The 72,089-nt window shown below is 39.2% G+C and overlaps 1 protein-coding gene and 2 long non-coding RNA genes across 5 annotated transcripts; 2 read left to right on the top strand and 1 right to left on the bottom strand.

Annotated features, from left to right (window-relative positions):
* The first annotated feature begins 26,968 nt into the window (after positions 1–26,968).
* LOC133825012 (uncharacterized) lies at positions 26,969–58,447 on the top strand. Its single transcript, XM_062258016.1, has 6 exons — positions 26,969–27,489; positions 27,610–27,964; positions 28,066–28,140; positions 28,281–29,103; positions 29,197–29,876; positions 58,181–58,447. The coding sequence occupies exons 1-6, from the start codon at positions 26,969–26,971 to the stop codon at positions 58,445–58,447; spliced, it is 2,721 nt and encodes a 906-aa protein (XP_062114000.1).
* A 92-nt stretch (positions 58,448–58,539) lies between these two features.
* Positions 58,540–59,797, bottom strand: LOC133821339 (uncharacterized). 3 transcript variants are annotated; one of them, XR_009887491.1, is made up of 3 exons: positions 59,616–59,797; positions 59,054–59,297; positions 58,540–58,642 (listed from the first exon to the last, which is right to left on the bottom strand). It is a non-coding gene; the product is annotated as an uncharacterized LOC133821339 (long non-coding RNA). The 3 variants fall into 3 exon arrangements; XR_009887492.1 differs by having other exon boundaries at positions 59,620–59,797; XR_009887493.1 differs by lacking the exon at positions 59,616–59,797 and adding an exon at positions 59,480–59,540.
* A 1,793-nt stretch (positions 59,798–61,590) lies between these two features.
* Positions 61,591–62,558, top strand: LOC133821338 (uncharacterized). Its single transcript, XR_009887490.1, has 3 exons — positions 61,591–61,863; positions 62,077–62,187; positions 62,304–62,558. It is a non-coding gene; the product is annotated as an uncharacterized LOC133821338 (long non-coding RNA).
* Positions 62,559–72,089: the final 9,531 nt, after the last annotated feature.

Raw genomic sequence — 72,089 nt, 5'->3', positions numbered from 1 at the left:
GCTCTGAATTCACCGGATCACAACAATAAACATGATATGCATATGGTGCCAAAATAAGCAACATCCAATGTTCACTGTATAAGAAAAACAAAAAAATTATAGCTCAAATGTTAAACAAAGAAATTATTGATATGGGTCGGAAAAATGACAACTTTTTAAACTTACCCGTGGTTCCAAGGGACAAGCATAACTTGTTCTTTTGATTTTACGTCATTGCAACGTCTGAACAGATTCTGAACACGATCGTCGAATGAACTCCCTTGAGTGGCGACGATATTAGGATTGACAAATAAAAACTTATTTTGGCGACCTTGTTGTACCACATATCTATAAATGGACCTAATACAAAAATATGAAAATTTGTTATATGAATGAATAAATCAAATTAGAAAATTAAATGAACAAACTTATTTGTGAGATATATACCTCATGTAGCTAACGAGTACTGCTTGTCCAATCTTCTCCTTTTGAGCAAACTGAAGTATGTCATCCTTAAATATATAACAGTGAGACATATCCTGATCAAAAACTTCAGACTCTATGCCTAGATTGACACACTCGCCATCATCCCAATGAGATACGATATTCTGTAATCGTTCCAATGGAGTGTGGGCCAATTGTGTTGGAGGAGTTTGTTGTCGTCTTCTTTCTTGAGGTTGTTGTGTTGATGGAGCTCTTGGTCGTTGTGATTTGGTCCTACTTGTAGAGGGAGTCTGTATACAATTATATCAACAATTAAAAAAATTGCAAACAAATATAGAATTGTAAAGATAATTATGTAAAAACATGGCATCACCTCATGAGTTACATCTTCAGATATAATGACAAAATCCTTAGGCCACGCTATTGGCGTCCCAATGGCCTAAGCAACTATGTACATGTCCAAATCAGGATATGCAAAAGGGAGAGGACAGGTTGGCTTAAGAACACTCGTAATCATAACTTGGAAGTTGTTGCCTGCCTCTCTTTCAATGAGTGTACCTGATGCAACAATGTTTGAAACCGAACCAATTGCTAATTGGCATGCTCGGCCCTGCATAAGAAACATATTATATACAAATAATCATGTTGAAGCAGTAAAGAAATTTATTTGGTTTCAGAATATTCAAGAAAGTTTAATTACCTCTTGCAAAAGCGGTTGTAGTGCAACAATGTGGTGTTCTGCTTTAGGCACTACTAGGTCTGGAGTATAGTAGGACGCCTGCGTTGGTGGCACTGGTGGGTCGGGCACATAGTATGATGATGGCGCTGGTGGGACTCCAACGTTAGATCCTGACCCGCTCTATTGGGCCAATAATTTTCTCAAGACCTCATCTTGTTGCTGAAGGCGCTCTTCTAGGCGTTGTGCTTGTTGACGATGCTCTTCTTCTTGTTTTCGAAATCTTTCTTCAAATTCCTTTCTAATGTCGTCATTCGAAGAAGAGGCTTTTGATTTATTTTTCGTTGAGGTAGGTGTTGCAGTATTCCAGTATACTGAGCGGGACACACCGTGTCCTCCAGCCCTAACACATCCTCGAGGCTCAGGAGTGCCCAACGCCCTCGTCAGCACATCATCAGGGCCATCAGGTGCCCATTTACCCTCAGCTTGGAGTTGCCGGTAATGATCCTGTGAAACAATATTCACAGAAAGTTATATATATATAAGCTAATAATTTGATATATCAACATTATTAAATATGAGCACTTACAATATTTTTTTGAATCTCAGAGGCCTCTCCAATGAGCTCTCCTTTTGCATTCCGACGACCCATGCTCCATAAGTCTGCCCTATCAAGTTCAGTCAGACTTTTCCCACTTTGTTCCATTAACATCTCTTCAATACGCACATAGCCTCCTCTAGAGAGGTTGTGATTGTATTTATTCAGTGCTCGATAATTTTGCATCTCCTCTCTCTTTCTTTGCCACTCGGGAGTTAATCTTGAGTTCACAAACGTTAACCATTCATCCGGAGTTATGACATTCTCAAATCCAAATGGCAAAGCTGGCGGGAACTCATATGGGTATTTTTTCAAAGTGTCGTAAACGTGTACCCTTGTAAGATTAGTCTTCCAATTTCGGAAGTACTTTCCCGCATCATTCAACATCTGTTGCTTTTGTTTGGGGTCCAAATCATAAGTTTTCTGCAAGTTTGAAAGTAATAAGAAGCATATTATCAAAACAATATATATTTTAAAAACATTAAATGAAATATAATTAATAAAAATATACCTTCATTGTGTCCCATATTTTATTTTTATCCACCACACTAACATCTTTCCAACTGTTAATGTTGATGGACACAGTTGCTCGAACAACTGATCCAAGCTGTGATGAAACATTACTTCTAGATTCACCCACTAGTTGACCATACTCATTGTATTCAACAGCAGTAAGATGTCCTTCACTCCTTTTTTTGGTGTTTCTAGACATCCATGTACGTCCTCTCACAGATTTATTTTCTTGTTCCACTGACTGAGAATGAGGGCGTTGCTCCCCCTCATCAGAACTACCACCAAAAGGATCAGCCTCCATCTGTGAAACATAAATATCATTATTATAACAATTTTGGACACTCATAATCAAAAGATGAAACAAATTGATGAAACCAAAAGATGAAACTAAGAATTTCACATATCATAAACATATGAAACCTATTAAATGGTACCTCAAGACCCATTTTCATCAACCCATAATCCTTCACCGTTTTCACGGAAACAAATACAATCATCATCAACTTCATCATTATCTTCTATTGCGGTGAATGTGACAAGTTCTTCTTCGAGAGGTATATCATGTAAATCACCATCTTTAATGTTCCATTCTCTTGTTTGCGTTGGAAGAACAATTGACCATTGGTTGTCTGAAGGATCATTCACATAAAATACTTGTTTCGCTTGTGAAGCTAATATAAATCGATCAGATTTGTGCCCAATTCGATTTAGATTAACTAATGTGAAACCAAAATCTTCATATATTATGCCACTGTCACTTTTCACCCAATCACAAAAGAAAACAGGTACTCGAGTTGTGATATAATCTAACTCCCAAATTTCATTAACTACTCCATAAAAAGTCATATCACATTGAACTGGATTTTTATCTTTTGCACTAGAGACTTGCACAGTTTTAGCAACAAGGCTAACACCACTGTTTTGTGTGTTTCTGTTGTTCTCGCGCTCCCTAGTGTTAAATAGAGTACCGTTAATCATGTATGATGAAAACTTGATGACATTAACCGAAGGTCCTCGAGAAATCCACTTAACAATGTCTAAAACATTATTTGATGTGTTTTGTAATTCTGACACAACCTATCAAATCAACATACCAAAAACAACCAAAAATGTCATCTTGTAATTAAGTACTAATTAATGACAACTTTCAATAATCAACACAATTTACCTTTTGTTCAATCCAACTACTAAAAGTTCGATAATGTTCGTCTTGTAACCATTTTGAGCTCCTTGACTTGGATGGAAATTTGGTCTTTATCCAATTAAAATGTTCCCTTCAATTATAAATATGCTATTAAACAATTGAATATACGAAATTACACAACTTAAACTTAATGTATTATATGAATATAACTCACTCGATATAAGGTTGAATTTCATTTATATTCTGCAACACAAGACGATGTGCTTCATCTAGAAGATCTCGACTTACTGTGCATACAACGCTACCACGACGACTCTGAATCTCAACATTTTCAACATCATTTAACCCAATTTTCTGTACACCAGACATGTATTCAGAACAAAATTCAACTGCCTCTTCTGCAATATAGCATTTGACGATGCATCCTTCCGGCCGACTTCTATTCCTAACATACCCCTTAAGAATCTTCATATATCGCTCAAATGGATACATCCATCTTAAATAAACTGGACCACAATATCTTAGTTCTCTAACCAAGTGAACTGTCAAATGGATCATTATATAAAAATATGCCGGCGGGAAATATTTCTCCAACTCACACAATACCTCATAAATTTTATCTCTTAACTTAGGTAACTTTAGCGGATCAATCACCTTACAACACAGTGACTTGAAAAACAAGCATAACCTTGTGATTACATCTCGAACTCTCCTAGGCAACACAGATCGAATGGCAACTGGTAGCAAATGTTGCATTAGAATATAACAATCTTGAGATTTCATGCCAGTCAGAATACAACTTTTCATGTCTACCAATGACCTTATATTTGATGAATATCCGTCTGGAACTTTTATATTAAACAAACATCTGCAAATTTCCATTCTTTCCTCTTTAGTAAGAGTGTAAGCTGCAGGAGGTAAATATGTTCGTCTCTTATCTGGTTTTGGAGTTAATTCATCCCTTATACCCATTGCAACCAAGTCTTGTCTAGCCTTAATTCCATCCTTTGTTTTCCCAGGAATATTCAACAAAGTGCCAATCAAACTATCACATACATTTTTCTCTATGTGCATAACATTTAAATTATGACGTATAAGTAAGAAAGGCCAATATTCAAGTTCGAAGAAAACAGATTTCTTTTTATAACACCCTTTTGGCTCCTCCACAACCTTGGCCTTGCGACTACGTTTCATCTTTGTAGGTGTACGAACTTTGGGCTTCCCTAACTTGAACACAATTTTAGACATCTTCTCAAGTACTTGGATCCCATTCAATGGCTCAGGAGCCTCTTCAAACTCTTGTTTACCATTGAATGCCTTCTTCCAAGTCCGAAGTTTATGTGTATTAGGCAAGAACTTCCTATGTCCCATATAACATATTTTCCGAGAGTGTTTCAAGTATTCAGAACATGTTTTTTCTTGACAAACGGGGCAAGCTTTATATCCTTTCACACTAAACACAGATAAATTTCCATAAGCAGGAAAGTCATTAATTGTCCACAATAAGACCGCTCTAAGATTAAATTCTTCCTGCCTATACGCATCATAAACCTTAACCCCTTCATCCCACAAAGTTTTCAAGTCATCTATAAGAGGAGCTAGATAGACGTCAATATCATTACCAAGTTGTTTAGGTCTTGATATCAAAAAGGTCAAAATCGTAAACTTTCTCTTCATACACAACCATAGGGGTACATTGTAAATAACAAGCATAACAGGCCAGCAACTGTACTTACTGCTAAGGGATGCATGTGGATTAAACCCGTCAGTCGAAAGACCTAGACGAATATTACGAGATTCATTTCCAAAAGAAGGCCACTTCAAATCAACTCTCTTCCAAGCAAGGGTGTCAGCTGGATGTCTTAATTTACCATCCTTTATTCTTTCATTAGCATGCCACGACAAACTTTTAGCATGTTCGGCATTTCTAAAGAATCGGATGAAACGAGGAATTGGCGGAAGGTACCACAAAACTTTGGCAGGTACTCCTTCCTTGACATCGTCACCATTTCTTTTCTTTTGCCATCGTGACTCATTACAAGTAGGACACGATTTTGCGTCTGCAAAACTATTTCGATATAATATGCAATCATTAGGACATGCATGAATTTTTTCGTACTGCATGCCTAATGAGCATAACGTCTTCTTTGCCTCATAAAATGAAATTGGAATTTCATTATCTTCAGGCAATAACTCCTTCAAAAAACCAAATAATTCAGTAATCATTTTATCACTCCAGCCATGTTTAGCTTTTAGATTGTACAACCTAAGAAGCGCAGATAATTTTGTAAATCTTGTACAACCAGGGTAAATTGGTTTCTCGGCATCATTAAGGAGTGTCTCAAACTTATTTGGGTCTACTCCTGATCCATAATGTGCGTCGTCAATTATTTCATCTAATGGATCCCAGTTCTCCTCCACTATATTCCTCCTCACTCCTTTTGGTCTACTTGGCAGAGTTGGAGCAATCAGAGCTATCTCCCCATGGTAATACCAAATTGTGTAACTCTTGTCGATCCCATTGAAATATAAGTGTTCTTTAATCTTTTTAAGATCCATCTTTTTAACATTTCCACACTTAAGACATGGACAATAAGTAAAATTTGGGTCTTTCACATTTTCCGAACAAAACCTTAAGAACAAATCGACCCCGTTCCTATACTCTGCAGATAATCTATTCGCTGACATCCACTGTTTATCCATATATTCTCCTATGTCTATGAAAAAGAAAAGAAACAACACTAAATAAGCACGTGATAAAGTTGTATGTCTATATAAAACTAATCTTTTATTATCCTAGATAAAATCGGGCAGCATTTCCCCTATAATAGTGACCTAACCATCTTCATGTGAATATCAAAACAAACAATTCAAACAACATACAATAAGTTTCTTCCTTATAGAATGTCTATATAAAACTAATTGTTTATTATCCTAGATAAAATCGGGCAGCATTTCCCCTATAATAGTGACCTAACCATCTGCATGTGAATAGCAAAACAAACAATTCAAACAACATACAATAAGTTTCTTCCTTATAGCTCCGCAGCACACAGTCAAATTTCTCAGAACCTACTTCACTAATACACACAAGTTCTCAACCTTCCGTTATCACCGCAGCACACAATTTTAATCTCAGAACCTACTTCACTATGGATGAATATTTAAGATATTCAAACTCCTCTAACATTTGTTTAATAATATTAAAAGTAGAAGTAAGAGAATATATATGTACCTCTTGCAATCTTTAATCCAAAAGCTAGCAAAGTTACTTCACTTAGTAATCAAATTCGCTATTAAATCCACATTCCAATAAAATTAAATTAATAAATAATAAATAAAACATCACTAAATATCTAGCAATATATAACGTATTATTGTAATTTTAGAAACTTACTTACCTCAAATGTGTGATTGATATTGGAATTTTGATGCAAAATACTCTCTAAAATCTCACCACAAAAATCACAACCTATGAAATTAAATTAATTAATATGTTAAACATTACTAAACAAATATCACTAAATATCTAATAATAGTAAATGATATTGGTAAACAAATAAAAAAAATCTCAATGTGCCACTAATTATAACCTCAACAAAAAATCAATATAAAATTTCATAACCTAAAAACTTAATAATAAACAAAAACATAAAATTTTTCATATATTTATATTTTATAAATTATTTAATAAATTTATTTTAACATAACTATATATATAACAAAATAGTTACAATTTAAAAAAAATTCAAATATACAAAAATATATCTAAATTTCGAAATAAAAAATGATAAAAATTTAAAAAAATCATGAACATATATACTCTAATGAAATCTATACAATGTGATAGGTTAAATTAAAAAAAAACTAAAAAATCATAAATCCCTAAAAACTTCCATGGAAAAACCACAAAAACATACAATGTATATAAAAAAATGCATAAAAATGTAAAACTAACACAAAATCATGTATATTACTCATCCTAATGCAAAACCTATGATTTATTTGCAAAATAATTAACTAAAAATCAATAAAATAAAATAAAAAACATACCTTAGAACCCTAAAAAAACGCAGCCCCAATTCTCTCCTCTGGTTTGCATGCTCTCGGGTTGGTGATGATATGTGAGGAAGACAAAGATTTGGTCATATATGAAGGGAGCACATCCAACGTCTCCCACTGGGAGACGTGCCACGTGTCCCACGTCTCCCAATGGGAGACGTTGGATGTACCCATATACACTACCCCAGCCTATTTCCAACGTCTTCCACCATTTTCAATGTCTTCCAATTGTAGCCATTAATATACACTTTCAATGTCTTACACCATTAGACATTTAAAACCCCTGATAAGTTTTAATGTCTTACACCAATGGTGTAAGACATTGTTGGGAGTCATTGTATATCAAATTTGTTGTAGTGTGGATTACCTTACTCATTTGCTGTTAAAGACTTCTAAGGAGAAAGAGTTCAGATTTCATCCCTTATGTAAGTTTTTAAATCTGGTTAATCTTTGTTTCGTTGATGACCTTCTCTTATTTTGCAAAGCTAACTAGAAATTAGTCAAGTTAATTCAGCAAGCTTTTACTATTTTTACAAAAACTTCGGGGCTCTCTATCAATCAAAACAAATCCAGAATTTACATAGGTGGGCTTGCTGCTAGGGATAAAGATAATTTGCTTCAGGCGTCTAGTCTGTTTGAAGGGCAGTTTCCCATGAGTTATTTGGGAGTCCCCTTGAGACCAACCAAATGGAGAGCCAGTGACTGTGAAATTCTTATTGAAAAAATGAGAACTCGTCTGAAAGGGTGGGCTAGTCGTCACTTATCATATGCTGGTCGGGTCCAATTAATAAATTCTGTTTTGTTGGGGATTTGATCCTATTGGATGAATATTTTCTTATTGCCTCAAAACGTAGTTAGAGCAATAGATAGTCTTTGGGGTGAGAAGGATAATAGAAGCAAAATTCATAGGATCTCTTGGGAGCATGTCTGCAGACCTAAGTGCTTTGGTGGTTTGGGTTTCAGGGACAGTTCTTCATGGAACAAAATTATGTTGGCTAAGTACATTTGGGCAGTTTCTTCCAAACAGGATATGCTATGGGTTAAATGGGTTAATTGTGTTTATCTAAAAGGAGATTCAATTAGGGAGTATCGGTTAAAGCAGGATATCAGTTGGTTTTGGAGGAAAATCATTAAATTTAGTCATGTCTTGTCTCGTTCTGAGTTGAATGTTGCTGTTAGGAATTGAAAACTTCATCTGGGCACTCTGTACTCGATTGTTTTCCTTGGTAATCTGGTGCATTATGAGAAGGCTTTCTGGTGTCGACTCTCGGCTCCTAAGCACCAGTTCATACTTTGGCTTGCTGCGAACCAGAAATTACTTACCAGAGATTGGCTGCAGAACTGTCATGTGCCTCTTAATTCTTTAAGCTTCCCGGTCTGTTGTTAAGCGGATGAAAATCATGCTCATCTGTTTTTTGATTGTGTTTTCTCCAGAAAAGTTCTGCTTTCTATCCAAGGGTGGCTGAGAGGTTTTTCTTGGCCGATTCAGTTTAAGAATTGGATCCAGTGGCTGTCATTGCCCGGTCTGGTTGGCTTTCGATAATTCTTCATGCGGCTTGTGCAGCAGCTGAGTATCATATTTGGCTGAATAGGAACCATTGTTGGCTTGAAAATAGTTGCTTGCCAGTGCACAAGATTGACCATTTGATTAGATATTCAATCAAAGCTAGAGTTATGAATTTAATTGGCTATAGCTGTACTTATAGAGAAAAACAGATGCTAAATTTTGTTAGTAACTTGTAATTGGTGAGTTGTTTTGCTGAGGTGGGCTGTATCCTTCCTCTGTTTTGTTGTAATTGATTGTTGGTCAATATAATTTTTCTGTTTGATAAAAAAAAAAAGGTTCATGTAACGACCCAAATTCGCTAATAAGGCTTAAGGGCCTTGATTAGTGTGTCAGGAGGGCAGGTTGGGATTTATGTGTGATCTTATGAGTTAAATGCATGGTTATGATTTAAGCATGTTATATGACTAATTGAACATCGAGATGCATGACTACGTGGTTAGTATGCATGTTAGGTGAAATAATTATGCATGAGGACCCCGTTTGCATGAAAGGGGTAAATTGGTAATTTTAGCCCGCTGAGGGCATATATGTGATAATTGTATTCTATGAATTGTACCACGTGAGTGTGGTGTTATATTTGTGATGCACGTGCCGAGACGGTCCTAGAGAGCAAGTTAACTTAAGAGTCACAACGGGATTTCTATACCCGGCTGGGGAGGAGCCTAGGGGTACTTTGGGAATTTTATGGTTAAGTTGAGATTTAGCGGGTAATGGTTATTGGTGATTGAGTAACCTGGGTAACCATTAATTACTGCTGAGAGTAACAAGTTCTAGATAGAAAATGGTAGAAATGAAATAGAAGTAAAAGGACTTAAGTGCCCTTGAGGTTTAGTCGGGAAAGGATAAGCAAGGAGGGGTAAAATGGTCATTTGGCTGGGAATTTGATAAATGGCAGCTGGGTTATATGGGGTACACGGTTTGGGGCTTGGTCATTGTTGGGTTTTGTTAAAAATAAAGAGAAAGGAAAGCTAAAAGAATAAGAAGAAGAAGAGGGGAAGGAGCTGATTTTGGAGATGGATTCAAGGAAGCAAAGGGTGGATTCTCCACTTAAAGGTAAGGATCCTAGACTATTTTAAGAGTTTTATCTGTTTTGGTTTAAGATTTTTGAGGTATGGTTTAGGTTTTTCAAGCTTGGGTTTGTGTTTTTGGCCTATGGGTTTAAGTTGTTGAAGTTGAAATCAATTGGGTGGATTTGTGAGTGTGATTGTGTTTTGAGCTTGAATCTAGTGTTTATGGGTTGTGAGATGGTCCATTTGAAGTTTTAAATTGATTTTGGGGTTTGGGTATTGGTTTGGTATGATTTGGGAAGGTTTTAGCTCGGAGAAAACGCAAGAGAAAACCCAGAAATCTGGGTTCGCGTATGAGCGCCGCGGCCCTGTTCTTGGGTGCCGCGGCGCGAGGTTGCATCAGGAGGAGGGCAACTCACTGGGTGCCGCGGCCCTTGAGGGGAGTGCCGCGGCCCTAGGCCATTTTGACAGGCAAAATTCTGGTTTTTAGAGCTTTTGCCCGGGGACTCGAGGGATGGTTCCGATGTATCGTTTTAGGGAATTAGAGGTTCCGAGAGTGCGGGATTGGTCCCGAGAAGTGGTTTTGGGTTGGTTAGTATTAAAAGTGTTATATGTGTGTTGTGACTAGGATTTCGAGGAGGCTCGTGCTAGAGGACCGTGCTTGTGGCCTTGGTGCATCGGAAAGCTCGGGAAGCAGGTAAGAAAACTATAACACTCGTAGGATAGGGCGTGGGCCCATAGTGTGATTGCCGGGCATGGCCCTATATTGCATGTTGCATGATGAGATGATTGCCGGGCATGGCCCTATATTGCATTACATGTTAGGGTGCAGATTTAAATAAATTGGCATTTGTTTGAATGTTGCTTGATTTATGCTATATATGATTATAATGAAATGTATGGCAAGGGCCGAGTGCGGCGTAGGCCGGGTACGGCAGCGGAGCCGGAAGTAACACTAAGCACATGGGATGCTTATGGTCAGGGCAGGGCCCGGGACCCAGAGGATATGTGTGAGATCCTTGCGGTGAAGACCGAGACCCCAGGCTTCGGTAAGGCTTCGGGGGCGGCATGGCCGTATTTGTTTAGTCTAATGGTTGACTTGTTTATATGTGGATTATCTGTTATGATAAACTGTATAAATTGCATATGTTATGTTCTGCATGAGTTTTCTTGCTGGGCTTCGGCTCACGGGTGCTTTGTGTTGCAGGTAAGGGCAATGACTGAGTCAACCAACCATGAGTACGGAGAGCGTGAAGCGACGCGTACATGTTTGGCCTGCCCGACTGCTTTGGTTGGGGGTTTATTCGAAAATGGCTGTAATAATCTATGATTTTAGAACTGATCAACTGTAAACTTATTTCAAGATGTAAATAGCTTTCAAACTTTACTTTTGGGATCCTAAATGTTTATTACTTGAAGTTTTTATTGAAACAACGCATTTTTAAAGATTACAGCCTTAACTTTTAATTAGTCACACTTTCGTTTCAAAAACCTCGGTTAGCGAGTTAATTGCACAAAGTTTTCTTTTAAAACTCACTTGGTAACGGCTCTAAGGAAGTAGGGCGTTACAGTTCATATGCGTTTTAACAGCGAAACTCCAAGGAGTAGTGTCCTAAGACACCTCGTGAGGAAGATGATATGAGACAGATTCCCTATACCTTAGTTGTAGGCAGTCTAATGTATGCCATGTTGTATACAAGACCTGGCATTTGTTACACATAAGGGATGGTAAGTCATTATCAATCCAATTTAGGATTGGAGTAAAGAAAATTCTCAAGTATCCTAGGAGAATGAGAAACAATATATTGGTATACTCAAAAGTGAACCTTGACCTCAATGGATTCACTGATTCTGATTTTTAATCAGACAATGATGGTCGAAAGTCGAAATCGAGGCTAGTGCACCAAGTGACGTGGATTTTATGAGAATAACATCAAAACAAAACCTTCTGGATCTCTTCACCAATACTTTATCTGCCAAGTCTTTTCAGGGTCTTGTACTAAGTATGGGGTTGAATAAGATGCCTCATTTTCTTTAGGGCAAGTGGGCGATTGTTAGGAATAGTGCCCTTAAAGGAATGAAATTAGTTCATTATTTATGAAATTTAAAAAAGATATATTTTTATATATAATTAATATTTATTATTATTGAATAATGTTTAGATAAATATTAGAAAATTCCTAATTCATTAATGTAGGTATAATCTTGTATTGGTTCGAGAGGATTAAGATTATAGGAAACGAATTAAATAGTCTACAATTTATATTAAAGCTATGGAATCTTTAATTAAAAACTGCTAGTACGGTCGACTAGTATTATGAATACATGTGATCCAAATCCGGATCACTGGTGTAGTAGGAAATCTTAGTGGAGGTTTTTTATACAATAAGATTGTATAGGACTAGACCACATATATATTTAACTCTTTATTAAAATACTGTTTGCATTAAAGAGTTATAATCATATCACTTGATGAACATATGCAAATGGATCTAATTCCTGAAGTTATCATGAATTCATGTTTTTGTTATATGGGTCGTTTGATTCACTCGTTAGGGTCTGTTAGAATGATCAGGCTAAAAGCTTTTGTTTTGGGGGCTCATTAACATAGATAGCAGGGGACATGATTTACAGGTATGGAATCCAAGTCTTCATCATATGAAGATTGAATAATGGTTCCCTTAAGTGTTAATTCTGGAACTGAACAATTTGAGGCCTCTAATTTATAAAATGTTTATAAATTAACTGTTCGCTAGTGAATTAATGGTACTTAAGGATAAAAAGGTAATTAGAAGGGTAAAACAGTAATTTTACCTATATATTATTATGAACCAATTATTGGAGGATTGAATTGCATGAAGTGATTAAATCAATAGACACTTAATAAAGTACTTAGTAAATATAATTCTATAATTACAAGACTGCAATCCTTTATTTTTAGTGGAATAATATCGGGATATATAAATAAGATTATTATATTAAAAAGCTTTAATTAATAATCTAAATGTATTGGAAATTAGAATTATAGGTCCATAGGTCATCGGATCAACTCTATAAACATTGTATAGGGTAAGAGCATCAATAGAACAAGTATGGGTATAGTTGTCAAGAAAATTAGTTTCTTGGAAAATACGTTATTATGAGATAATTATGGAAAATATATTTATTATTTAATTAATTGTAATTTTCGTAATTATTAATTAATTAAATAAAATAATTAGTTTTGAATTAATTATGGCATCTTATTTTGAATTAAATTGAGAAATTAATTTAATATTTAAATTTTAGAAATTTAAATTTAGATAACTTATTTGAAATCAATCATATATCTTATCTGAGTTATTAGATTGGTTTTGAATCAATTTAAATTCAATTAAATATATTTTGAATATAATAATATATAAGGTCTATTTTAATTGAATTAATTAAAATTATATTTATTAATAAAATCCTAGATGACTAATATAAATATATATTGTTATATTTCTCTCAAGATAAGATATAGATCCTAATATTCAATCTGACTAGAAGAGAGAAATTTCTCAGGGAGAAAAATAAGGAGAGAATTTTTTTTTTCAACCCTTCTCTTTACCCAAACTTCATTGACCTCATGTGTTGAGAATATCAATGGAGTCCAAAAGTGTCTTATTAAATCTCTACGTGCCCACTCACGTCTTGTTGTCTTACGATTATGGTTTGGAAGAATTTGGTGTAAGTCTTGTGTACTTTGATAGGATGATCGTTTATTATACAAGAAGATAGCAGGGACACTTGATAGGCTTCAAGAGGTAAATCTTATTTTATTGGATTAATATATATAAATTATAGGATCATATGAATAAAATATTATTATATATAGAATTTTTGTAATCTACTGGGGCCATAGATAACATTCTGATGCGCACTAGGAAAATTTGTTTCCAACATAAACTACATGGCATATGTACCCTTAGATATTGTTAAGACGCAAACTCTATGAATGTGTATGTGTTGCCTGATTATGTGATATGATGTCTCTCAATAATTGTTAAAGAATGATATGGGGATTATAAGTACATTTTTAGGCGATTTATAACATAATTGATTTTGTATTTCTACTAGTTTTGTATGTGTAATTAAGAATGACAAACTTTATGATTATGTTTGCATGGTTTGATTTTATATCTATGGGTACTTTGTTGATGAGTGAATTCGCGTCTCTGTGATGTTGTTCAGATGGTATGACTAGAGCAGACTTTGTGAATTGCTTTGCTGGAAGCCAACCTTTTGACTTCTATGGCTCCAACATGAAATAGCTTGTGTTATATACATTAGTATAATAATACATGCACATGCATACACTTATCATAGAAGTATTACATAGAGATCGTAACCTAGTGGGTGCTCGTCATGATGCGATATGACCCACTCACAATTATTATCGGTCCGGATCAAGTTCGTGACAATTACTACATGTCTGGTTCAAGTCCTTGACAATTATATTCGGTCCGGTTCATGTCCTTGAAAATTATTATAGTTCTGGTTCAAGTTCGTTACAATTACTATCAGTCTGATTCAAATCCTTGACAATTATATTCGGTCTGGTTCAAGTTCGTTACAATTATTATCAATTCGGTTCAAGCCAGTGACAATTATACTTTATCTGTTTTAAGTCCGTGACAATTATATTCGGTCCAGTTCAAGCATGAGACAATTATTATCGGTTTGGTTCAAGCCAATGATAATTATATTCGGTCTAGGCCAATTCAAATTGGAAGAGTAACCCAATATTTACTAGGAGTCTCTGTAAATTTGTGTAAACATATTTACACCAGTTATAATATATGTGCTCTGGGAACTGATGCTTACCCTTGGTGGGATTGTATGTTTTGAAAGGACAATGTTGATGCACGATTCCCCATTTTAATGGTATGCATATTTAGGAGTACCTGTTAGGTCCAAATAATTTTTGTGACTCCCAAGTTGAATTCTAGGGTTAACTTTGGTGTATTGCCTGCTACCTTGCAGGTTGATAGTATTATTGGCTATTATCTCCATGAGTTGAATTTTCATTGTATTATTAGAATTGGTGCAAGTCATGAACGATTTGAATTAAATGCTCTAATTTGTTTGAGTAGAGGTGATTAGTTAAGGGGTGTGACTAGATAAATCTGATTTAGGAAATTGTATCAGAATTACTTATAAGTGTTTAATGATGTTCTATGGCCAGTCTTAACATGCTAAAAAGTGCACATAGGTTATGGTTGTTTAGTTAACCTTTGTTGTACCCTAAAAATTAGCATGAGTCTAGTCAGTCAGCTCGGGGTACAGATGGCAAATGAATATGTGGAAAAGCAGCAAAGTAGAACCTCCGGTTAACAATGATGTGAACATCTCGACCTGGGACATGGCATTACGACATCCAGGTGGTTATCAGGCCGCCTCTTAGGATAACGACTCAGTTCGAGACCTATAGTGCTCAGATCCTCCTTTTGGCGTTTTGAAGTTGATCTGAGCTAAGGTTCAGATAATCTTTGATCACCAACTCGATGAAGATATTCAGCTCATGGAAACCTGATCAGAACGCATACTGAAGGATCCCAAGAGACTCGAAGGCTCTTTATACACTCATTAATGCCCAGGTTGTATTGCAATCATATCCTAATGTAAGTGGGAATAATTTGTATTAAATGTATACCATATTTATGCACACAGTTACCCAAACCTGTCCAGAAATTTCCACTATAAATATGAGGGAGAATGGACAGGGAAAGGGGATGGCCTTTATGTATTACTGAAAATCAATGGGCAAGGTTAATCATGTTTGACATAATATTCCTATGCCCTGACGTTGTATTGGGATATATGAAATTTTTAAAAGAGGATTTTTAAATTGATTTTTAAGAACTTGTGAGAGACAAGCTTTTCTAGATTGGTACCTAATGGATAGCCTATCTCACGACTTCTCATGCAGGGCACATGTTTTAAACTTTATTTACAAAATGGTTTGACAAGTTAAAACGTATTGAATGAGCTTAGTTATGATGGTTAATTGTTAATCGCTAAGTCCAAAATTTCAATAGGATGACCTTCATTTTTCCAAAAGGTCACTCATAAAATAAATTTTGACAACTCTAAAAGTATTTTTATGGTGAAAAGGTATTACGAGGGAGCATGACTGAGAAATTCCATGCTCACGATCTTAAAATATATTCTTTGATATAAACAATGGGATGAATTCATGTGTGTATAATATTCTATCGTATAGGATAGCTTATTTCTAAAATAAGTGTTTGATAGTAATTTTCCGAACGTCCACGTTTTATTTTAATTTTGAGGACGAAATTCCTATAACGGAGGTATATTGTAACATCCCACAAATTCTATTCTAAGAATTTTAAGGGAAAACTAATATTTAATTAAAAAAAGGATTTAATTGGCAAATTATGAAAATTAAATCAGTATTGATTTAATTATATGTTGGATTAAATAATAATAGAAATTAGGGTTTATAATTGGAAAATAAATTGATTTTATAAGAGTTTTGTCCTTCAATTTAATTTAAATTATTATTATTTATTAGGAAATATTAAATTGATAGATGAGATTTATCCAGATTTGTAGTTTTATTTTTTAAAATGTGAGATTTAAAATAAAAAGAAATTTTGAGAATTTAAAATAATTATGATTTCAAAGTTAATTAATAATTTTGGACTTAAATATAAATTGGTAAGATTATCCATTTAATTAGAAATTTAAATGAAATTCGATTCAAGTTTTAATAAAATAAATTAGATTTTAGTTTAATAAATTATTAAGAAATTAAATTAAGTAAATAAGTTTAAAATAAAATTGGTTTTAATTGTTATTAAAAAATAAAAAGAAAATTTTCTAAAACCCTAAAAAAAATTGTTAACATTTCGGACCCTTCTCTATCCTCTCTCTCCAGCTGCCTCTCCATTTTTCCCACCTTCTCTTTCTCGCGTCCCTGCTATGCCAGCCCTGACGACCACTATGTTGGCCACCACCAGCTTCACACGTCACCCCAGGAGATGCAAGACGTTGTCAACCCCTAACCCCCGCGAGCCCAGGTCCTTATGCGCCCCCCTATGGCGGACAGCGAATTCTTCAAAGTTCCTGCGATTTTGGGTTTTCCTAAACTTTCTGATGAGATTCTAACCACTTTGGGTCATTGTGAGCAAGGCCACCGCCACCATCGTACTCAAAGCTTCCATGCGAGCAAAATCCAACCAAGGATCGAGTTAGAAGTCATCCGATTTGATTTATGGTTTTCATCAGAATCAATGGAGTCTGAAATGTTTCATCTCCAATCCGGCCACCATGGTTCGTTCCACGAAGTATCACCACAACCTCGACACTCCTTGAGCCTTGGGCTTCGAAACTCATTCGTTGTTTTCCCTAACCACCACCATAGGGTGGTGCCGCCGCTGCCGTCGCTGGAGCTCGCTCTAATGTGGTTCTCGGCCAGCAACCATTTTTGGGTGTTCTGAGATTCATCTTGAGCTCCCAACGTCATCCTCATCCCCGTTGCACTATCTCGAGCGCTATGGTATAAATTACTAACTCATATTTTAATTGTTTTGAATCTTAAAACTATTTGCGAGTTAGAAAACTAAAATGCAATTGTGTGTGTTCATAGTATATTAAGAGTAAATTAGTATACTGAGTTGAAGAGTAATTTTATTTGACTGGTCTTGGATTGTTATTTTCCTTGTTTATAGGTTTTCAAAATATGGGAATGTCCGTTTTGCAACTGTTATGCTGCCCATTTCTTAGAAAGCTTATGGACACGTGTTGAGACACGTGTTGAGTATATTTTATAAAATCATTCATTATTTTAGAATCGGTTCGAATAGCGATTTATAAATATTAGAAAATTACGATTATAAATTTTAAGTCGTATTCTAATATCACTCGAGGCTAAAGTAGTACTCTATTAAGAAGTATTAGAAGCGACATAGTATTATGAACCATTAGTGCGACTTTCATGATAGTGTCAAATTCATATCCAAGGCAATTTACAAGTTTGAAATCCTTGACACAATTTTAAAGCTAAGTCATAATCTTTATAAAGAGGAAATTTGAAAACTTTGAGTTATAAATCAATTAACGATTAATTCCCAATAAATTGTAGGTTGAGAACTTGAGCACTTTAACAGGTAGTCATGTAGTATTTAAAAGTCAAATTATGAAGAACAATTTTATATTTGAAAATAATATAGCATCTAGATATATTTTTGTGTGCATGAATTGTGAAAGGAAGTTTGCTATTTTTTAGTATACTTATTGTTATTAATAATTATATTAGTAAGCATTTCTTATGCTTAAATAATATTTTATAATGATATTATTTATATAATTTTATAATAATAATAATAATAATGGAATTATTATAAAAAGAAAAATGGTTACCTATGATTTTGGGTGGATTAAAAAGAAAGAAGCAAGTGGTTTTTAAATTATTTAATTCCAGTCTTTTCAAACTTAAGATCTTGGATCATTTTAATGACAATATTTTCTATTGATGAAACTAATGAACAATATTATTATCATTATTTGATTATTCTGACTTTTGTATTAAGAGCAAGGTTTCTAGTTGCAAAAATAATCTATTGTGATTCATAAGGGATTTTTTAAAGAATAAGTTAATGGTTTCCAAACAAAGAAATTCAAGACTTAGAAGCTTAACATCTAAGCTATTTGTTCTAACCATTTGAATCTAAGTTAATAAGTTATGGACATAGTGAATTTATCCATAACTAAGGACCCCGTTTTAAATCAGCTATACTTATACCGCTTTGATATTTTACGTGAGCTGTTTATTATTAATTTATCAATATGAATATTAGTATGACTTTGGTCAGTACTTGTTGACCGCGTTTTTGGCCAATGACATGTAGACGTCAAAACGACTAAAAACCTTCAATAGAAAAATACAACCCAGATAATTTTTATAGTGGTTCAGCCCCAATGCGTTGGTAATAGCCTAGTCCACTTAGAGTTATGATTATGAATCTACACTCAAGATCAGATGAACCTGAGTCAACCGAGTCTCTTCAGTGCATATTAAAAGAATACAATATTTCTCTCAAGATACAAATATTCTCTCTCAAGATACAAATATTCTCTCTCTGGAAAATTAGAATCTGAATCCTCTTTATGATGCCCTGAGCCTTGTATTTATAGGCTCAGGATCGTACAAATGATGCCCCCCATAATCGGGATATTTCGCTATTCTCACTATATTCAATTAATAATAATATTTAAAATACAACAAAACACTATTTTTGTGGGATAATCTGGGAGATTCCTGCACAGGTATGACCGATTCTTGTTGAAGTCGCTACTGGGATCTTTTGCGTAGCCCCGCTCTATTTAGTCGGTCCACATCACACTCAGGAGGAGAACTGAAGGGCCAAAATTCCTCACTGGTCGGCCAAACCTTCACTGGTCGAACAAGGACATGACTGGGCGGACAAGCACATGTCTGGTCGGCCAAGGACATGACTGGGCAGACAAGAACTTGACTGGGCGGACAAGCACCTGACCGGGCAGACAAGCACCTGACCGGGCAGACAAGCACCTGTCTGGTCAGCCAAGGACATGACTGGGTGGACAAGCACCTGACTAGTCGGACAAGCACCTGACCGGGCAGACAAGAACCTGACCGGGCAGACAAGCACCTGACTGGGCGGACAAGCACCTGACCGGGCGGACAAGCACCTGACCGGGCAGACAAGCACCTGACTGGGCGGACAAGCACCTGACTAGGCCGACAAGCACCTGACCGGGCTGGACAAGCACCTGACCGGGCGGACAAGAACCTGACTGGGCGAACAAGCACCTGACTAGGCGAACAAGCACCTGACCGGGCTGGACAAGCACCTGACTGGGCTGGACAAGCACCTGACCAGGCGGACAAGCACCTGACCAGGCGGACAATCACCTGACCGGGCGGACAAGCACCTGACTGGGCGGACAAGCATATGACCGGTCGGACATGACACTTCACTGGTCAGTCAAAAATCTTCACCGGTCTACCAGAGCACTCCTAAGCCATATTACTTAACCATTCCTTGCCATTTGTCACCTTTATTGCCACTTCATCATTTTCAAATTTTGGGGATAACAGTACTAATAATGATAAGGGATTCTGTGATTGTGTTTATTAAGTGGTTACAACTCTGAGGTCAGGGACATTATTAGATGATAATTAATATTACCATTTCGTTAACTTTATTACTCTTGGGTATGCATTAAGTTTAATACTGTATGATTTAGAGAGTTAGAAATTAACTTAATTAAGATCCTTGGATATGATTAAAGACTATGGGAAATGCTTGCTTGATAGCTCTTGCTGAGCAATCTTATATATTTAAGGATCAAAGGTAAGTAAATCTCACCATACGTGATTTACTTGATCATATGTTTAATTATATGTGCCTCATATAAACTGCATGACTTATGTACTTTTAGATAATGTTAAGATGCAGACTCTATGAATGTGTACATGTTGCTTGGTTATGTGATATGAGGTATCTCTATAATTGAGAAAGATTGATATGGGGATTATAGGTGCATTTTTAGGAAATTTAGAATATAATTGATTTTGTATTTGTATTGCTTTTTCTTTGTAATTAAGAATGACAAACTTTATGATTATGTTCGCATGGTTTGATTTTATATCTATGGGTACTTTGTTGATGAATGAGTTCGCGTCTCTACGATGGTATGCAGATGGTATGACTAGAGCGAACTTTGTTAATTGCTTTGCTGGAAGTCAACCTTTTGACTTTTGTGGCTATGCATGAAATAACTCGTGTTATATACATTAGTATAATAATACATGCACATGCATACACTTATCATAGAAGTATTACATAGAGATCGTGACCTAGCGGATGCTCGTCGTGATGCGGTATGACCTGCTCACAATTATTATCGGTTCAAGTCCGTGACAATTACTATCGATACGATTAAAGTATGTGACAATTATATTCGGTCCGGTTCAAGTCCTTGACAATTGTTATTGGTCTGGTTCAATTCTATGACAATTACTATCAGTCTAATTCAAATCCGTGACAATTATATTCGGTTTGGTTCAAGTTTGGTACAATTATTATCAGTTCGGTTCATGCCACTGAAAATTATATTCAGTCTTGTTCAAGTCTGTGAAAATTATATTCAGCCTGGTTCAAGTTTGTGAAAATTATATTCAGTCTTGTTCAAGTCTGCGCCAATTCAAAGTGGACGAGTCACCCAATATTTACTAGGAGTCTCTGTAAATTGGTGTAAGCATATTTACACCCGTTATAACATCTGTGCTCTGGGAATCGATGCTTACCCTTGGAGGGATTGCATGTTTGCAATGGACAATGTTGATGCTCGATTCCCCATTTTAATGGTATGCATGTTTAGGAGTACCTGTGAGATCCAAATAATTTTTTACTCCCAAGTTGAATTCTAGGGTTTACTTTGGTGTATTGTCTGCTACCTTGCAGGTTGATAGTATTATTGGATATTGTCTTCGTGAGTTGAACTGTCATTGTATTATTAGAATTGGTGTAATTCATGAACGATTTGAATTAAATGCTCGAATTTGTTTCAGTAACAGTGATTAGTTAATGGGTGTGACTAGATAAATCTGATTTAGGAAATTGTATCAAGAATTACTTATAAGCATTTAATGATGTTTTCTGGCTAGTCTTAACATGCTAAAGAGTGCACATAGGTTATGGTTGTTTAGTTAACCATTGTTGTACCCTAAAATTTAGCACGAGTCTAGTCACTCAGCTTGGGGTACATCTGGCAGATGAATATATGCAAAAACAACCAAGTAAAACCTCTAATTAATAATGATTTGAGTAGCTGGAGCTCGGGCTTGGCATTACAACATCCAGGTTGTTATCAGGCCGCCTCTTAGGATAACAGTTCAGTTTAAGACCTATGGTGGTCAGATCCTTCTTTTGGCAGTTTAAAGTTAATCCGAGCTAAGGTTCGGATAATCTTTGATCATCCACTCGATGAAGATATTCAACTCATGGAAACCTAGTCAGAACGCATACTGAAGGATCCCAAGAGACTTGGAGGCACTTTATACGCTCATTAATGCCCAAACTGTAATGCATATTTATCATTTATGATCTGAGATAGAATGAGTATATTCTATTTTGTTATGTAATCGTATCCCAATGTAAATGGGAATAATCTGTATTAAATGGATACCATATTTATGCACACGGTTACCCAAACCTGTCCAGGAAATTCGACTATAAATATGAGGAATACTGGACAGGGAACGAGATGGCCTTGTTGTATTATTGAAACTCTGGATAAATTGTGAGATAAAAGCAATAATATTATCTCGTGGACTAGGTGGATTTTAACCACTGAACCACGTAAAATTTGTGTGTGTACGAAAGGGTTCTCATTATTTCATTACGGCTTACAAATAGGCACTGATATCCTTATTAGATTGCTAAATCTATTGTTGACGAAAACTACGTCAATAGTTTGGTGCTTTCATTGAGAGGAAATTAATGCTTTTCCAGTTTCATTCGAAATTTCTCATGGTGCTTAGTTGATCGATGCATGACAATGAAATGGAGCATCCTGGTGGGCAAACGGCCCAACATACTGTTGTTCCCACTGAAAGGGGCCCAGATGTTCAGTAATGTCCTAGGAAACAACCGGTGGGTCAAGATGATACTGGGATTTCGGCGTCACTCCCACCAAATCTTAAATCAGGATATTTAACTGTCGTCAAGATGCAGAATTCCCAATTGAGAACCCATCTCGCTAGGGCAAACAGACAGATTGAGGAGGTCCTGGCTTGGTTACCCCCTCTTCCAACCGACGATAATGTCAGAAAGAGGCAAAGTGGGTCTCATAAGTCCCACAAGAATAATCAATCTAAACCCAGTCGCTCTGTCAGGACTGCCACACCGAGATCTGTACCTTCAGAGAGAAACCACTGAAGTGCTCAGCCAACTAGTCATCACAGGAACCATCATCAACATGTTAGACGGTCGGTCAAAACTGTGACCCCAAGCTCTGTGCCATTTGCACATATTCCTAGGAATGCCCATAACAACCCTCTAGGGTGAGTTGGGACAAGTTCCAAGAGACAAAACGCCCCAGGGCATCCGCCTGTGCCACGAGCAGAGCTCCAAGCACAGAGAACTTGTGACATTGGGGTAGAGCCAAAGCGGGCAAATTTTGTTCGTCCTGATGGAATGAGGATAGCCTCACAAATAAGACATCCGCCATCACCGGTTAGACATCCTACACCATCGCGCCCACAAAGAGATGCTCTAGCTCATGGAAATAGTAGGAGAAATCCTCCTCCGCCAATAGACACTTATGTCCCATGGGCACGTGCTGAGAATCCAAGTCCTCGATGTCAGCCGCAAACTGTAAGTTTCACAAATAGAAGTTACTGGACGGGGAGTCACCGTGGAGGCTGGTCTGAGAGCAACCTAAAAAATCACCTTAGCTCATCGCAAAGTCCTCGATAAGATCCACAGCCCGACTTGCGCGATCATTTGAACTCGCAAAGAAGGTATTCGGCTCGCAATGATGATATGAGTTATACTCGACATGAGGGAGTTCCGTCTATCGTACGCGACAATAGGAATGTCCCACCTTACAAATCTCGAACTTGGAGGGACAACAACCCATTAAATGTGTACAATAGGATGTGAGCTGGTGAAAAGCCCCCAGCTAACCTAGAGACCTGATGGATCCAAAATGGGTATGTTTTAAATATTTATATCGCAAGCACACGAATCGTTCATATAGAATAGTGATCGCGTAAGCAAGGATGTCGAACCTAAAGGAGTTGTCTAAAATAAAAAAGAAAACTATTTTAAATCAAATTAATAAATTCTAACCTAGCTCCAAAGATTGATGAGATTTTTGTATAATGAAAATAAAATAAAAGATAATAGTAAAGAAATTAAAGACAATATATAAAAATAAATTAATAATAGAAATCAAGATGGTAAAAGAAAGATTATTAAGATAATAGAATCCACAAAATATAAGTTCAAGAATATTTAAAAGTACATTGATTCCCAAGTTTTAGTAATAGTAGAAATTAATCAAACCATCACTTATTCAAATTAGATATTCTATTTGAGCACAACTTTTTATAAAAATATAGGATCTATCTTCACTTTTTTTTTTAAATTATAATTTGAAAGTATTTAATGTAAATAAATCTAATGAAATAACAAATAAATCAATGAACATTATTTATAAGGCAAAACATAATATTTTTGTTCTAAGCATTGGATGTGTACAATTTAATGACACATCTTACACAAAGAATATTACGTTTTTGCACTAATGAAGAACAAAGTGTAAATATGTGCTAACAATCCAAAATACATGATATTTAAGATGAAAGAAGATATTTGAAGAAAAATCCATAAACTTTGTTGCACAAAATGGGAAATCAATATACAAAATAAGTACTATCTAGTTACATACTATTTCATCATCACCTTAATAATCTTAAAAAGATTAGAAACTCATAACTAGAGTAGCAAATACAAACTAAAAATTACAAACATAAATAGGAAAATTTGGAGGAGAAACCCCCAAATTTTTCCTCTAAAAACTCATAGGAAAAATGACCAAAAAGAAGAAAAAGATGAAGCGAATTGAGAGGTCTTGAAAGTGTAGAACTTGTGGTATGGTAACATTTTTCCCAAAATTAATCACTAAACTCCCTTATTTATAGCAAAAAAAAAGTGTATTAAAATAATCAATTTAAATTAATTAAATTGAATAAATTAATTAAATTAATAATAATATGGCAAATAGGGGTAAATTATAGGGTGTAATGATGATGTTGGGGTAAAATGTGTAGAGAAGTTTGGGTAAAAAAATGTGGCAATTTTGGAGAAAGGACAAAGGAACATTGTTGGGCTCAAGATAAAATGGCTTTGTCGGTGTGACAGATGGGAATTTGGGGGCTTGGGCTGTGTGACTAATGGAGGCATGAGGAGACGGCTCGGGCAGCTGCAGGAGGGATACTTCTGGTGGAGACGGGCCCAGGAGTTGCTGAACGTGAATGTTGGAGCTGGCAGGTTGGGCCTGGAAGGCTTGGGCCGTGGGGCTAGGTTGGGTGCAACAGGCGGCCCAGATGGCTGGGTGGGAGAGGAAGCTGGGCCCAAGTGGGGCTTGTCTCAAGGCATTTTTAAGAATGCCATTTTTCCTTGATTTCTTTAGCTTTTTTATCTATTTTTTTTTTCAAACACAAATATACCACAAATTCCTTAACAAAATAAACATAAAATAAATCATAATAAAATATTTTCACTATAAAATAAATCAAGTTAATTCTTTAAAAATATTAATTATAACTTAATTTATATTTAACATTTAAGCTCAATAATACAATATTTTTTTGCCCCAAATTAAACAACAATAATTCAAATAATTAACTACAACATTTTACAACAAAATAACTATAAAAACACACAAAAATATATAAAATAAAAATAAACCCAATAGAGTGCTGGTTCGTTTTCTCCCATGGCGAAGAAGAGGAAGCCAGTACGTAAGCCAGCAATTCAGGTAGGAGAGCAAGTTAATCCACAAAATTTAGAAGAGAAGTCTCCAGATCTGGACTTGGACCATGATCGTGGGTTTGAAGATACAAAATGTGCTGCGAATGGTGAAGGAGATGTGGATAATTTTGAGGAGTTAGAACGTCAAATTGATGAGATTATTGGGTCGGAGGGTACAGGACCGCAGTGCTTTGCGACTGCACAGAGAAAAATGGAGGATTCGGGTCATATGAAGGCCTCGTGGGCAGATGCGACTGGTGAGGACGACTTTCAAACCTCAGCTCAGAAACAATGGCAATCGTTCACAGCTAAAACCTTATCCTTCTCAGATCAGAAGCTTGAATTTGCAGAACCAGAATTCAGGGAGGGTCAGAAATTTGCTAGGATCGATATTGAGGAGGTTAAGTTCCAATCGGCAAACTGGAACTCGGCTGTCATTTGTATGGTGCTAGGAGCAAATCCACCTATGGCAGTTTTTGAAGGATTCATAAAAAGGATTTGGGGTCATCTTGGGATAGCTCAGATAGCAAGAATGACTATGGGTTTAACAATGGTTAAGTTCAATGATGAAGCAACAAGGGACCATGTTCTAGAGAATGGCATAATCCAGTTTGACAAGAAACCTGTAATTATTCGACCATGGACAACAGATCTGAGTGTTGTTCGTCTAGTTCGCTCTGTTCTGCTTTGGATTCGTCTACAAGATCTGGGTCTTCAGTATTGGGGCAGTAAATGTCTTAGTGCCCTTGTTAGTACAATAGGCAAGCCAATAATGGTAGACAAATACACAAGAGAATACTCACGTATTCAGTTCACTCGGGTGCTAGTTGAGATGGAAGTTACGGATAACCCTCCTACAAGTATTCAGTATATTAATGAACATGGTCAAATCATGGAGCAAGGAGTTGAATATGAATGGTTGCCAATTAAATGCAAGAACTGTTCTGGTTTTGGTCATTCAATGACAGATTGTAGGAAGACTAAGAATGCTCAGTGGGTCATGAAGGAAACCAGGTTAAATAAGGATGAAAAAGCTCAGAGATCAGCTGGTTTTAAAGCTGTAAAATTGAAGGGTACTAAGATTCATGTGGATACTGATAAGGTTGTAGATCAGACTAGTTCAGAAGAAGTCAAGACACAGACCGATCAGGGTGGCCCTCTTTTACCAGATAAGGAGGTTTCAGCTGGGATTAGGGACATTAATCAGGCAAGCCATCTATGGCACACTCCAAAAAAGGTTGCTGCTCATTCAAAGGAGGGACAGGGATCTGTTAAAAATGCTAAGGTGACTGGGCAAACGAACAAGAGTTTGAACAAATTTGTTGTGCTCCAAGAGGACCGGTTGAGTGGTAAGGGTGAAAATTCTCTATCAATTTCTTCAAATGGATAGTAGTAATATAATGAGTTGGAATGTAAGAGGGCTTAATCGAATTAATAAACATGGCCATGTTAGTGATCTTTGTAAGAGGTACAGAATAGGAGTTGGTGGCCTTTTAGAGACCAAGTTGAAGGGCAGCAAAATTAGTAGGTTTGTAGAATTTTATTTTCTGAATTGGGATTACTATACTAGTCCAGAAATTGAAGGGCGTCTTTTGATTGTTTGGAGGAAGTCTTTTGTGAAGGTTACTATCTTAGAGAAATCAAATCAGTTTATTCATTGTTTGGTTAAGTTGACTGGTGTGCAGCAGAGTTTTGGAGTAACTTTCGTCTATGGAATGAATTCTATAGAAGGAAGGAGAAGCCTTTGGGAGGGGCTAAGAAGGCCTTTTCTTAAGGACACAGCTTGGATTTATCTAGGGGATTTCAATGCCCCTTTTACATGCCAAGATAGATCGGGTGGGAAGCCAATTTCTGGCTTGGAGTTGGCTGATCCTAATAGGTGGCTTGCAGATTCTTATCTAGAGCATTTAAAAAGTGTTGGGTCTTATTTTACTTGGACTAATAATTAACATGGTGCAGCTAGAATCTATACTAAAATTGATCATGTTCTCATTAATGAGAAGTGGGTGGACTTATTTCCTTAAGCTACAGCTATGTTCAGTTGGGAAGCATTTTCTGATCATTGCTCTTGTCTAGTCAAACTTCAGGTTCAAGAGAAGCTGGGAATAAGGATGTTTCGGTTCTTCAATTATTGGATAGAGCTTCCAGATTTTCATATTCAGGTTTTAAGAAGTTGGAATCAGCCAATTAATGCAACAGGAATTCGGGCCATTTACCTTAAAATGCTGAGATTGAAACACTGTCTGAAAGTTTTTAACACAGATAAGATAGGTGACCTGAAGGCTAAATTCTATAAAGCTAAAGAGACCTTTCAAGTAGCTCGTTTACAAGCTGAAGCTTATCCCCATGTATTGGATTTTCAGGAAGCTGAAAAGGAAGCTGCTGAGGCTTATTCAGTCCAGGAAAAACTCTATCAAAGCTTCTTAATTTAGAGGAGTAAGATCACATGGCTGAGACAAGGAGATTTAAATACTTCCTTTTTTATGCTTATTTAAAGAAGCGTAAAGCGGAGAATGGTATTGTCTCTTTCATAACTGAAGATGGCAAAATGGTGGATAATTTCTCAGAAGTGGTCTCTCATTATGTGGGGCATTTTAGAGACTTTTTGGGCAGCTCTAGTTCGGCTTCAGGGAGTATTAATACTCAGATAGTAGAGATGGGACCTCAACTGTCAGTTTTACAGAAAATGAAACTCCTTAAACCTTTTTCTAGGAAGGAGCTCTCTTCAGTATTCCTATAACCAAGTCTCCGAGTCCGGATGGGTTTGGTTCTGGATTTTTTAAAGCAGTCTGGAATGACATTGGGGATGAGGTGTGCGAAGCAATTACCCACTGTTTTGAATCAGGTATTTTCCCTTCTGAGCTCCACGAAACAACCTTATCTTTGATTCCTAAGGTTGCCAATCCTTCAAGGGCTGTAGATTATAGACCCATCGCTTGTTGCTCAACATTATATAAGTGTATGTCGAAGCTGATTTGTAAGAGAATGGCCGATATTCTTCCTGATGTTATTCAGCCTAATCAGGGAGCATTTGTCAAGGGTCGGTCTATTGCCCACAATATTATGATATTCCAAGATCTCATAAAAAACTATGGGAGAGCTACTACTTCATCGAGATGTGCTATCAAAATAGACCTCAGAAAGGCCTATGACACAGTAGATTGGGTCTTCCTTGAGAACCTGTTGAAAGCTTTGAAATTTCCTATGAAATTTATTGGTTGGATCATGGCTTGTGTTAGGAATACATCTTACTTTCTCTTGATGAATGGTAGGATTCAGGGTAAATTTAAAGGAGGGAAAGGGCAGAGACAAGGAGACCCCATGTCACCTTTGTTGTTTGTCATTATTATGGAATATTTGACTAGGAGTTTGCAACAAGCTGCTCTTAATTCACCCTTTCGGTATCATCCAATGTGTAAAAGTCTCAAACTCATTAATCTTTGCTTTGCAGATGATTTATTGTTATTTTGTAAAGGATCTCTTGCTGCTATTAGATTTGTCAAAGGGGTGCTTGATAGCTTTGCTACAGCCACAGGTCTTTCTATAAATTCAGATAAATCGCTGGTTTATTTTGGTTGAGTTTCTAACACAGAAAAATCTTGAATTGCTCATGAGTTAAATCTGACAGAAGGATTATTTCCCCTTACTTATCTTGGGGTCCCTATGAGGCCTACAAAATGGAAGCATGAAGACTGTGAGGTTATTCTTCAGAAATTTCGCTTGAAAATTCAGAATTGGGCAAGTAGACACTTGTCTTTTGCTGGCCGGATTCAACTCATAAATTCAGTGTTACTTGGGCTTCAAAAATATTGGATGTCTATCTTTGTTTTGCCTCAAAGCATAGTTAAGGAAATTGAGAGGATATGTAGGGGCTTCCTGTGGGGTTCAGCTGGGCAGAGAAGTAAATTACACATTCCCTCTTGGCAGAAGGTTTGTCTTCCTAAAGTCTATGGAGATTTGGGTTTCAGAGATGGAGCTACTTGGAACTGGGCTGTGTTAGCTAAATATGTTTGGGCCTTATCTACGAAACCTGATCTGCTTTGGGTAAAATGTATCCATTCCATTTATCTGAAAGGTGCTGACTTCTGGAACTATGTCTTAATAGCAGATTGTAGTTGGTATTGGCGAAAGCTATGTCATCTCCGGGATCATTTTAGGCCTACTGATATCATCTCTGCTGGTGTGCAAGGGAGATTTAAATCCACAAGATTGTACAACAGTCTTTTGGTTCAGCAGAGGGATGAGTTCTACAGAACTATTTGGAGCAGAATCATTCTTCCAAATCACAGATTTATGCTCTGGCAAGTTGTAAATTCTCATCTGTTAACTAGGGATAACCTCAGTAGGATGCAAGTTCAGCTAGCCTCTGAGTTATGCCCTGTGTGTGACAGAATTCAGGAAAGCCACTCCCATCTATTCTTTGAATGTAACTTCTCTACTCAGCTGGTTAAATGTATATTTGATTGGTTGGGGTTTGATGCTTGGCCTCTAGACTATCATAGCTGGTTGGTGTGGTTGGCAAGGGCCTGAAAAGGAGTTACAGCTGATATTGTTAATCTAGTCTGTGCTTCTGTCATCTATAGCATTTGGATAAACAGGAATCAATGTTTTTATGAAGGCTATTCTTCCACAGTTCTGAAGCTAACTCAGGATATTAAGTATACTACTAAATATAGGCTAAATATAGTGTCTAAAAGACTTGTTTCAGTTAAGGATCAACTGTACATTCGGCATTTACAATGTAGATAATAGTCCTCAGTTCTGATGTGTAGTTGTATGGGTTCCTGTTGAGGGTGGAGTCTTTGACTCTCATTGGTTTTGTTTAGTTGTAATGTTCATTTGTTCAATGAAGTCTATTTTCTTCTTGATCAAAAAAAAAAAAAACCCCAATAAAATCAAAATTACTTTAAAACTTAATAAATCAATTAAAAACTCAAGAATTAAGCAACAATTAGCACATAAAAAGTGGTAAAATAACTCTATTTTGTAGAGTTATCAAGACCAAAGACCTAACCCTTGAGTGACTGTCCTTGATGGAGAAGTAGATGAAGAAGCTTTTATCTGGAAAGGGGATTGATGATTCTGACTTCGATGAGGAGCTCGAACCTTTCGCCCTGAATATTGCAGGGGCTACATATCCTATTGGCTTCAGGATGCCGAACATGCCATCATTTGATGGAAACACAGATCCATCAGACCACCTCGGGATGTTGAATACAATGATGGTGGCCCACAATGTCGAGTTCGATCTAAGATGTATCCTGTTCCGCGCGACTTTGGTCAAACCTGCAAAATAGTGGTTCAAAAAGTACGAAAAACATTCAATAAACTCGTGGAAGAAGTTGTCTTTCGAGTTCAAGAGAGCGTTCTGAACTTCATAGGAAGCTCACGTAGAGGCTAACTCATTGGCCAACGTAAAACAACAACCTGGTGAGTCCTTGAAGGCATATCTGAGCAGATTCGCCAACGTCACAACACGAGCTAGAGACACTAATGATAGCTGCAAGCTCAAGGTGATCAGAACAGGATTCCTGGTAGAAGGCGATCTATGGCAAGAGCTCCAGCAAAAAGGAGTTAAGAGTGTAGATGAGTTCTTGGCTCGAGCTTAGGAGTGGATAAACTCGGAAGAGGAGCAATATGTTTTCACGGGAACCATCCAGGCCCCTATTCAGCTCGCTGGAGCGGTGACAGGTGTTGCAGCTACGGCTCAACCTATTACCCAAATAACCAAATGGGGAACAACAATAGAAAAGGGAATGGTAAGGGCGACTAGAATGTCACGAAGAAGAACAAGGCTAGGGAAAAGTTCAAGCCCATTTATGCCACCTACACTGACCTAATAGATACAAGGGAACATATCTTACAGGCATATTCCAATGGCCTTCCGTGGAAGAAACCAGGACCTTTAAGGAATTAGAGGGTGAAGAGAGATCCCTCAAAGTTCTACCGATAACACAATGACATCGATCATAATGTCGATGATTGCCAACAGGTGAAGGATGAGATTGAGACTCTCATTCGGGCTGGAACATTAGCCTAGTACGCCCAAAATCGGGTTGCTCCTAATCAGTCTGCCGGGGAGAACTCTCATCCAGCTCTGGAAGCTTCGGCAGGTCAGCTGAGGACTCAAGTGGATCAGATGAATCAGGTTGACCCTCCCCCAATAGTACGAGGAGGTATAACTACTATTTTCGGAGGACCTCATTTGGCAGGCACGAGTAATAGAGCCCAAAAGAGTTATATAAATGAGCTGAAAACTCATAACGGTGTGGAATTTATCTCAGAGCAGCGGTTATCAAAACAATAGCGGTTGGAAAAACAACCAATCATTTTCACAGAGGAGGACACTAGCCACGTTCAATTTCCACATAATGACCCGCTGGTGGTAACTGTGTAGCTCGCTACTCAAAGGGTGCAAAGGATACTGGTAAACAATGGAAGCTTAGTAAATGTGCATTTCATGCCCACCCTAGAAAAATGGGATTGTCCGTGACCGATTTAAAGGCAACCTCTATGACACTATATGAATTTTAGGAGAAGGGATGGTAGCCATAGGGAAATTGAGACTGGTGGTTATGCTAGGAGATGAAACACGAACTGCTACAAAAATAATTGAGTTCGTGGTAATCGATTGTCGGACTGCGTATAACGCAATTGTGGGACGACCCGCGCTAATGGTTTTTGAGGCCATCACCTCGATCTAACACTTGGCAATGAATTTTCCCTTAACTTCAGGTATATGCATAGTATGTGGAGGCCAGATCGCCATGCGAGAATGCTACAACATATCTATGAAGGGAAAGTCACAACCCGGGCAGCAGGCAATGGTCATAAACGAAGGAGGTATGGTAGTAGAAGTTATTCATGGGACAGAAGAACCTCAAGAAGGAGACAATGAGGTTTCCCAATAGGATGACATTGATCAGTGAGTAGGCGAAGATAAATTTAAGCTTAAAGAAGTGGAGGAGCTCGAGAAAATAAATATCGACCCAGAAACACCTTCAAGAGTTGTCCAAGTTGGGAAAGATCTTGAAGCTGAAAGGAAGAAGGAGCTGGTCAAATTCATGAGGAAGAACTTTGACGTCTTCGCCTGGTCGCATGAGGATATGGTGGGAATCAGTCCTAGTATAATAATGCATACTTTGAACTTTGACAAGAATGTTCTCGCAAAGTCCCAAAAACAAAGGGTTTTGGGAACAGTACGATCTGAAGTATTAGAAGAAGTAGCCCACCTACTTAAATGCAAATTTATCAGGGAATCAAAATACCCGATCTAGGTTGCTAACCCCGTTCTGGTCTCAAAGACAAACGGGAAGTGGAGAAGTTACATTTATTTCTCTGATCTCAACAAGGCTTGTCCTAAGGACTGTTTCCCATTACTAAGAATTGATTAGTTAGTAGACGCCACAGCCGGTCACGAGCTCATGTCTTTCATGGACGCGTATTCTGGATATAACCAGATCAGGATGAACCCTGCAGACCAAGAGCATATCAGCTTCATGACTAAGCATAACATATATTGTTACAAAGTTATTCCATTCAGGCTGAAGAATGAAGGGTGTTACATACCAACGGTTAGTCAACAAAATGTTCACTAACCAGATCGGGAGAAACATGGAAGTGTATGTTGATGATATGCTCATTAAATCAAAGACTGCCAGTAACCATGTATCTATTCTGGAAGAATGTTTTGGCATACTTAGGAAGTATGACATGAAGTTTAATCCCCAGAAGTGCACTTTCAGAGTTTCGTCGGGAAAATTATGGGGTTTATAGTTAACAGGAGGGGGATAGAGGCAAATCCAGAGAAGATCAGGTCGTTGTTAGAAATGCCTTTGCCCAGGTCGCGAAAGGAAGTACAAAGCTTAACCGGAAAGGTGGCGGCCTTAAAATTCTTCATTTCAAAAGCCACTAACAAGTGTCTCCCATTTTACAACTTGCTCTGAGGAAACAAGAAGTTTGAATGGAGCGAAGAATGCGAACAGGCATTTCGTGACCTGAAAGCGCATCTAGCTAAACCCCCCATACTATCAAAACCAACCTCCGAGGAGTGTTTGTTTCTATATCTGGCCATGAGAGAAAATGCAGTTAGTGCTATGTTAGCTCGAGAATAAAATGGGGCGCAAAAATTTGTGTATTATGTAAGTAAAAGACTTGTCGGAGCTGAATCCTGGTACCCATTGATAGAAAAGCTCATGTTTTGTCTTATTTTAGCTTCAAGGAAGCTCAGGCCATACTTCCATTCCCATTCTATCCACGTCTTAACCGACCAACCTTAAAGGTAGGTTTTGCAAGAACCTGAAACGTCGAGAAATCTATTAAAATGGGCCATCGAACTCAGCCACTTTGAGATATTATATGTGCCGCTGACAGCAATATAGATCCAAGCCCTTGCTGATTTTGTGGCTGAGTGCACAGGTTTTCAGGCCGAGTTGGTATGGGAATCGGTGCAGGAATTATGTAAAATCTTTGTTGATTGATTATCTAATGAAAATGGATCGGGAGGGAGCTGGGATAATCTTAACCTCACCTGAAGAGCATAGATTCCATACAACTCTCAGGTTCAGATTCGAAGCATCCAACAACAAAGCCGAATATGAGGCCTTATTGGCAGGACTAAGGGTGGCAAAATATCTAAAGGAAAAGGCCATCCAATGTTATAGTGATTCTCAACTCATAGTCAATCCGTTATTGGGAGAATATCAAGCTCGTGGTATCAAGATGGTGGCCTACTTAGCCAAGGTTAAGAGTGAATTGTCTGAGTTTGAGTTCAACTCCATTGAAAAAGTACCCCGCGAGCAGGATTCCAATGTTGATGCCCTGGCTTGACTTGCTACCACCAGAGAGGCAGATACACCGAATGTAGTCCCAATGGAATTCATGGAAAGCTCGAGTATAACAGCAGGAACAGTTGGGGTCGGAATGATTGACATAAAGACGACCTAGATGACCCCTATAGTGGAGTACCTCACAACTGGAAAGTGACATGACGATCGAAAGGATGTGAGACAGCTGTTGTATCAAGCTCCACAATATGTTATGGTTGAAGGGATTCTATATCGACGAGGGCATTTGCTACCCCTCCTGCGATGTGTTCTGCCCGAGGAAGTGCATACTATTTTGTAAGGAATACACGTAGGCTTCTGCAGAGACCATGCTGGGGAAAAACCTAGCTCTAATGGTATTGAGAGAGGGATATTTTTGGCCCACGCTAACAAAGGACTCGATCTCGTATGTGTAGAAGTTTGAAAAATGCCAACGCTTTGCCATAGTTTCCCAAGCTACTCCCGTCGAGCTAACCATGATCTCATCCCCTTGGCTGTTTGTAGTATGGGGAATTTACTTAATTGGCCCTTTTCCAACAGGAAAAGGAGGAGCTCGTTATGCGGTAGTCGTCATCGATTACTTCACGAAGTGGGTAGAGGCTGAACCTTTGGTGACCATCACCTCGAAGAGCGTCTTGGATTTTGTTGTAAAATATATAATATGTTGACTTGGGCTCCCTAAAAATATTGTGTCTGACAATGGAACTCAATTCGATAGCGATCTCTTCATAGACTTTTGTGAAAAATATGGCATAACCAATAATATCTCGTCAGTAGCATACCCACAAGCCAATGGGCAGGTCGAGGCCATAAACAAGACCTTAAAGGCGAGCTTGAAGAAACAATTAGATGAAGTCAAGGGATTATGGCCTAAGAAGCTCCTGCAGGTACTCTGGGCCTACCGGACCTCACATCGAACTTCGAAGAGATATACCCATTTTTCTCTGACCGTTGGAAGCGAGTCTATGCTTCAAATAGAGGCGTTGGTAACAACCCACAGAAAAAAGAACTTTGATCAGGATCATAACCACGAGATACTTAGTGCATCCCTTGATCTAATTGAAGAAAAACGAGAGGCATCACAATTACAACTCGCCCAAATCACTAGTTATTTCAATTCGAAGGTGAAAGGACGTAGAATTGAATTAAGCGTTCTTGTTCTCCGAAGGGTCTTTTTAGCAAGTAAAGTCCCAAGGACGGTGTGGTAGGGACGAACTGGAAAGGACCATATCAGATCGTGGAAATATTGGACGAAGGGACTTTTAAGCAAGCCCAACTAACTAGAGAAATAGTCCCACGGACCTTGAATGCCCTACACCTCAAAAAGTATTACAAATAATTTTGCTGTCTTTAATGTTTTCGGAATTACCATTTATGTAAGGCTTGTTTATAAAAGCCATTTCAGTTTAATAATAGTTGGATTATTAAGTAATCAATTTTATCATTTTGTTATCACGAGCTCACTTTGTAAAAGAAACCTAGAACACTTATAAGTTCTGGTTGCTTGGGGGGGGGGGGGGAATAACCGAAGAGAGCTTTTAAAAAAGTTCAGCTAGTTCGGATGAAAGTTAAAACTTAAAGTTTTTAAAAATTGATTATTAAACGACTTTTTAAAGCTCGGTTTTTCAATTTTCTTCACACGAACTACCTTTGGAAAATCTCAAAATAAAACCCCTAGATACAACCAGGTCTAAGGCCTGATTCCTAACAGGTACAAACCTATTAAGCCCATTAAGACCCCTAGATTCAACCAGGTTCGAGGTCTGATTCCCAATAGGTACAAAGTTATTATGCCTATTAAAACCCCTAGATATTACCAGGTCCGAGGCCCAAGCCATCAAAAATCTATCCCGATCTAAAGACAACCCCTAAGATTTTGAATGTACAAGAATCTAAGGATTCATAAACATGGGAAAGCAATAGATTAAGGGGAACACAAATAGATCACAAGTTAGATATGTATTAAAAAATATATTATTATCTCAAGGAGAAAAAACCTTGACCTGAGCCCAAAGGCAATAGTTTTGGTCCCTAAGGACTTAATTACAAAAGTATAAAAATATAAACAAAAATAATAATATCATCAATGGGGTTCGTCGACTTGCTCAAAAGAGGTCACCTCTTCGCCATCTCCTTCAGCAGGGTCAGAAGCTTCGACGGTCTCTGAGGTTCTTGTGAGAACCGAATCTTGAACTTGGCAAGATATGGTTCCCATAACTCTGGTTGCATGAAGGAGAAGTTCTCGTCCTGGTAGAAAGCCTAGCAACGGTAAAACATCTCCTCCATTTGAGTCGATGACTCCGCGATCTCTGTCCTCACCCTCTCAGCTTCCTCATTAGCCTTGGCCTCGACCTCATCAAGTTTCTTTCTGCCCCTCATTTTCAGCCTGCAGCTGGTCCAGGTGATGGTTCACCTCCATGATCTGGTTCTTAGCCATCCGCTCACCTTCCTTTGTAACTCGCTCGCCCTCCTGGGAGGAAATTAGGGTGACTTTTGCGGATTGCTCGCTCTCTTGGGCGGCACATAGGGCAGCTCTGAGCTCCTCATCCCAAGCTTTAACCTGAGCAATTCGTCGAAGTTGAGCCAGGACAGACTACAAAAGGATAAGGCATGTGAAGAATAGTTTAAAATAACTAAGGAGAAAAGGCAAAGAAAAGCTAGAAGGATGAGAAGAGGACTCCCAGTGAGGTTCATCCCCATAGTAAAATCGAGGACGTTCTTTGGAGTACGTTCCTCCATGGCCCTCAGATCCTTGGTGTTTTCCCTATAGGTGTGGCCCATCATATGGCTCGCCATCTCATATACAATTCACTAAAATGCCTTGGGGATCCTTGCCAAGTCGAGTGGCTTAACGGGGATCTGGACGATGGGAGCCCGCCTTAGATCACTTGAGGAATTAAGGGAGGTACATGTCGAGGAAGAGGAGGCGAAGCTTGGAGAACTGTGACTCTTGTCACTGGAGCTAGGGGAAGAGCCTTTTGTGGATGCTCCTGGATGGAGTTGGCACCTCTGTTTTTAACTAGAGATTCGGTGGAAGTCCGTAACTTGGGAGCATGTTTCTTTGTTAGTCTGGGCCTCTTCACCAAAGGACCAGCTCCAGCCCCGCCAGCCTTAAAGGCACCCCTCAAACCCGAGGCATTTGGCAGCTCAATCTCTTCTCCTGAAAAAGAACGAGTAAATGATCCAGAAATAAGAAATAATTAGTCAAATTAATGTAAAGACAGGAAAAAGAGCAAGAACCCTACCCTCCGAGCTAGAGTAGGAATCTACTATGATCATCTCGGGGTTATGGACTGGGCTAGGCCTAACCTCTAATTCTTGGATTAATGGAGGTGGGGGAGATTCTAAAATTATTACCTCCTGGTTCATAGGGAGTTCTGGTCCTTCTTCGTGGATGGAATCTTCTACATACTGCCTAAAACTAGGAGCGTATATATCCCGACACAAGGAAGGCCAGGTCCTACGGTTTGTCCCATACTCCTAAAAAATGGAGAACATAAAATGGAGAGTGTTGTCAACCACAATGGTACATTTGGTGTAGCTATGGTCATAGTGTACCACTAAATTATCCACACACTGAAGGAGTATTGTGTTTAGGTCTGGGTCAATATGGTGGCAACTAACGAGCTGGTTGGGGTTGAAGCGAACTAGCCTAAAACTGACAACAACCTGATATAACTCTCTATATGGGTTACCTTGGCCGGAGGGGTCGGCTGCTACCCCAGATGCAGCTCGCTCTGGTTCAGGGCCCTAATTATCTTCAAGAGCTCGCCTTTTGTGCACCAGCGGGCCAGGTCTACTTTTTCCTTGATGTCTTCAATGGATGGCAAGACTTCTTGGGGAGGGGGGAGCTCAAGGATAACAGGAAGAGGACCTTGGGTCCTAAGAGCCAGTGTTTGTCCCTTGCTATTCAGGTCGCAGGCCACCAAGGTGGCATCGTTCACAACCTAACGAAAGTTTTTTCCTTCAGAGTTAGACTAGACAAAGACTCATATTAACCCCCAAGGGTCTCAAACTGCCCTGTCCTCGTGTATATAGTTGCACAAGGAATGAACTTAGTTAGAATACATAAGCAAAAAAAAAAAGTGTGAAAGTGATAAGAAAGTTCACGTGCTGAATTCATAAAGATAGAAGACTTACGAGGGTTGTTGAAGTATCGATGCTCGCAGTTCATGAACCCATTTGACATAAAGAAAAAATCTTTATAGTCATTTGGGTGGCTGGGGAGGTTGATGATGGATGCTGAGTTGGGAAAGCGAGTGAGGTAGTAAAAGCCGTCACCTCGTCCCTTCTGGTTAGGTCTACCCTTGAGGCAGAAAAAATACATAATATATGCCGGGGTGGGGACCTCCCGCTCGTGCCTCAGAAATAGATGTTTTAACCTTGCCAAAAGTTGATATGAGTTTGGTGGGAGCTAGAACGGATCCAGTTTGATGTAGTTCAGGAAATCTACAAAATAGTGGTCAAATTGGAGGAATGCAATTGCCTTTAGGTGCTCATCACTCCAAGCCCCATAGTCATCTTGGAGGGCATAGCTCCGCTCTCCTTCCAACGGAGGTCGGGGAAGGAGGCCATCAACTCCCATCTCAATCATATGGCTTAGCAGGATCTTATTAACCTTCCCCTGTGTCCTCATCCAGGAAACTATGTGCTCGGCCTCAAAGAAGGCGTTGGGTTCCATGACAAGTTCCCTCTCCACCACAAGGTTGAAATGAGGAATTGGAGAGTCAGACGTGACTTGCTTGCCCTTATCCTTGCTCTGCGTAGAGGAGCTCGTTGTGTTTTTCTTTGGAGGGGCCATGATTTAGCTCGCCTGACAACAAAGCAGCCTATTAGTGGCGACCTAAGACAATTACAAGCTACAATTATAAAAGGTACAGTGATCTGAGGGTTTAAGTGGTTTACTTTTGGTGATTTAAAATTGATCCACGCGTGGTCCTAGGCCACACGCTTTATATTCGTGAAATTCCCTGATACTTCAGGATTCGTGTGTCACACTTGTCAGACCCACTACATTTATTTTGAACGCGGTTTAATGCAAAACTGCTTAAGGAATCGCGACACTTAAGCTACCTAGAATCAAACTTAAAACCCTCTTGTCTTCTACATCCAAACAGGCATTCTAATTGATTTACCAGTAACATTTTCTTTGTAAAACTAAGAAAATTTGCCCAACTTTATGAATACCTTATTTTTAAACAAGCCTAGTCTTGTTCATTTAGCCTAAACCAAACCCTATTTAAACTTAGAAATAACCTAAGCGATAGTGAACACAGAATGTTCTCTGAAGTAAAAAAAAAAACTCACTGGAAAATAAAGAATTGAAAGATTCAAAACAGGTGAGGAAATACTTACAGTTTATATGTTCATTCAAAGAAAATGTCGATACGTCCATACGATTTTACATGGCAGAAGCCTAAAAGCCTCTTTTGTGCATGTCAGAAAGTGTTGACATCAAGCATGGGCAGGAGCTTGGGGGGCAAATGATGTACCCTAAAAATTAGCACGAGTCTAGTTACTCAGCTCGGGGTATAGGTCGCAGATGAATATGTGGAAAAGTAGCCAAATAGAACCTCTAGTTCACAATGATGTGAGCAGCTTGAGCTGGGACTTGGCATTACAACATCCAGGTGGTTATCAGACCACCTGTTAGGATAACGGTTCAGTTCGAGACCTACAGTGATCAGATCCTTCTTTTGGCACTAATCACCAATTATATTCCTCAATATCAAATAGCCTCCAATATATTTCCTAGATTCCCAAAAATACCCCTAGGCTCCCCCGAGCCGGGTATAAATCCCCACCGTGACTTTTTCGCTAAACCGCTCACTAGGATCGCCTTGAGTCACAAGCTGCAGATATATCCACATAATAATGTGGTCTCAACAATTTATCACAAATATTTTCATTTATGCCTTCAACAGGCCAAAATTACAAATTTGCCCTTATAACCTAATCAGGCCTATATGCATACTAATACTCATAATTATGCATCTCATATATTCAAATAATAATATAAGCATGGTTATGACATAATCATGCATTGAATCATTTAAATCACACATAATCCAGTTATGCCCTCCCGGCACACTAATCAAGGCCCTTAAGCCTTATTAATGATTTTGGGTCGTTACAACTATCCCCTCCTAATGAGAATTTCATCCTTGAAATTTACCTGAATAACTCGGGATACTGATCTCGCATTGTTGACTCAAGCTCCCAGGTCGCCTCCTCGACCCTACTATTCCTACATAACACTTTAACCAGAGGAATCGTCTTATTCCATAGTATTGTATCCTTACGATCCAAAATCTAAACTAGTCACTCCTCATAGGATAAATCTGTCTAGAATTCTAGGTCTTCATACTTCAACACATGTGTTGTATCTGAAACGTATTTCCGGAGCACAAAAATGTGAAATACGTTATGAACTCCCGACAGCGACGATGGTAATGCTAACCTGTAAGCCACCTGTTTGATCCTCTCTAGGATCTCAAAAGGTCTGATGAATCTAGGGCTCAGCTTGCCCTTCTTCCCAAATCTCCTCACCCCTCGCAGTGGTGAAACTTGGAAAAACACGTGGTCCCCAACCTGGAACTCCATGTCTCTACGCTTAGGATCAGCGTAACTCTTCTGTCTGCTCTATGAGGCGAGCATCCTAGCTCAGATCTTTTCAATAGCTTCATTCGTCTTTTGAATCATGTCCGGCCCTAAGTACTTCATCTCACCCATCTCATCCCAATGAATGGGTGATCTACATCTCCTCCTATACAACATCTCATAGGGAGCCACTCCAATCGTTGGTTGGTAACTATTGTTGTATGAAAACTTAATCAATGGAAGATACTTACTCCACGATCCCTCAAAATCAATCACGCATGCCCTAAGCATATCCTCCAACACCTAAATCATCCTCTCAGACTGTCCATCAGTCTGGGGGTGAAAGGCCAGGCTAAACTTCAGCTGAGTTGCCATAGCCTTCTGCAAACTACCCCAAAACTTGGAGGTAAAGATAGGATATCGATCTGATACTATGGACTTAGGAACTCCATGGAGTCGTACAATCTCCCTCACATATAACTCCACATCCTAATCCACTGTATAGGTCGATCTCACTAGAAGGAAATGAGCTGACTTGGAGTATCTGTCCACTATCACCCACACCGAGCCATGAAGCCCTACAGTCCTAGGTAAACCTCCCACAAAATCCATCGTAATATCCTCCCATTTCCACTCGAGAATACCCAAAGGATGAAGTAACCCTGCTGGTCGCTGATGCTCAGCCTTCACCTACTGATAGGCTAAACATCTGGCTACGTACTCCACCACATTCTTCTTCATCCCAGGCCACCAATATAATGTTTGTAGATTTTGGTACATCTTCGTTGTACCCGGATGAAGTGAGTACGACGTAGTATGCGACTCATCAAATATCTCTCGTCTGATCCCCACATCAGCTGGGACACAAATCCTCCCTTGATAACGTAGCAAACCAACCTCAGAAATAGAATAGTCCTTATCTACTCCCGCTAAGACATTCTCTCTAACCTCCTGTAACTGAGCATCTACCAACTATCCTTCCTTAATCCGCTCTAGCAGGGTTGATGCAGAGTAATGTCGGCCAACCAGCCCACTACTAATTATATCCCTGCTCTGGCCATCTCATCAGCTAACTCCCTTGAAATCTGGGTGGAACTATATAACAGACCTGGGCCCCTCTGGGTCAATGCATCCGCCACTACGTTGGCTTTCCCGGGATGGTAAAGAATATCACAGTTATAGTCTTTTACAAACTCTAGCCAACGTCTCTGCCTCATGTTCAGGTCCTTATGTGTAAAGAAGTACTTCAAACTCTTGTGATCAGTGTATATCTCGCACTTCTCCCCATACAAATAGTTTCACCAAACCTTCAGTGCGAATACCACCGCTGCTAGCTCCAAATCATGGGTAGGATACCGCTGCTCATATCCCTCAAGCTGTCATGACGCATAAGCTATAACCTTCTCATTCTGCATCAACACAAAGCCCAAACCCAACCTTGACGCATCGCAATAAACCACAAACTTTCCTTTCTCCAAAGGAAGACTCAACACAGGTGTCGTAACGAGTCGTCGCTTCAACTCCTGAAAGCTGTTCTTACACTTCTCTGACCAGACAAACTTCAAATTCTTCCATGTCAATTTTGTCATTGGTGCAGCGATCATTGAGAACCCTTCCACAAACCGCCTAAAGTAACCTGCCAGACCGAGAAAACTCCAAACCTTCGAGGCGTTCCTTGGCCTCGGCCAATCCCTAACTGCCTCCACCTTAGATGGATCCACCTTAATCCCATTTGGACCAACAATATGTCCAATAAATGTCACCTCTGGTATCCAAAACTTGCACTTCTTAAACTTTGCGTACAATTGATGCTCTCTCAATCTCTGTAGAACCTGTCATAGATGAAACTTGTGCTTTGCCTCTGAACTGGAGTACACTAAGATGTCTTCGATGAAAACAATAATGAACTAATCCAAGAAGTCCTTGAACACCCTGTTCATTAAGTCCATGAAGGTTGCTGGGGCATTGGTCAAACCAAATGACATGACTAGAAACTCATAGTGCTCATACCTCGTTCGGAAGGCTGTCTTCGGTATGTCCTCGTCCTTGATCCTCAGCTAGTGATAACCAGATCGAAGATCAATCTTCGAGAACACCGTCTTTCCCTGCAGCTGATCAAATAAGTCGCCAATCCTTGGTAGAGGATACTTATTCTTGATAGTCAACTTGTTCAATTCCCTGTAGTTTATACACATTTTTAGAGTCTCGTCCTTCTTTTTCACAAACAAAACTAGAGCATGCCATGGCAAGTAGCTCGGTCTGATGAACCCCAAATCCAGAAGCTCCTGTAACTGTATCTTCAACTCCTTCAGTTCTGCCGGTGCCATTCTAAAAGGTGCCCTTGACACTGGCTCTGTCCTTGGCGCTAACTCAATAACAAACTGAATCTCCCTATATGGTGGCAGCCCTAGTAAATCCTCAGGGAACACATCTAAGAACTCACAAACCAATTTGGTCTCCTCCGGCCCTACTGGAAAAACCCTAGTGGTATCCACCACACTAGCTAGAAAGCCTACGCATCCACCCTGTAATAAATCTCTGGCTCTCAGCGCTGATATCATGGGTATGCGAGGTCCATATACCGCTCCCACAAACACAAAGGGATCTTCGCCCTCTGGTTCAAAGGTCACCATCTTCTTCCTGCAATCAATAGTAGCTCCGTTTCTAACCAACCAATCCATTCCCAAAATCATGTCAAAGTCCTCCATACCCAACTCAATCATGTCTACTGACAATTCCCTACCATCAACCATCACTAGCAATGCTTTAATCCACCTCCTAGAAACTACCAGTTCCCTTGTAGGAAATATAGTCCCAAACCCCGCGGTATAATACTCACTAGGTCTACACAGTCTATCAATTACCTTACTAGAAACAAACAAATGCGTAGCACCAGAGTCAATCAATACAGTAAAAGGAGAGCTAGTGCTAGAAAGCTGACCTATCACTACCGAGGGACTAGCCTCGGCCTCTGCCTGCGTCAGGGTGAACACTCGAGCTGGAGTCAAGCTGTCCACCTTCCTTGCTTCCCCTTTCTTCACTGTTGGACAGTCTTTCTTGAGGTGTCCTACCACCCTGCACACATAACAGGCCTTAGCCCGACATTCGCCCGAATGGCGTCTTCTGCACCTCGTGCACTCAGGATAACTCCTTCATGAATCACCACCTCCCTGATGGCCACCCTGAGTACCCTGACCTTTCCTATCAGGACCAGGAGCAGTCGAAGCATCAGGGGTCTTCCTCTTTAGATCACTGGGGCCTCCACCCCTACCAGACCCAGAATAGGGAGGCACCGCCCTGCGACCCTCTCGCCTTACTGCACTCTCCCTCCAGATCTTATTCTCCGCTTCCTCAGCGGTAAGAGCCTTCTCCACAGCCTAGGCATAAGTTTTCCCCCCAGGAACTGTTGTAATCCTCACATCTCAGGCTATCATAGCATTAAGCCCTCTGTTAAATCTGTCTTGCCTAGCTGCTTCACTAGGCACAAGATCAGGTGCAAACTTCGCAAGTCTGTCGAACTTCAAAGATATTCTATAACTGTAATACTGCCCTGAACCAACCCCACAAATTCATTAACCTTTGCTGCCAAGATGGCAACATTGTAATACTTCTGGCTGAATAAATCCTTGAATCCTTCCTAAGTCAATGCAGTAACATCCCTTGTCTGTGATGACACTTCCCACCAGAATCGGGCATCCTCCCTCAGCAGATATGTGGCATAGGCCACTCTGTCGTGACCCTTTATTCTCATAAAATATATAATAGTAGTGACCATACTCATCCACTGTTTAACCTTTAGTGGATTTGGTCCTCCTTCAAAAGTTGGAGGATGATGTTTCTTGAACCGCTCGTACAAGGGCTCCCATCTGTTCCCAACCTCTGCTGGATGTACAACTGATACCACTACAGGTGGCACAATAGGGGCAGCACTCCCTGATCAAGCCTGCTGTCGCAGAAGTCGGATCTTCTCATCCTGGCTCTGTAGCCGTGCTTGCATGTCTGCCATAAGTTGCTGCCAGTTCTCAGGGACTAGCGGAGGGGTCTGGCCCTGGTCATCATCTCTAGTCTCAGATCTGGTGCCGGCTAGTCGTGTAGATTTCCTTGAACGCATATTTATCCAAGTTAATCTACATTCAACGACTCAGAAACCAGACTATGATGACGGGGTAATAATCCTTCCATAATCCACCATTGGAACCCAATCATTCACAAACAATCCAGATATAATAGTTTATTCAAATATTCATTCACATACAGTAGCAATGCTAATATGCACGCCTCAATATCATCACACAACAGTCAAGGGCCAGGCCTTATCAGTATCTCATGCTTCTTATTAATCACACATATATCAGCATTCGTATTCTTTTAAGCACATAAACATGTATGCACAATTACCACCCCCTGAGTCGAGCTTGTCTTTAGCAACGAATGTACATGTCCCGCCAGTCTTCAGGAACCCTTAAACCTAGGATGCTTTGATACCAAGTTATAACGACCCAAAATTACTAATAAGGCTTAAGGGCCTTTATTAGTGTGCCGGGAGGGCATAACTGGATTATGTGTGATTTAAATGATTCAATGTATGATTATGTCATAACCATGCTTATATAATTATTTGAATATATGAGATGCATAATTATGAGTATTAGTATGCATATAGGCCTGATTAGGTTATAAGGGCAAATTTGTAATTTTGGCCTGTTGAGGGCATAAATGAAAATATTTGTGATAAATTGTTGAGACCACATTATTATGTGGATATATCTGCAGCTTGTGACTCAAGGCGATCCTAGTGAGCGGTTTAGCAAAAAAGTCACAGAGGGGATTTATACCCGGCTCGGGGGAGCCTGGGGGAATTTATGGGAATCTGGGAAACATATTGGAGGCTATTTGATATTGAGGAATATAATTGGTGATTAGTTAGGTGTCGGGATGGAAGCGGTGATTATTGGGAACACTCGAGGAATTAGCGGGAATTGGGACCAATGACCAAAATGCCCTTAGAATGACTTAAAGGTTTAGTTATAATTGGGAGGGCAATATGGTCATTGGATTTAATAATAGATAAGAGTTATTTCTGCTTTTATCCTTAGTAGAATATTTAGAATGTTTGAGAAGCTGAAGGAAAAAAAAAGATAGAAAAGAAGGAGGAAAGAAAGAAGGAAAAACATCACTCATAAGCTATCCTTTTCTCTAACTCAGTTTTGACCATTTTCTTCATTTCTTGTGGATTTTTTGAAGCTATAACTCAATGGGAACTTAAGCTAGGATTGGGACCTTGGTTCTTGAGGTGATCAAGTGGGTTAGTTGCAGTTAATTCCCAAATAAAGTTATGGTTTAAAGTTTGGTTTAAAGTTTGGTTTGAGTTTTTTTGGTTTTGATGAGTTGTGTTTGAATTGAGTTTTGGATGGGAATTCTAGGGAATTAAGCTTGAGGAATTGAGGAGCTAAAGGCTGGAAGGATACTAAGGGAAACCTAGGGTCGAATTCCCCATCAATGGTAAAAAATTCTGAGCTTGAATATATAAGTTGCTGGGTTAGGTCTGGTTTCAACTAATGAGTTTTTTAGTTCTCAAGTTCAATTATTGATTTCCTTGCTTGATGGTGCATGTGCCTAAGTTTTAGGTTTTTGGGTTGTGTGGGGTGAGATATAGTAATTGGTAGGCTTGTTTTGAAGTATGGTTGAGGTTTGGAGGGGTTCTATAGAGTTTTGGCTCAGGGAAAATCGAAGGAAGAAAAATAGGGTGCTGAAGGTTCTGTGACTAGCGCTGTAGCGCTAGCCTTTGGGTGCTACAGCGCTAGGCTTGGGTTTTTCAAGGGCCTTTGGCTTTGGTTGAAGCGCTGTAGCACACACTTTATGGAACTATAGCGCTACCCTGCCTTCAGAAGTGAATTTTTGGGTTAATTCTTAGGGTTTTTGCCCGGGGGCTCGGGGTTTGATTCCACCACCCCGTTTGGTGGAATTAGGGTTTCCCTAGGGTTCGGGATTGGTCCCGAGGTTAGGTTATGGAATTGAAGTTTAGTGATGTTTCTAATTTATGGCTGTGACTAGGTGTACGCTAAGGCTCGGACGGGATCGTGCTTGAGGGATAGTTTCACTAATCAAGCGATCGGAATCTAAAGGTAAGAAACTGCACCCGGTTATGTGTTAAGTTTGGGACTAAGAGCTCCCTATATATGTGATGTCATGAGATGGTATTGTGCCATGGGACATGTGATAAACGGCCTAAGAGTGTCGGAATCAATATTTGCGCACAGGGCGTGGCTTGGCCACTGGTAGCTGAGGACAACTTAATATTCACTGAGCTCGGTTTAAGCGGGCCGGAGTCAGTGAGATAAATAGGGGATGCGACCTAAGATCATCGACCTTGGTTAATATATGAATTGGTTATTAAGGTTAATTTGATGAACTTGGCATGCTGAATGCCTGATTATGAGAATATTATGGATTGTTGAATATATGACTATGCTTTATGAGTTATCTGGTTGATCGATTGATGATTATGCTTTGTTATATGGTTTCTTGCTGGGCCTCAGCTCACGGGTGCTTCGTGGTGCAGGTAAAGGGAAGAGCAAGGTGGACCAGTCTTAAGTTGGAGAGCTTCGGCGACTGAATGTACATAGTCAGCTGATCGACCGCCACGACCGAGGAGTGATACAGGAAGGGAGAAGCCTAAATGTCTGTTTCGCCCTTAGAGTGGCCACTACATGTTTATAACCTGGAATTTTTGTAAACTGTCTTTAAAACTCTATTTCTTTTGCGATCCCATGTATAAAATGTAAAATTATATGAAATGTAACTTATGTAACCGAAATATTTTAACCCTAGTTCAATTATAGTTTCAGTAACACATTTCTAACTAAATGAATTGATTAGCAAGTCTTGCACCTTTATAAACACATAGTGTAATAGTCTTGGCTATCCAGGGTGTTACAACTTGGTAGCAGAGCCTTGACCCAACTGGAAGTGTGGCCGACGGGGACGTCGGGCCCGTAAGGGGGGGTGATTGTGACAGTCAGAATCCCGTGATCCGTAAGGGGAAAGACCAGGTAAAGCTGTGCAATCCCACACCGCCTGGGGAAGGTCAAGTGTGATTATTGTAAGACTGTGTAGGTATGGGACTACACAGTTGAAGAGGGCTTAAATGGATTGATGGGTACTACCTATATCAATAAGATGCATCTTCTTTTCGGTAGCCTATCTGTAACGACCCAAATTCGCTAATTAGTGTGTCAGGAGGGCATTATGGATTATTATGTGATTTAAATGTGTAATTATATGTTTAGTAATGATTTTTTTGTGATAATATGATATATATATATGTGATAAATGTGGGAACCACATTAATATGTGGGTAGGTTTGCAGAGCACGACTCGAGGCGATCCTAGGGCTAGTTAGCGGGGAAAAGTCACAACAGGGCTCAACAGCTGACTTTGGATAAGTCAGGGGTATTTTAAGTATTGGGTAGTGATTTGGACTATCGGGTTATGAAAATAAATATATGGGGATATATTTGAAGATAGGAAGTCTAGATGGGAATACTGGGGGATTTTACCATTTTTCCCTCGGGGACGGTTCCGGCACCCCGAGCCTTGGGAATTAACTTAGCGGGTAAGATAAACATAAGGAAACCCTTAGAAGGAAAATAAACTGACTCTTTCTCAGCTCTTTTCTCTCCCTCAAGGAAACACAAGGAAAAAAGGAACACTGAAATCAAAGTTGAATCAAGCTGGGAAATTTCTGAGAATTGAGGTGGGGATTTGAAGGCTTAGTTCAGGAATTAATCAAGAACTAAATCAAGGTTAAGGTAAGGATTTAAACTATGTGTTTTCTGAAGTTTAACCTTGAGTTTTCAACTGGTTGTTAAGGATGTTGTCCAATTGATGTTTAGGGTGGAACTTGAGTTGGAAACCATTGGGAATCAGCTGGGTTTTGGTTAGAGGAAGGACTCCATTAACAAGGTAAGCTTAAATTTATGAATTAGTGGTTTAAGTTTGGGTTTTTGACTGGTTAGTTTGAGTGGTTATGTTCTTAAAGTTTCAGTGATTAAGAGTGGGATTTCTATGAGTTTTAAGTAGAATTTTCTGTTGAATTGTGTGGCTTAAGTTGGTTTATAAGCTTTGGTAATGTTGGGTGTTGACGTAGGGAGCTTAGGGGTGGTTTTGGCCGAGGTTTTGAGCTTTAAAATGGTGGGTTTTCTGTGCGCGAAGGGAAGGTCCGCGACTCTGTTCTAGAGCACTGCGGTCTTAGGATGAAGAAAAGCCAAGGAGGCTTGGCCAAGGATGGGCGCCGCGGCGTCCAAAGCAAGGGTCGCGGCACGTGTCTTTGCCCAGGGTGATCCTTGGTTCTGTTTTGAGGCTAGGGTCGCGGCTAAGCTTCAAGGGCCGCAGCCCTTAGTTGTGTACATGAACTTTTGGGGATTTTTGGAATGGGAATATGGTCTAGTATGCTCGGGATTGGTTTCACCACCGTGCTTGGTGGAATTCGGATTCTCGGGAGTTAGTTTTGTAACCGGAAACCTATATTTGAATATTAATGGAACCCTATACCTTTGTTGTGACTAGGTGATAAAAGCTTAGGCTCGGGAACGGGTCGTGCTTGAGGAGTGTTGCTCATAATCAATAATCGTAAAGACTAAGGGTAAGGAAATTGCACCTGGTTGAATATATGTGATGGGACTAAGGGTTCCCTATTTTAAATGCTTGAAAAGATGGTATTATGCCATGCAAGCTATTTCGTGAACCAACGGCCTAAGGGCGCCAAGGGTTACACTAGCGCACAAGGTGCGGCTTGGCCACTGGTAGCCGAGGACAGCTTATTATGCACTGAGCTCGATTTAAGCGGGGTACAGTCAATGGGTTAAACAGAGGGTGCGGCCTAAGTCGTCGGCCCTGAATATTATGTGATATGGGTGATATAAATGATTGATTGCATCTTAGATCTGAACATATATGATGAATTTCTATTGTGGATTATTTGATGAGAGCTCATGCTTAATGAACTAAGTGTCTGATATCTCTGATTGTGTTGTATATGATGTTTTCTTGCTGGGCCTTGGCTCACGGGTGCTACGTGGTGCTGGTAAAGGCAAAGGTAAGCTTGATCAGCCTTGATTGGAGAGCTCTGCGAGCAAAATGTACATAGCCAGCTGCTCAGCCGCCACGGTTGAGGTTTAGACAGGGACGCGAGACTCAGAAATTGTCTATTTTGCCTTAGTATGGCTAACCTTTGTTTTTGTGTTTTTGGGAGTCTGTAAATTAACTTTTAACTCTGTTTTTTCTGGGATCCCGTGCATGTAATAGTTTAATTATATAAAATGAAACTTTTGAAACCAAAATCTTTTTAACCCTAGCACTTACATGTTTAGTGACATGTTTTTAAAACTAATGACTTGATTAGCAAGTCTTGCACCTTTATAAGTACACCGTGTAGCGGTCTTGGTTATCCAGAGCGTTACAACTTGGTATCAGAGCATCCTAGGTTTAAGGGTTCCTGAAGACAAGCTGGACATGTACATTTGTTACTAGAGACAAGCTCAAATCAGGGTTCGGTAATGTGTATACGTGTTTATCTGCTTATGTGCCTGAAATGAGCTATGAATGTTGTTATTTACTGGATTATTAGGAAGCATGAGATACTGATAGGGCCTGGCCCTTGACTGTTGTGTGAGAATATTGAGGCGTGTTTATTTGCATTGTCGTGCATGTACATGAATATATGGATGGTTAATTGCATATTGTGCATGGATGAATACCTGTTTTATAGCTAAGGTGTAATGAGATTGGGGGCGTGCTTATTAGCAGCCAGTGCATGAGAATGGATGCTTATATGTTGTGTGTGGTTGGTTATGCTCTATTGATGATTCTTGGAGAAGTTTTACCCTATCATCATGGTCTGACTGCCGAGTCGTTATTTGCAGATTGACTTGGATAGCTACGCGTCCAAGAAAATCTACACGACTAGCCGGCACTAGGTCTGGGACCGGGAGTGATGATCAGGGCCAAAATCCTCTGCCAGTCCTCGAGAACTGGCAGCAGTTAATGGCAGATATGCAGGCTCGATTACAGAGTCAGGACGAGCAGATCCGTATCCTGCGACAGCAAGCTCCATCAGGGAGTGTTGCCCCTATTGTACTACCTGCAGTGGTATCGGTTGTGCAGTCTAGGGAGATTGGTAACAGATGGGAGCCATTGTATGAGCGGTTCAGGAAGCAGCAACCCCCAATATTTGAGGGTGGACCAGATCCATTGAAAGCCGAGCAATGGCTAACTATGATCACTACAATTCTAGATTTTATGAGGATTGAGGGGCATGATAGAGTGGCCTGCGCCACTTATATGTTGAGGGAGGATGCCCGCATCTGGTGGGAAGTGGTATCGCAGACCAGGGATGTTACTACTCTGAGTTGGGAAGGTTTCAGAGATTTGTTCAGTCAAAAGTATTACAATGTTGCTGTTAGAGCAGCAAAGGTCAATGAGTTTGTGAGTCTGGTGCAGGGCAATATGACTGTTCCTGAGTATACCCTAAAATTTGATAGGCTTGCGAAGTTTGCACTGGATCTTGTGCCTATAGATGCTACTAGGAAAGATCGATTCATCAGGAGGCTCAATGCTATGATAGCCCGAGATGTCGGAATCACAACGGTACCTGATGGAACAACTTATGCCCAGGCCATTGAGAAGGCTCTTACCGCTGAGGAAGCGGAGAATAAGATATGGAGGGAGAGTGCAGTGAGGCGTGATGGCCGTAGAGCGGTGCCTCCTTATTCAGGGACAGGTAGGGGTGGAGACCTCAGTGACTTCAAGAGAAAGGCTCCTGACACTTCGATCACTGCTGGTCCTGATAGGAGGGGTCGGGGTGGTAAGGGTGGTCGTCAAGGTGGTGGCGAGGCATGGCGGACCTATCCAGAGTGCCTGAGGCATAGAAGACGCCATCTGGACGAGTGTCGGGCCAAGGCATGCTTTGTGTGTGGGGCAGTGGGGCATCTCAAGAAAGACTGCCCAACGGTGAAGAAAGGTGAAGCAGGAAAGGTGGATAGCTTGACTCTAGCTCGAGTATTCACCTTGACCCAGGCAGAGGCTGAGGCTAGTCCCTCGGTGGTGACAGGTCAGCTTTCTAGCACTGGCTTCCCTTTTTCAGTATTGATTGATTTTGGTGCTACACATTCTTTTGTTTCTAGTAGAGTGATTGATAGATTGTGTAGACCTAGTGAGTATCGGACTGAAGGGTTTAGGACTTTATTGCCTACAGGGGAACTGGTAGTTTCTAGGAGATTGATTAGGGCACTGCCAGTGGTTGTTGATAGTAGAGAACTTTCGGTGGATTTGATTGAGCTAGATGTGGAGGATTTTGATATGATCTTAGGGATGGATTGGTTGGCCAGGTATGGAGCTACGATTGATTGCAGGAAGAAGATGGTTACTTTTGAGCCTGAGGGCGAGGACCCTTTTGTCTTTGTGGGTGCGGTGTCTGGACCCCGCGTACCTATGATTTTGGCATTAAGAGCCAGAGACTTGTTGCAGGGGGGATACATAGGTTTTCTGGCCAGTGTAGTGGATACTGCTAGAGTTATACCGGCAGGGCCGGGAGAGACCAGATTGGTGTGTGAGTTTTTAGAAGTATTTCTTGAGGATCTACCAGGGTTTCCGCCGCGTAGGGAGATTCAGTTTGAGATTGAATTGGCACCGAGGACAGAACCAGTATCTAGGACATCATATAGAATGGCACCAGCGGAACTGAAAGAGTTGAAGATATAGCTGCAAGAACTTCTGGATTTGGGTTTCATCAGGCCTAGTTATTCTCCATGGGGCGCTCCAGTGTTGTTTGTTAAGAAGAAGGATGGGACCTTGAGGATGTGCATAGATTACAGAGAATTGAACAAGTTGAGTATTTAGAATAAGTTCCCTCTACCAAGGATTGATGACTTGTTCGATCAGCTGCAGGGAAAGATAGTGTTCTCAAAGATTGATCTTCGATCTGGTTATCACCAGCTGTGGATCAAGGATGAGTATATACCGAAGAGGGCCTTCCGGACACGGTATGGGCATTATGAGTTCTTGGTCTGACCAATGCCCCAGCAGCCTTCATGGACCTAATGAACAGGGTGTTCAAGGACTTCTTGGATTAGTTTGTCATTGTCTTCATGGACGACATTTTGGTATACTCCAGTTTAGAGGCAGAGCATGAGCAGCATCTCTGACAGGTTTTGCAGAGGTTGAGGGAGCATCAGTTGTACGCTAAGTTTAAGAAGTGTGAGTTTTGGTTGCCGGAGGTGACTTTCCTTGGACACATGGTGGGGGCAGAAGGGATTAAGGTGGATCCATCCAAGGTAGAAGCAGTTAGGGATTGGCCGAGGCCAAGGAACGCCTCGGAGGTGCGAAGTTTCCTTGGGTTGGCCGATTACTACAAGCGGCTTGCAGAGGGGTTCTCAAAGATTTCTTCACCGATGACGGAGTTAACAAGGAAGAATCAGAAGTTTGTTTGGACAGAGTAGTGTGAGAACAGCTTTTAAGAATTAAAGCGACGACTTATTTCTGCACCTGTGTTGAGTCTTCCTTCGGACGAAGGAAAGTTTGTGGTCTATTGTGATGCGTCGAGGATGGGTTTAGGTTTCATGCTGATGCAGAATGAGAAAGTTATAGGCTATGCATCTCGGCAGCTGAAGGAGTATGAGCAGCGGTATCCAACTCATGATTTGGAGTTAGCAGCAGTGGTATTCGCACTAAAGGTGTGGCATCATTATCTGTATGGAGAGAAGTGCAAAATATACACTGATCATAAGAGTCTGAAGTATTTCTTTACCCAGAAGGATCTGAATATGAGACATAGACGTTGGTTGGAGTTGGTTAAGGATTATGACTGTGACATCCTTTACCACCCGGGGAAAGCCAACGTGGTGGTAGATGCGTTGAGCCGGAGGGGCCCAAGACAGTTGTATAGTTCCATCCAGATCTCAAGGGAATTGGCTGATGAGATGGTCAGGGCAAGGATAGAACTGGTGGTAGGCCAGTTAGCTAATATCACTTTGCAGTCGACCCTGTTAGAGCAGATCAAGGAGGGTCAGTTAGTGGATGTACAGTTGCAGGAAGTTAGGCAGCATGTCTTATCGGGGACAGCTAAGGATTATTCAATTTCTGAGACAGGTTTGCTCTGATATCAGGGACGGATATGTGTTCCGGTAGATGAGGGGATTAGACGAGAGATATTGGATGAGTCTGACACTATGCCATACTCCCTTCATCCGGATACCACAAAGATGTATCAGGATCTGCGACCATTGTATTGGTGGCCCAGGATGAAGAAGGATGTGGTAGAGTATGTGTTTAGATGTTTAATATGTCAGCAGGTTAAGGCTGAGCATCAGCGACCAGTGGGGTTGCTTCAGCCTTTGGGTATCCCAGAGTGGAAATGGGAGGATATTACGATGGATTTCATAGGAGGGTTACCCAAGACAGTTGGACTTCATGACTCGGTGTGGGTGATAGTGGACAGATACACCAAGTAAGCTCATTTTCTGCCAGTGAGGTCGACTTATTCAGTGGAACAGTATGCAGAGCTATATGTGAGGGAGATAGTTCGTCTCCATGGGGTTCCAAAGTCTATAGTATCTAATCGAGACCCTATCTTTACCTCCAAGTTTTGGGGAGCTCTGCAAAGAGCCATGGGGACTCAACTGAAGTTTAGCACAACTTTTCATCCTCGGACTGATGGACAGTCTGAGAGAACGATTCAGGTATTGGAGGACATGCTTAGGGCATGAGTGATTGACTTCGAGGGTTCATGGAGTAAGTATCTCCCATTGAATGAATTTTCATATAACAACAGTTATCAGTCCACGATCGGAGTGGCTACTTATGAGATGTTGTATGGAAGAAAGTGCAGATCGCCCATTCACTGGGATGAGATGGGTGAGAAAAGGTATTTGGGGCCAGATATGGTTCAGAAGACTAATGAGGCTATTGAGAAGATTCGAGCTAGAATGCTTGCCTCACAGAGTAGGCAGAAAAGCTATGATGATCCTAAGCGTAGGGAGGTGGAGTTCCAGGTTGGGGACCACGTGTTTCTGCGAGTTTCACCACTGAGAGGGGTGAAGAGGTTTGGAGTGAAGGGCAAGTTGAGCCCTCAGTTTGTTGGACCTTTTGAGATCCTAGAGAGGATTGGATAGGTGGCTTATAGGCTGGCCTTGCCACCGTCGCTATCAGGAGTTCATAATGTATTCCATGTCTCTATGTTACGGAAGTATGTTTCTGATACAACACATGTGTTGAGAGGTATGAAGACATGGACTTGTAGACAAACTTGTCCTACGAGGAGAGACCAGTTCAGATTTTGGATCGGAAGGACAAAGTCTTGCGAAATAAGACGATACCATTAGTGAAAGTGTTATGGAGGAATAGCAAGGTCGAAGAAGCGACCTGGGAGTTAGAGACAGCGATGCGGGATCAGTATCCCGAGCTATTCAGGTAAATTTCGAGGACAAAATTCTCATTAGGAGGGGATAGTTGTAACGACCCAAATTCACTAATGAGGCTTAAGGGCCTTGATTAGTGTGCCAGGAGGGCATTGCTGGATTATTATGTGACTTAAATGTGTAATTATATGTTTAGTAATGTTTTTTTTATGATAATATGATATATATGTGATAAATGTGAGAACCACATTATTATGTGGGTAGGTTTGCAGAGCACGACTCGAGGCAATCCTAGGGCTAGTTAGCAGGGAAAAGTCACAACAGGGCTCAACAGCTGACTTTGGATAAGTCAGGGGTATTTTAAGTATTGGGTAGTGATTTGGACTATCGGGTTATGAAAATAAATATATGGGGATATATTTGAAGATATGAAGTCTAGATGGGAATACTGGGGGATTTTACCATTTTTCCCTCGGGGACGATTCCGGCACCCCGAGCCTTGGGAATTAACTTAGCGGGTAAGATAAACATAAGGAAACCCTTAGAAGGAAAATAAACCGACTCTTTCCCAGCTCTTTTTCTCTCTCTCAAGGAAACACAAGGCTAAAAGGAACACTGAAATCAAAGTTGAATCAAGCTGGGAAATTTCTGAGAATAGAGGTGGGGATTTGAAGGCTTAGCTCAGGAATTAATCAAGAACTAAATCAAGGTTAAGGTAAGGATTTAAACTATGTGTTTTCTGAAGTTTAACCTTGAGTTTTCAACTGGTTGTTGAGGATGTTGTCCAATTGATGTTTAGGGTGGAACTTGAGTTGGAAACCATTGGGAATCAGCTGGGTCTTGGTTAGAGGAAGGACTCCATTAACAAGGTAAGCTTAAATTTATGAATTAGTGGTTTAAGTTTGGGTTTTTGACTAGTTAGTTTGAGTGGTTATGTTCTTAAAGTTTCAGTGATTAAGAGTGGGATTTCTATGAGTTTTAAGTTGAATTTTCTGTTGAATTGTGTGGCTTAAGTTGGTTTATAAGCTTTGGTAATGTTGGGTGTTTAAGTAGGGAGCTTAGGGGTGGTTTTGGCCGAGGTTTTGAGCTTTAAAATGGTGGGTTTTCTGGGCACGAAGGGAAGGGCCGCGGCTCTGTTCTAGAGTGCTGCGGCCCTAGGATGAAGAAAAGCCAAGGAGGCTCGGCCAAGGGTGGGCGCTGCAGCGCCCAAAGCAAGGGCCGCGGCGCGTGTCTTTGCCCAGGATGATCCTTGGTTCTGTTTTGAGGCTAGGGCCGCAGCTAAGCTTCAAGGGTCACAGCCCTTAGTTGTGTACATGAACTTTTGGGGATTTTAGGCATGGGAATGTGGTCTAGTATGCTCGAGATTGGTTTCACCACCGTGCTTGGTGGAATTCGGATTCCCGGGAGTTAGTTTTGTAACTAGAAACCTATATTTGAATATTAATGGAACCCTATACTTTGGTTGTGACTAGGTGATAAAAGCTTAAGCGCGGGAACAGATCGTGCTTGAGGAGTGTTGCTCATAATCAATAACCGTAAAGACTAAAGGTAAGAAAACTGCACCTGGTTGAATATATGTGACGGGACTAAGGGTTCCCTATTGTAAATGCTTGAAAAGATGGTATTATGCCATGCAAGCTAATTAGAGAACCAACGACCTAAGGGTGCCAAGGGTTACACTAGCGCATAGGGCGCGGCTCGGCCACTGGTAGCCGAGGACAACTTATTATGCACTGAGCTCGGTTTAAGCGGGCCGGAGTCAGTGAGTTAAACAGAGGGTGCGGCCTAAGTCGTCGGCCCTGAATATTATGTGATATGGGTGATATAAATGATTGATTGCATCTTAGATCTGAACATATGTGCTGAATGTCTATTGTGGATTATTTGATGAAAGCTCATGCTTAATGAACTAATTGTCTGATATCTTTGATTGTGTTGTATATGATGTTTTCTTGCTGGGCCTTGGCTCACGGGTATGTGGGGCAGGTAAAGGCAAGGGTAAGCTTGATCAGCCTTGATTGGAGAGCTCTGCGAGCAAAATGTACATAGCCAGCTGCTCAGCCGCCACAATTGAGGTTTAGACAGGGACGCGAGACTCAGAAATTGTCTATTTTCCCTTAGTATGGCTAACCTTTGTTTTTGTGTTTTCGGGAGTCTGTAAATTAACTTTTAACTCTGTTTCTTCTAGGATCCTGTGCATGTAATAGTTTAATTATATAAAATGAAACTTTTGAAACCAAAATCTTTTTAACCCAATCTCTTACATGTTTAGTGCACTACAAAAAAATACCCTTTACGGGACACTTTTTTAGGACATGCACATAAATGCAAGTCCTTAAAAATATTTATGAAGCTTTTAGGACACTCATTGAGAGTCCTGAAAAAACGCAATTTAGGACTCGCAATGAGTGTCCTAAAAGAAAATGCGATACCTAAAAAAATCTGGGCTATAAAAATAAGTGTTTTACTTAATATTTTTAAGGACTTGCTTTGGGAGTCCTTAATACTCTTTTAGGACTCGCAATGAGTGTCCTATAAGAATTTGCGAGTCCTAAAAAATCTGAGCTAAAAAAAAATTGTCTTACTTAATAATTTTAAGGACTTTCTTTGGGAGTCCTTAATACTTTTTTAGGACTCGCTGCGAGTCCTAAAAAAGTATTAAGGACTCCCAAAGCAAGCCCTTAAATATTTTAAGTAAAACTCTCAAAAACAGCCATATATTTCGGATTACACATATATACTTAAATAACTATACACATTTGGGGTTTTATAGGGTTACATATACTCAAACCCACAGCAGCCACACAGTACTGAAGGAGATGAACGGCTGAACAGCATGACCAAGGCTGAAGGAGATGAACGGCAGTGGCGTTCCAGCATTCTCGGCGGCGTCGACGGCGGTTCCAACGTTCTAGCACTCATGGCGGCGCACGGCTCTAGCACTCACGGTGGCGCAGGTCTCGGCTCCAGTAGGCTCTCCGGCGGTGCAGGTTCTCGGCTCCGGCGGTGCTGGTTGCTCACGGTTCCAGCCGTGGGTTGAGGCATATATATTGCTTCTTTTTTTTTATTTGTTTGCTTATATAAATATATATATTATAATTTCAGATATATATATACTAGTCTAGTTCCGAGTCCAATGAGAAGAGCAAATGCCCACATGAGCAGTACATTTTGAAATATTTGCTTTTTCTTCTTTGATCTCCAATCCTGCTTAAAGAGTTCATTTTCAGCAATCCTGAATTCAAATGATTGAAACTTGTTTTGTTATTAGCCTCATGAAAAAAAAAAGAAAAAGAGAAATTAACTTAATAAAAAGAAAATAGCAAACAATTCCAGTTAATAATTCCAACAGAATCTCACTTTTAGAAGTATAATAAAACTCAAACAACTATTCATTCTCAAACACAAATCAAAATGTAATATGAGCCCAAAATACATTACATACAAAAAATAAATGTTATTTCCACTAACAATTCTCAAAAATTGCAGCAATAACTTAAAGGAATTTTCCTAGAATTATTTGGCTTGTCGGGTTTTGACTTGTTAATCTGACTCTGGCACCTTACGAAGAAGAAGAAGAAATGGGTTGATCTACTCATCAGAGTTTTAGCAGTTAATTTTTTTTTGAAGAAGTGGGTATACTTACTCATAGTCAAGACTCTCGATGGAATAGAGATTGGAGCCAACTATGGCAATTTGGGAAGTGGTGTTTCTCCTCTTCAGCAAAAGAGGCTGAGTAGTGGAGAAGCTCTTATCATCGGTGACAGACACAGATACCTCTGACCAATACCTTCAGATCTCCTTCCCATCCCACAGCTCTTGAGTCTCCACCACCTCACAATCACCATCATCATCTCCATGCCTGTCCATATTACGCTTCCCTTGCAACCCTGCATAAACTCACCACCATCAACCATATATCTATACATATAGTTTTGACACCAAAGACAAAATAAAATAAAATCAACTCGGATCGAGTTTGTTTGACTCTCTTGATTCTAAAATATATTTTTATTCTTCTTTTGGTACAAGATTGATTCTATATATAATTAATCTAGCAAAAACAACCAACCAGAATACATGTCAATGGATTATTCATAGTACTAAATTCCCAGATACCAACAAAGCTCAGAAAAAGAGTCAAGTGCTTTCACATGTAAAGTAATCAAACTAACAAAGAAGAGTAAAATAAAATTGTCCAGGACCACATACGCCTCTGTCAAGTTTGCTTCTTTCTTCTTCAAATCACTATTTTTTTTTTTTTGACAAATTCTTCAAATCACTATTATCATATCCATGTGTATATATACACCAAAAGTAGTTGTGACACTTAGGCTCGTGCAAATATTTTTATTTGTATGAACTTTTGGACTGTGCAACGATGATAATAACAAACTTTGAGTTTTTCAATAAACCCAATGGTTATACAAATAAATAATATAGGGAACTAGAATGTTTAAAACACTAAAAATAATATAGGTTAATAATTTTCTATTTATAATATAGGGTAATAATATAATTTCAAGTTTTAATACACAAATAAATAATATAGGCTAATATTGAGACTATTTGTTATTTTACAATTTTGAATGATAATTGTATTACTTTAGTGAAGTTTGAATATCTTAGATATTCATCCGTAGTGAAGTCGGTTCTGGGAATTCTGTGTGCTGTGGTGATAACGGAAGATTGAGAACTTGCATGTCTTAGTGAAGTAGGTTCTGATAATTTTGTGTGCTGCGGTGATATATGGATGAAAACCTGTGTGCTGTTTGATTTGTTTGACATGTTGGTGTTGATTGTGACAGATGGCTAGGCTAGTAAATTAGGGGATATGCTGCCCGATTTTCTATGGATTTTTTTGTACTTAGTTTTGTGTGGAAATATGAAAATGACAACTGCCACAATGATAAATTTGTGATCCGGATATTTAACATTTGACCGTCTAATTAATAATTAAGTTGAATTTCAATTTTGCTACTAATCACAAAATTTGCTTAATCCGAGGCTCAAAAGAGTCAATTTAGAGTAACTATGTATGACATGTTATTTGTGCTTTCGAGATTATAATTGCAGGATAGGTCTTTCTAGAATTTAAATCAAAATCCTCATCTTTTGTCTCCCAAAAGAGTTAGTGATGTGAGTGGTGTGAGTGCTTGGATACTATTTGGTTTATTATTTTAGATAAGCTACAGTTTGGTTTTCTATATTAATATACATTTTAGTATATATTATTTTTTTTGGATTGATTACATATGTTTGCATACTTATATATTAATTATTATTTTAATTTGTGTACAAAATTTGATAATAAGATACCAAGTATATATGTGAGTGAAATTATATGATACCAAAAATTTATATCTTTGTCCTATTAAAAATTTAGAATTATTTTATCATTTTACTATTACATTAAATTTGGTAATCACATTCTAGTTGGTATATATGTGATTGATTGGATCTTAAAATCCAAATCACTCATTGTGATTTGGATCCTATTTTTCACAAATTTTTTATGATTTCATGCATTGCATGGGAAAAACATAATAAAAAAAAATTGGATTTGGATTTGATTAGGTAATATTATGAGATCATTCATTATTAGTATATACCAAGAGAAGAGAGATCAAGGATCTATATTTGATCACATCAAGGAAATTTCTTTAAGTGTTTGCTTTGTTTAGTTTAAGTGGAATAATGATGAAGCTAAAGTAACTTGTGTCTTACATTTATTCATCTTTCTAGTATTGTTGAAATCAATGCATATAAACACAAACCATTATTATTAACAAACCATTAGTATTGTTGAAATCAATGAAATCAGTGGCTTTAATCTTTCCTGTGTTACGTGTCGATGTAGCTGGGATTTAAGTTTAAGGGCTTCGTATTTGATGGATTCTTGGCATTCTGTGATGGAAGGATGCTCTAAATTTAAGGTGCCAAATGCCTAGTAGTATTAAAATTTAAGCCTCACTGAATATCCAAATAATATACCAGCACTATTTGACTTACATGTAACATATCTGAAGATATTTATCTGAAGTAGGTTTTATGTTTGATTGAATTTTATAATAAAAAAAATTGTAGTTTAAGAAAAATTAAAAGATAAAAGAGTCAATCTTGCTTTGATTGGTTTTTCTTTTCTGTTTATCTTGGACTTGAAGAGACATCTTTTGCACGTGCTATAGGGTCAACTGATGCAAATGACTATGATGGTTACACCCAACATCAACAAAGAGCTGCATTACCTTAACAAGGAAGATCGGTTGCTGCGCTGGCTTGTGGTCAAACACCGAGATGCAAAATATGGGGTGGAATTTCTTAGTGAAGAGGACAGCAAAAATGAACTCAGTAAGTTTCCTCGAAGCAGTTTATATGATAATCAAGATGTTGATGAAGACGATGACAACGACGATGAATATGCTGTGGATGAAGAAGAAGGAAAGCAGACATAAGGTTAGTAGAATTTTGTTGTGGTTCCTATGTCTGTTTTCATGCATTGGCATTTTTTTGGAAACCGGGATGTAATTTTTTCATATTTTGGTTACAAGTAAGTGTTATTGACAATTATCCCCATATTATTTGGCATGTGTTAGAATGTAGATCCTTATAAAGTATTTCATGTTTTATGTTAGTGATTGATACTAGCTCTTTATTTCTCTTCTATAGTAACTAGAATGACAGGTGAACTTCATTGGATTCAATAGTCATTACGTTATGAGGATGATGAAGAATGTACTTATCAATGCCCCTCATATCAAACATTTCTTGTCGAAACAGGTAATAAACAATATACAACTACATAGTATTAAATCTAGTACAATTTTTATATATGCTTTGAATTTATTACCACTAATATAATTATAATTAAATTTTTGTTTTTTTTTTGTTTTCAGTTCACCTCCGACAAACCATATACTACTCAAGAAATTGACGAAGTTAGAGAAGAATGGGCAATGTCATTTTTACAATTGGTTAGAGCAAAATGAATGATATTATAGCTAGCTAATTACAATACATGTTTAGAAATTTTAAATTTATTTCGTAAAAAATTTTTGCCATTTTTTTAGTATTTTATTTTCAAAATTCTTTTGATACATATTCGACACTCAAATGGATATATATTTTTAAATCAAAATTAAAATTGTAGCTGTATTTTTTTAAAAAAAAAAATTACTTTAAAGAGCATGCAAAGCGAGTCCTAAAAAATCTGGTTGAGTGTCTTTAATTAAGTTTTTAGGACTCGCAATGCGAGTCCTAAAAACTTAAATAAAAGCACTCAACCAGATTTTTTAGGACTCGCAAAGATTTTTTAGGACTCGCAAACCTTAGTTTTTAAGGCTCTCAAATGGCGCGAGTCCTAAAAAACATTTTTTGTAGTAGTGGTGACACGTTTTTAAAACTAATGACTTGATTAGCAAGTCTTACACCTTTATAAGTACACAGTGTAGCGGTCTTGGCTATCCAGGGCGTTACACTATCACTTGAGAACTCTAAAGTTAAGCGTGCTTGACTTTTCTCAGGAATCGTGCGAGTGAGGACAAAGTCCGCTGGAAAGACTCGTGTTGGTTTGTAGGGCCAGTCGTCATTACAAGAAGCAGTCATAGTGACGTGGAACGTTACATATGTGCTCCCAAAATATATATCTAAATATTATATAAATGCGTGCAATATTTTAGTGTATACTTTGAATATACATATCATTACTCCTGTATAACTCATTTAAATTATATATGAGCAATTCTCTTGAAATTCGAAATTTTAAATTTAAATTTTAATCTACTATAATTGTTATTTATTTTATGTTAAAAGATGGTTTGAATTTTTTAAATGATTGTATTTTTTTAGGAGGTTGTTTTGAGTCTTTTGACATATCTCAAGGGTCACCCTTTTGAATACATTTGCTTGTACTATACAAGAATAAGTTGAATGTGTATGCTCGTATTGTATTTATCTGATATGGCGTCACCTTTACACCTACAATCCTCAATGTGGCTACTGCCTCAGAAAATTGCAGGAGCCAATTTAAATTTTCTACAACTTTCTCTTTCACCAAAACGAGATGATTTGTTTCACGTGAATTATGACAAACCAATCACAATCGCCCCTTGCATGAGGCTTCCCTCTTTTAATATATTCAGGTAAACAGATGATGTATACATACTCCATCAAATGAATAAACAATTTCACTATAAATATAAATCTATGAATATATCTATTTTAATATTAATATATATACATTTCCGAGGAGTGACACAAGGCCATGGCCGATTCCAATTTCAATCAGCAAGATTTCCAATAACAGACGCAGTCTCGTAGCAAATAATAAACAACATTAATTCATTATGTTTTTAAATATTAATTAGGATAAATAGCATTTGGGTACTCAAGCTTTACTAATTATTATCACATAGTTCTCTAACTTTTTTTTTATTCCAATTAAATTCACAATCTAAAAAGTTTAAATAGAAATGTGCAGTGAGAAAAAAAAGATGTTAATGATAAAAACACCCTCAATGATATTTAAAGAGAATATAAGTAAATTACTAAAATAATATATTTGGTAATAATAATTAATTAAGAAGAGTTTAAAGAGAAAAAAAAAAGATGCTATGTTTATATTTGTTTTGTTTGTTAAAATCCTTACCTTTATAAATTAGAATTTATTTAATAAAATATAATATTAGAAACTTATGGGAGTCTAAAAGTAAATGTATAGAATCTAATTGCTACAAAATAAAGGATGAGAACTTAAGTGAACCAAGTAGTAAAGTTTGGAGAGCCGAAATATTATTTACCCTATTAATTAATAATTGTTGGGAAATTCTATAATATGAGTGTCGTTTTAGTCTCTACCGGTAGATGTGTTTTTGTTTTCAACATGTAGATAAATTATTATCCAAATTTTTTAAATGACGTTGTACACAGTAATGATAGGAAGCATCTCACTTGAGAAATTTTAAATAATTTACTATGCTCAAAATAGAGTTCAAACAATCAATTATACAAGTGTCTATTTTTTTTTTATAAGTGTGCAACTAATTATTTTAGACATTATAAAGTATTCATAATTTTATGAAAATTAGTGAAATATTTATTTCAACTACAATATACACACCTATATAAAAAAATTGAATTATAATTTATTTAATGGTAAAAGGGAGACCGTGGCTAAAGTGGCTCCGTATGTAGAATTTCCCTATAACTGTTATTGCAAAACTAAACCATTCACAATTTTACAATTTTGAAAGAGACCAATAGTTGTTGTCAACATCCTCAAGGGGATATAGGGTGTCACGAAAGTCCTATGCCGCTCTCATAAGTTATTGAAGATCAACTCTACCGAATTCTTGACTTTTTTACACATTAGTATTCCGGTCTTTTAAGAAATATAATAAAATAATTTTTTTTTTGTAATTATAAAACAATTATGGTATAGATATATATAAGGCAAATTATTTAATCTCTCACCTTATTTTGAGGCGTGTGATTCTCAAGTCCTTTGTAGTCGTTAGATTGAATTAATAAGTCTAAAAGTTTAATTCTATGCTGAAATTTCCTCTGATAAATTTTTTATAATAATTGGCAACCGAATGAGTTTTTTCTTTTTTGAGTTTGTTGTACTATATTTGAATAATTTATTGTATATATTTATTATTTAAAGCTTAAAATGTACAGTACTTTTTTTGCCAAACTTTTTGCCGGATTTACAATGAAGTTTTCTCTGGAAAGTTCCAAAACTAATCTTTCTTTCTCTACATCGATTTGAATACGGAGCAGGAATCTCATTATGCCGTTCTTCTACTTCTTTCTTTCTTTTGATTTATATATATATACATATATTTCTTGAAATGAAATGAAGTGTAAAGAGGACTAAAACTTGGGAGATTGTTGACTAGTTCCCTGAGCTTCTATTTTGTTTCTAGTTCTGCACTTTCAATCTTATTCTCTTTAGATTTGAAGATACGAACCACTTCCTTGAAAGTTCCTAGTTTTTTAAAGTAGCTCCACCTATCTCTCTCATGTTTTGCCGAAAATGAGCCTGCATTTTGTTTTCTTTATGGATTGTTGACTCAATGGACACACACATCTATTCCACTTCTGAAAATTTCAAATGGTTCTCACGTATCCAACAAAAAAAAAAAAAAACTCTATACAATTTACTTCAGCCAATATACAAATGGCTCACTGGTAGATATAATTCCATTCAAATTGTGACTACAATTTTTCCCCCAAAACGAAAAAATAAATAATATATATAGGATAATTTTCTTATGAGGGCTTCACTCTAAGCCCTACCGGTAGGACTCTCAGTCTTCTCAATCCGTGAACAGTTTTCGGCGCGACTTTTTTTTATGACCGTGTATATTGTAGCTATTTAGAGTATCCTGCAAATTTTATTCTGAATAGTTTACAGTACCGAAAGATAGGTTCAAACATGTTGTTGCACGCGTGACTAATTTTTTTTTATGCGCTTGGAAAACAACATGTTTGAACCTAGTTTTCGGTACTATAAGCTATTCGGAATTTTCTGAAAATTTGCAGGATGCTCTAAATAGCTACAATATACATGGTCATAAAAAAAAGTCACGCTGAAAACTATTAACAGGTCAAGAAACACTGAAAGTCCTATCAGTAAGACTTAAAATAAAGTCCCTATAAAAGAATTGTCCTATATATATATTATCATTCAGTTAAAAAGGAATACTTTCTCTTATTCATATATAGTAAAAAGTTACAATATTAACTTGTTGCTACAATGTATTAAGTCTTGTCTTATGTGAAGGATCCAATAGCTCAATTGTCCCTCTATACTAATATATCTCTTCTATATATAAAGTGTGTACATTACTGATTTTTTTTATTTTAACGGTTTATTTTTATTTTAATGATTTTTTTATTAACTATAACGAAATATTCGTATATTTAATAGAATATTCATATATTTAACGATTGATTGTAAACATGACTTAAACTTAAATAAATAATTAAATAATTTAAAATATAATATTTTTGAAATATTTTACACTAATAATTATTTAAAAATAATAAAATCATATATTTTATAACTTAAATAAAATTTAATTAAACTTAAACTAAATATTTTATTAAACATATAATATATAATCTTTTGTTGTCACTGTCAAATTCAAAAACTAAAACAAACATAAACTTAAACAAAAATAAATTAATTAATTAAAATAGAATATTTTTAAGAATTTTTTTGATATTTTAAATAATTAAATCATATTTATTTAAAAATAATAAAGACATACATATCATTTTTTTTATCTTATAAATTTGTGTGATAGTTTATTTTTTATCAAGTAATTTGAGCTCTTTTTCTTCATAAAATTCACCAAAGGACATTGTGAGATACATTAGAAACTAAAAATAGTTGATTCATTTATACTACTATCTAAATTATGACTTTTTCTATTCTTATTTTATTTCTATTCTTAATTTCTTTATAAATATTATTATATTTTATATATATGTCATGTAGTCATGTAATATATATATTTATATATATTTCTATGTCAATGTTGTGTTTAGATGTCATATATGTAGAGATTATTGATATAAATATTTATATATACTATAGAACTATAATTCATTCTATCATATATATTTTGAAAACAGTGAACCAGTTTTTATTAAAATTATAGATGTTGACGCGGTTCTTCGCCAACAGGTAATTAAGAGTGGAAGAGAAAGGGATTAGTGCAAAAGGTGAACCGAAATAGATATATGATCTTAGAGGATGAAGAGGTGACTCAAGACACGTTTTTTAAGTGGTTCGAAGGTTAAAATCCTTCTACTCCACTAGTCAATATTATTGATCTATACTGAGTATTTGATTACAGAGTATTTCTTACAAGAGATTATTTTTCCCAACCTCTCTCAACTCCCAGGGTCTCCATATTTATAGGAGAAGGCACCTGGAAGTTGGTAAGAAGGTCATCCCGTGACCTTCTTAGCTGTCGTATCAATTCTGTGACATTCATGATTAATTCCTAAACCTGACACATAAGTGTGGTCAAATCAATAGGTAAGGAGGTAATGGGCCGCACGGCCCAACCCAGTCGTGGGTGTCTGAACACGCACGTTCCTGCTGCGTGTCCGAGAAGTCAGGGGGATATCAGACACGTGATGCCTGATATATGCACGTTTACCTTGCGTGTGTTGACTTCACAAAGGGTCACAGCCTCCATATCCAGCTCGTACCATGAGCTGCATACTTAGCTCGGTCTTCGACCTTCGAATCCCTGCCCCGGCCTTGGGCGGTGAAGGCGAGCTCTTGGGGCTTCCTCGAGCTAAGAAGGCATGACATTACGACAGAAGCTCCAGCCCTGGGGATGATCATGAGGAAATCATGGTCAGGCCGAAGCTCGGCTTGCTAATCAACCCGTGGGAAAATCAGGGCGTACATCTGCCCCCCAAGCTCCTGCTCGTGGTATATCACGCCGTATATAAGACCACAGCAGGGGCTTTCAGACCTCCCCATGAACTCTTCGTATTCCACTTTTTACGCAGGCGTCTGATACGTGGAACATCGTCGGTGGTGATGGTACGTCTTACGAGAACCGCATTTAATGGCCTAGCCTATGCCCAGCCGTCGTTTCGTATTTTGAGTGGAGGGCCTCGGATCCCTCATCAGGGCCATCCAACGGCCCTCTACACGTGATCCTTTACACATATAAAAAGGGGTGGCCACCCTTTCATTCGAAAATTTTCAAACTTCTCTTCTTCTTCTCACTTTATCTCAGAAGAACAAACCCTCTACTCTGTTACTGCTACTTTCAGCATTCAAGAAGCTTAGGCGCACGGATTTCTTCAAAGCTTTGGAAGCCAATACACCGACGAAGCTTTTACCAAGGCGACACCTCCATCCACCTCCTAGCCACACACTATAAGTTTCCTTACCATGTGCGTTTTGAAAATATATGCCACTGTAGCATAGGTAAAAAATTTACTGTAGCCGCATGCAAGGTTTTACTGGGTTTTGTGGATATGGAGGGTGAAAGCCCTTTTTAGGTTAGGGTATCTTTGCTGTAGGAAACCATTTTAGAGTATGGGTTTTAGGATGCTTTCTCTAAGAAAAATTTTCTGGGTAGGAGTTTTGGTAATTTTAGGTGCAAAACCGGGTAGCTTAGGGAACACGCCTCACAGGCGGTTTTGCAATTTTCTGCCTACTGAAACTTTCCCCCCAAGGAAAATTCTATCCTAACCCTCCTGACACATGAATCCCGAGTACTCGGGGATCTGTTGGGAGCACAGGCGCGTGTTCATCGAACCGCGTGGTCCCACTCTCCATGGGCTGGGCTTACCTCAGCTCGTGCAAATAATAATTGCTTTTTCCTCATGCTTGGGTCGCCTTTTCTGAAATGTTTTCTTTTGTTCGTTAGGCGACCAGATGGCTCCAAAGAGGAATCTCCCCCAGAAGAACGTCAGCAGCTCGGCCTCCCAGCAGGACAGAGGAAAGGCGGCGATGCCTAGCTCCCCGATCCCCCGCTTCGGGCCGGCAGTGGAGAAGGAGGTCGAGGTGGCCCCTGATGCATTCTTTGAGGCGGAGAGGATCGTCTCAAAGATAACCGACCAGGTGAAGATTAACAAAATCTTCATTTCCCACAACATCGCCTTGGGGAAAGCATCCGTAGTGGCTCGACCTGCTTCAGATGGCGAGCGGAGCTGTGCCCCGCTCGACGAGTCGTTCGCGGCCTGGAGCGGTGAACACTTTAAGGCAGGGCCCTTCCTTCCACTGGATCAGTATTTTGCTGATTTCCTCAACTACGTGGGGTTGGCCCCGTTTCAGCTCCCCCTCAACTCCTACCGTCTGCTGGCAGGGTTGAGGTATTTGTTCCAGAAGCACGAGTGGGAGGTCCTCACTCCTGTAGACATTTTATATTTCTTCTGCCTCAAAGCCAGCCCGGACCAGCGGGGGTGAGGCGACGGGTTTTACTATCTAACCCGGTTTCCCAATACGGCGGCGGTCATCGAGCTGCCCAGCCACCCTAATGACTTTAAGGACCAGTTCTTCATGTCAACTGGGTTCCGGAATTGCGAGCATCACTATTTCAATCGTCCTCGTAAGTTTTCTCCGACCTTAGCTCGTACTTTAAGTGTCATTTTAGCTCCTCCTATACCCCGTTCTGACTCAGACTAATCTTGCAGCCATCTTCGCGAGGACAGAGAAATCTGTGACCCTCGGGGCTCAATACGAGACACTGGCAGGCTTGCCCCCCAGTGAGAAGGACTACCGGGTGCTCGTGACAGACGAGACGATGGTGGCTTGTAAGCTGATTTTCCCAAATCAAACTTTGAATCTAAGGAGGTCTCGGGGGCGTCCGCCAGTTCGCTCCTCTATGCCCATCATCGTGGAGGAGGTCGCGATGGACGAGGACGAGGAGGACGAGAGTCCACTTGTGAGGAGCAGGAAGCGGGCGCTGGAGGTCGCCTAGATAACGGACGAAGAGAGGATCCAGTCCGGAGCAGCCGCAGGTCCCTCGGGCCAAGGTAACCTTTACATATTTAGGAACATAGATAGGGCCATTGCCGACCCCCGACTAGCTAGATTCAACCCCCGATAGCTCATCCATCGTCACCGAAGTGATCCGGACCTGGACACAACCCTACTCCACTGCGTCGATCGGCTCGTGTTGGACTACCAGGATAGCCGACCTAGGGGTACCGTAGTAGTAGATAACACCCTAGCCTTTAGGTCGATCCTATTCGAGGAGTATGGGACCAACCTCCGCTCATGGCCATCACTCTGGAGGGGTATCTTAGCTCCAGGGCTTAGGTAGTATGTAGGAGAATCTAGCCCTGAGTCAAACCCGGACCCAGAACTTGCGCCAGTTCGGGAAGTAATCGTCTTAGGTTCTTCTTCTAGCTCGGGGGGTTGGGCTCCCTTAGTATTCGCATACTTTTTACCTTTAACCCTTTGTATTTGTCTCTGTATGGTTGCTAACTTGTACTAACCATTTTTTTGTTTTGACAGAAGAGATGTCTCAGTCCGAGGAGAGCCTGCGAGGCGCAGTCTTCGGGGGGAACCCCTCAGCTGGTCCAAGAATGAAAAGGCTCCAGGCGTCCAAGAGCGCCGCTGGGGTCTCCACCAAGTCTACGGCAAAGGACAAGGAGAAAACCCCGGTAGACTAGGTCGCGGGAGCGATTCTTCCTGCTGGAGGAGAAGGCCAAATGCCTCCACCACCTCCGCGAGCTCCAGCCGCCACGCAGGACGCAGGAACGGAGCTCGGGACTTCAGCCGTGGTGGCCTCCGATGTACGCATCCCAGTCAATCCCCAGGACCTGGAGAAGATCCCAGAGGCCTTCCGGGGAACGGTGTATGAGTCGGCGAACTACGCCGTCAGCCATATATACAAGTTCACCGAGAAGGAACTCCGGGCTATTGAGACAATGAGCCCGATTGGCGTAATGGAGTCTTCAATGAGCATGACCCTAACGGTAAGCTGCCCTGTTTTCTTTAAAGCTTTTACCATTACACTTTTCCCTATTTTACCGCTAAGGAAATTTATCTTTCATTTCTCGCAGGGCGTTGTCGCTCTTCACCGGAGCATCATCAGGGCGAAAACTCAGCTCGAGGATATGAGGGCCGAGCACCAGGCCTCTCTTCAGGAGGCTAAGGCGACTAAAGATGCCTTGGCGACCTTGAAGGCCGAGTTGAAGAAGACCCGCTCGAAGGTCCAAGAGCTCGAGACCTCCCTTGCCACCTCGCGGACAGACCTCGAGGCTGCGAAGACTGAGATCTAGGCCGCCCAGGCCACCCTGGAGGCCGAACGGACCACTTCGGAGCAGTCCATGGAAGATCTGTTCTATCACTGCTGGGCCTACAATCCGGAGGCTGACTTTTCTTTCATGTCACCGAGTCTTTGGGCGCGCTTGCTGGTGAAGTTCCAAGCTCGCCTTGAGAAAGAGGCGCCACCTTCGGAAACTGGGGAAGGCTCTGGCGCGGCGGAGCAGGGTGAGACAGCGACCTCCCGGGGGCCATCTGACGGAGCTTAGGGCGTTTTTTCTCTTTTTCCCTTGAATATTTTTAATTTTTTTTTTTTATGTAACCTTTGCATGAGGTGTTTTCACCTCGAGACAATTTGCTTTGACGTATTTAATTTACGCTTTTTCATGCCTTTTCGCGCTTTGGTTACAATAATTTTTTTTTTTGAGAAACTTAGTTCGCGTTAATTTTTATCCATATCTCGAGCTCTTTAGGAAGAACATCGATCAATAGATTTAAATTAACTTCTAAGTTTTATGACCCGGTTAAAACCAGGAACTTAATTTGAAAACTTAGTTCGCGTTAACTTTTATCCATATCTCGAGCTCTTTAGGAAGAACATCGATCAATAGATTTAAATTAACTTCTAAGTTTTATGACCCGGTTAAAACCAGGAACTTAATTTGAAAACTTAGTTCGCGTTAACTTTTATCCATATCTCGAGCTCTTTAGGAAGAACATCGATCAATAGATTTAAATTAACTTCTAAGTTTTATGACCCGGTTAAAACTAGGAACTTAATTTGAAAACTTAGTTCGCGTTAACTTTTATCCATGTCTCGAGCTCTTTAGGAAGAACATCGATCAATAGATTTAAATTAACTTCTAAGTTTTATGACCCGGTTAAAACCAGGAACTTAATTTGAAAACTTAGTTTGCGTTAACTTTTA

The sequence above is a fragment of the Humulus lupulus genome, chromosome 3 (genome assembly GCF_963169125.1).
Source record: "Humulus lupulus chromosome 3, drHumLupu1.1, whole genome shotgun sequence".
NCBI classification, from domain to species: domain Eukaryota; kingdom Viridiplantae; phylum Streptophyta; class Magnoliopsida; order Rosales; family Cannabaceae; genus Humulus; species Humulus lupulus.
This window is presented reverse-complemented; position numbering and strand designations above follow the sequence as displayed.

Bases quoted from the DNA above. Each gene is read 5' to 3' on its own strand.
- LOC133825012 (XM_062258016.1), top strand. From the start codon at position 26,969: ATGAGTTGGAATGTAAGAGGGCTTAATCGAATTAATAAACATGGCCAT. The intron at 27,490-27,609 runs GTCTTATTTTAC...AGCTATGTTCAG, and splicing joins GAGCATTTAAAAAGTGTTGG to TTGGGAAGCATTTTCTGATC. The intron at 28,141-28,280 runs GTCTCTCATTAT...ACCTTTTTCTAG, and splicing joins TGGATAATTTCTCAGAAGTG to GAAGGAGCTCTCTTCAGTAT.